This window comes from Bos indicus x Bos taurus, chromosome X (genome assembly GCF_003369695.1).
Source record: "Bos indicus x Bos taurus breed Angus x Brahman F1 hybrid chromosome X, Bos_hybrid_MaternalHap_v2.0, whole genome shotgun sequence".
NCBI lineage: Eukaryota > Metazoa > Chordata > Mammalia > Artiodactyla > Bovidae > Bos > Bos indicus x Bos taurus.
This window is the reverse complement of record NC_040105.1, coordinates 90,271,759-90,343,847: the sequence shown is the minus strand read 5'-3', so window position 1 is coordinate 90,343,847 and position 72,089 is coordinate 90,271,759. Positions and strand designations below refer to the sequence as shown.

Genomic DNA, 72,089 nt, shown 5'->3' with positions numbered 1-72,089 from the left:
CCTTGTGTGAAATCTTAGGCACATTCTACACTATCAGCTTTATAAGGAACAAAGTTGATATATTTTTCTCCTTATTTTTCATATTTCTTATTTGGTTTAGAGTCAAGATGTGGAAGAATGTGTTTTCATGGCCTCTTAAAAACTCAACCATATTGGAGCAAAACCGTAAGAATAGTTTGGGAGTCAGTGAGACAGAAAAGAGAAGAGATGTGGATCTGTTTGTAGACCCACTCCTGAGGGCAGAGGAAACATGTGCTCTATAAGGGCAGCTTGCTTCAAGAGTTTGATGGAAGAGGGCCTCTGCTGTGCAACTTGTTTGTTCATTCAACCTCACTAATCAGGGAAATGATTTTCTAGTTAAAGGAGTGAGTGTATATAGAGAGGCCTCATGGGTTTGGTCATGCCTGTTCCTCCACATATAAGATAAAATATCAGGAATGGAGGATAAAAATTCCCTAGGAAAAACCAATGTATGGTTTAAATGGCTTAGTTTTCTGCCTATTAAGTGTTTTAGGTTTGCCTCCCTGAAATGACTCTGAGATTTCTTCATTGACATTTTTCTGCATGTATCTAGATCATTCAGTCATGTGATCAGACAGTTTATTTCTTTGCAGATGGCTAACTGCTTAGTATGGACTGTGATAGCGTATGTTTACCCTCAGAGGGAGGGCTAACTCATCTCCCCAGAACCTTAGGATATTTCTCTGGGTCTCCACGTTCTAATAATACGTCCCCAGTGGTGGTTTAGTGGCTAAGTCGTGTCTGACTCTTGAGATCCCATTGTCTGTAGCCTGCCAGGCTCCTCTGTCCATGGGATTTCCCAGGTTAGAATACTGGAGTGGGTTTCCTTCTCCAGGGGATCTTCCTGACCCAGGATCAAAACCCTCCACCCTTCCCCTACATTGCAGGCAGATTCTTTTACCGCTGAGCCACCAGGGAAGCCCCCTACTGTCTCCTTAAGGCAAATGCAGTTCCTGACCACAAGTACGTAATTTGTCGCACCAAACTGGACAGAAGATTTTTGCTAGTTGCTGGGGTCCCAGTCTAGTGGCTCTAATAAGTATGTTTTCTCAGTTTCAGCCTGAAGAAATGAGGTGTTTTACTTTAAGCTAAAGACAAGGGGGTGCAGGAGGGTGGGAAGGTATTGGTGCTTAAGGTGGTGGAGGATCTGCCTGCTCCTGGCGGTTGCTATAGAAACGTGACGTCAACGAGGCGACCTTGAAGACTTTTTAATGGAGACAGAAGCGCCTGGAGAGGAGAGAAGGTTTCGGCCTTAGGTGTTTGGAACTGAGTTGGGAGAGTGAGTTCCTGCCGTGGGCGCTGGACCCCCCTGGGGCGTGGGGAGACAAAGTTATCCACACTCAAGTGGCTGCTTTCCCGCTCTGGGTCTCGGTGCCCCGCTGTCTCGTAGGTAAAGCATTGGGGTCCCGCCGGGCCCCAGTGAGTGCGGTGCGCTGCGCCAGGGCTGTCCTGGAGCCACTTTCCTCCTAAATGCAGGAGCTCGGGAAGTGAGACAGATAGCGACTCTCTCTGAGCCTCAACTTTCCCTTCTGTAAAATGGGGGTAAGAATGCTTTCCCCACAGGATCTCTGAGACCATTCAATTCTAACACATGAGTAAGCTGATGGCCCTGTGGTTATTGCGGGATCATGAATGTCTGTATGAATCCAGGCCACTTCTTACTCCTTGTCAACTTTGTTGTTAAGGGATAGATGCGAAAAGGAGAAGAAAAAGGCCACGGTGGGAAGCTCATTGTAACATCTGGTTGTTACTATCCAGTTGTTTCAGTGGCATTGTAACTACCCAGTGACTAGCATGGTTGTGGGGCACAGTTACACTGATAAACCGTGGTGATTGCTGGATGTGTCTCTCCCTGTGCAGCCCTCATGCCAGTGGCCTTTCTCATCAGGTGTCTGAAGGAGACAGCTCCTGAGGATCAGTGTCCTGTTGACTGATAGAGCTTCTACTCCAGGTTCAAGGGCAGTGGTCCTCAGGAGACCCCAGCAATTCACATCTTCAGTTGGATATGACGCCTGACTCAAGTGAGTTCATAGATCTGATAAAAGCACGTTGTGGGCTATCTCTGTAAGGTTCACAAACTAGACTAAAAGTAGCTACTTTGATCTCATCATGGAAATGAGTTTGGCAGGTGGGATTTCATTCCATCAGCTGCTACATGCTTTTTAGTAACTCTTGAGGCCCATCTGAGAGAAGACTTTTTCTTTGTGATAAGAAGCAATGGATTGTCCAATTGGGAAGGCAGTTTATCTTTAACATTCATTTGTAATAAATATAGTTAAATTAAATAAATAAACATACCATATAAATAATAATAATCAGTGATTCCCTTGTGTATCTCAGATGAGTATGCAAATATGCAGTTGTTAGATCTTCCTAACAATTTGACATTGTAATGTAGATTGTTCCCTGTTGCAAATTGGTTTTATTCCCTTTTATAATGACATGTTTTTAGAAAAACAGACAACTTCCAAGTGCTGGTTTAGAATGTCAGCCATAGAATTTATTACTTAAAAGTAAGCAGTTTTGCTTTAGAGTTTGTCCTAACATAATGATACTCAGCCACATTCCCTGAAATAACCAATTCTGCTAAATATCAATATGATTTCCCTGGGATGTAATATTTTTATTTCTATACTTCAGAAAGAAATGAACATCAACTTACCCTAAATATTTGGGTATATTTTATTGCATATGATTATTTTGTTTATATGGAGCATACCCCATTTGATAAGATATAATGTGGATGTGTTAATACCACAAGAGCACAATTGTAGGAATTTTTCACCTGATTAATTGCATCAGAGAATTATGAATATATAAATATATTTCAAATGTTTTATTGAGGTAAGGTCAACGTACAATAATACTGTGGATATTTAAAATATATGCTCTGTTTTGATATATGTATGCACCTGTGAATCTAATACTACAGTCAAGATAATGAACATATCTATCATCTCAATAGGCTTCCTTGTGCTCCTTGGTAATATGCCCACTAAGCTCTCCTCTGCCTCTTTCTCTACTTCAACCTACCTCATTCATAGGTATCCACTGACTTTTGTCACTATAGATTAGCTTTTGTTTCCTGTAATGTGGAACTATCCCATTATTTGGATATATAACAATTTATTCTGTCCATTCACCTGTTAATGGATATTTGGGTTATTCCCAATTTGGGGCTTTTGGAAATAAACCTTCTATGAACATTTGTATATATAATTCTTTCCTGGGACATATATTTTCTCTTTCTATGTAAGTACTTACAAGCACAATGGTTCGGAGTAGGCAATGGCACCCCACTCCAGTACTCTTGCCTGGAAAATCCCATGGACGGAGGAGCCTGGTGGGCTGCAGTCCATGGGGTCACTAAGAGTTGGACATGACTGAGTGACTTCACTTTCACTTTTCATTTTCAGGCATTGGAGAAGGAAATGGCAACCCACTTCAGTGTTCTTGCCTGGAGAATCCCAGGGACGGGGGAGCCTGGTGGGCTGCCGTCTATGGGGTTGCACAGAGTCGGACACGACTGAAGTGACTTAGCAGCAGCAGCAGCAGCATAGGGGTGTAGTGATTTCTCATAAGTTTTCATTTGTATTTTCCTAATGACTGATGATGATGAGCATCTTTTCATGTGCTTGTTTGACAGGTGTATATCTTAGGTGAAATATCTGTTCAAATCTTTTGTTCACTTATTTATTGAAGTGTCTTTGTGAGATTTTTAATTCTGGATAACAAATCTGCAAATCACAAATATTTTCTCTCATTCATTCAATGGCTTGTCTTTTTATTCTCTCAACGGTGTTCTTAGAAGAACGTAAGTTTTAATTTTGTGGAAATTCAGTGCATCAATTTGTTCATTTATGGTTTGATTTTGCTTTTGATGTCATATCTAAGAAATCTTTACCAAACCTAAGGTCACAAGAATTTTCTACTGTATTTTTCTAGAGTTTTAGAATAGTTTTAGCTTTTATGTTCACATCAGGGATTCTTTTTGAGTTACCTTTTGTATGTAGTGCATTATATAGATCAAAGTTCACACTCAGATGCTCAGTTGTGTCCTGCGACCCCAGTGGACCATAGCTTGTTAGGCTTTTCTGCCTGTGGGATTTCCCAGGCAAGAATACTGGAGTTGGATGCCATTTCCTCCTTCAAGGAATCTTCTCTACCCAGGGATCGAACCTGCATCCCTTGCATCTCCTGCATTGGCACGTGGATTCTTCACCACTAGTGCCACCTGGGAAGCCCCATCGATCACAGTCTATATTTGTGCATATTGCTATCCACTTGTCAAGTTCCATTTGTTGAATAGACTCCTTTTTCCACTGAAGTGCCTTTGTAGCTTTGTTGAAAATCAGTTGCCCATGTATGTGTGGGTCTATTTCTGGAATTTTAATTTTGTTCCTTTGATATACATTCCTACCTTCATCCCACTACCACAGTGCCTTGGTTACTATAGATTTATGAGTTTTGAAATAAGAAAGTGCTTATCCGCCAACATTTTCCTTCTTTTCACAGTTGCTTTTTGTAGACTAAAGTGAAAGTGAAAGTGAAGTCGCTCAGTCATGTCCGGCTCTTTGTGACCCCATGGGCTGTAGCCTACCAGGCTCCTCTGTCCATGGGATTTACCAGGCAATAGTACTGGAGTGGATTGCCATTTTCTTCTCCATTGTAGACTAAGGCCTTTGCATTTTCAATGACTTTTAGAATAATCTCATCAATTTATTTTTTTAAAAAAGAACATTTGGGTTTTTATTGGGATTGAAGGAATCTCAGTTTGGGAAGAATAGACATCTTCACAATACTGAGTCCTCTGACCATGGAGGATGATATACCCCTTCATTTATTTAGGCCTGCTTTAATTTTTCTCAGCAGTGTTTTACAGTGTTCAGAGTTTAGGCCTTGCACATTTGTGGATGCAGATGTACAATATAGATTATCTCTATGTAGTTCATACTTTTTGATGATATTGTCATGGGAATATTTTTATTATAATTTCCAGGTATTATATTTTCACCACATGTGTCCATAGCTGACTATTTCTGGGAAATCTTTGTGGTTTAAAGCACAGGTTACTCTAGGATGGAAAAGATACTTGAGTTTTAATACCTATATTAGAGTTCTCAAAGAGAATGGGATGTATATATAGAGAGATTTATTTTAAGGAAGTGACTTATTAGTTTGTGGAGTCTGATGGGGGAAGCTGAAAGACTGGAAACTGAGGAAAGACTTTTAGTTGGAATCTGGAGGTTGTCTGCTGGTGAGTCATGAGAAGCTGATGATGGAGAAAAAGTCCAAAGGAAGGAATTCCCTGGCAATCCAGGGGTTAGGACTCCGAACTTTCACTGCTAAGGGCCTACGTTCAGTCCCTGGTCAGGGAACTAAGATCTCATGAGCCACGTGGCAGCATGGCCAAAAAGAAGAAGAAAAAAATCCAAAGGAGCTTAATTGTGAACCCATGTGAGAAAGCAATCTGTGGTTGCAGGTGGGAAGGAAGGACCAGTGTATTTTTGAGTAATTCCATTAACAGAGACACATCAGCTATGAGAGACCTCTGTATGGCAGATGTTAAATTAATAGTACACTAATATCAGTTGTGTAGGTCAGGATTTTTCCAAGGGTGGTCCATAGACAACTTCATCAAAACTGCCTGGGGTGCCTGTTGAAACAGCTGATTTCTGGGCTCACCTTGGTGATTTTAGATTCTGCTGTATCTAAAATAGGGAGGTGGATTGGGAGGGTGTGTATGTGTTGAATACTTTCTCCTGTTGGTTGTGATATCATCCAAGTTGGAAAAGCACTGCTGTGGCTTTGCAAGAAGGTGGTTTTACAATTTTTTTAAAATTTTTAATCCTTTAATGTATAATTTTGGTGTCAACTTCTCCCTCCTGCAACTCAAATTTAAATATCTGCATTTGATCCCAGTAGGTAGAAAAGTCTGACAAAGGTCCATGTATTTATTTTTTTTAACTGCACCAAAGGCGTATCCTAGCTTTATTAAAGGGCCCGCGCCGCAGTCAATATAAAAACACAAAAAGTCCCATCAGTTTAATAATAATAAAAAACCCCAAAAATGGAAAATGGAGGGGGCAGGGAAGAGGCCCCTGGGGCAGGGGCACGGGGAGCCCTGCTCGTGGCACCAGGCCTGACCGCAGGGCTCCCTGGTATTGCTGTTGCTATGAGGTCGGGGGGGCAGCGATTGTCCTGTGGAGCCACCGCTCAGCTGGGTCGAGGACCCTTACTTCTTCTGGGGTGTGCTCAGCTTCTGCATGCCCCGGATCTTGTCCAGCAGGTCAGAGATGAAGGCCTCAGTGGGTTTGTAACAGTCAACCAGCAGCTCCTTGACCCTGGCAGCCCGGGTATTATCGCTCTCTGTGACCGGGAGTTCATCCCCGTCGATTTCCAGCTCTGGGATCTCCTCTTCCTGGCAGTCGTAGAGGTGAGTGAGCTGCTCCAAGACCCACTCCTCCAGGATGAGGCGCTTCCGTAGCTCCTTGCGGTCGTACTTGACCGTGACCTTCCCTTGGGGCCTCACTGGGTCCTTGTTGTCCGAGCTGCCCGGGCCCTCGCCTGCAGCCCCAGGGGGGCTCTGAAAGTAGACGCGGGGCCCTGGGCCGCCACTCCCCGGTTCGGGGGCCGGGGCCGCTGTCCGCCACGGCGGCTGCCGGGGCCACGTGCGTGCGTCGGGCCCCTCCCTGTGCCGCTGCCTCCCGCTGGCTCCAGGCCGCTGGTTAGCTCGTGAGCTCGGCTCCGCGTGGCTCCGCTGCGAGGGCGGCAGCGGGGGAGCCCGGGGGCAGCTGCAGCATGCGGAGCCCCCGAGCCTGGCCTGGCCGCGCCCTGCCCCCTCCCCACTGATCCACCCGCCCTTTGTCCCCCGCGGCGCAAAGGTCCATATATTTAAAGCTATGGTTTTTCCGATAGTCATGTACGGATGTGAGACGGCTGAGCGCTGAAGAATTGATGCTTTCGAACTGTGGTACCGGATAAGACTCTTGAGAGTCCCTTGGACAGCAAAGAGATCAAACCAGTCAATCCTAAAGGAAAGTAACCCTGAATATTTATTGGAAAGACTGATGCTGAAGTTGAAGCTCCAGTACTCTGGCCACCTGATGCAAAGAGCTGATTCATTGGAAAAGACCCTGATGCTGGGAAAGACTGAGGTCAGGAGGAGAAGGAGGCGACATAGGATGAAAAAGGTTGGATGGCATCATCGACTCAACGGACATGAATTTGAGCAAACTCTAGAGATAGTGAAGGACAAGGAAACCTGGTGTGCTGCAGTCCGTGGGGTCACAAAGAGTCGGACACGACTGAGCGACTGAACAACAACAAGGTAAAAAAGGGAACAATTCCTTCTTTTCAGTAATACTTATTCAGCATTTTATATGGGAGGGACTGCAGTAGTTTCCCAAGGCTGCCATGACAAAGTACTACAAGCTGGGTGGCTTAAACAATAGAAATGTATCGTCTCACAGTTCTGGAGGCGAGAAGCCTGAAATCAATGTGTTAAAAGGGCCTTGAGCCCTCTGAAACCCGTTGGGGAATCTGTCTGAGCTTCTTCCTAGCTTCTGGTGGCAGTCTTTGCATTTCTTGGCTTGGCGCTGTATAACTCCAACCTCTGCTTGCATCATCACGTGATGTTATCCCTGTTCTTCTGTCTTCATGCCGCTATCTTTTTTTTTTTTTAATTTAATTTAATTTTTTAACTTTACAATATTGTATTGGTTTTGCCATATATCAAAATGAATCCGCCACAGGTATACATGTGTTCCCCATCTTGAACCCTCCTCCCTCCCCATACCATCCCTCTGGGTCATCCCAGTGTACCAGCCCCAAGCATCCAGTATTGTGCATCGAACCTGGACTGGGGACTTGTTTCATATATGATATTATACATGTTTCAATGCCATTCTCCCAAATCATCCCACCCTCTCCCTCTCCCACAGAGTCCAAAAGACTGTTCTATACATCAGTGTCTCTTTTGCTGTCTCGTATACAGGGTTATTGTTACCATCTTTCTAAATTCCCTCTATATGCGTTAGTATACTGTATTGGTGTTTTCCTTTCTGGCTTACTTCACTCTGTATAATAGGCTCCAGTTTCATCCACCTCATTAGAACTGATTCAAATGTCTTCTTTTTAATGGCTGAGTAATACTCCATTGTGTATATGTACCATAACTTTCTTATCCATTCATCTGCTGATGGACATCTAGGTTGCTTCCATGTCCTGGCTATCTTATAAAGACACCAGTCACACTGTTTCAGGGACCATGCTACTCTAGTATGACCTCATCTTAACTAACTACATCTGCAACAGCCATAGTTCTAAGTGAGGTTATGTTAGGAGACACTGGGAATTAAGACTTCAACATATTTTTGGGGGATGACATTTCAACCCATCACACTCACTGAACTAGTTCCTGGGGATGCAACCCAGTGAATAAGAAAGGGAAATATGCCTAGAACTTTTACTCTAGTTTTAGAAACTGGCAATAAGCAGGGAAACAAATCAATAAGCAGGACCATTTTATATGGGAATAAATGCTTGCAACAAAATAGAATCCATTAGTAGAAAATTACAAGGACAGGGATTGTTGTAGACACAGTTGTCAGTGAAGCTCTTTCTTAGGACGTGATATTTGAGTCCAAATGACAAGCTTTATTAAAGACAAATGGAAACTTTATCACAATTTGCATGTCCTTATGAAAATTCTACCATTTATTGAGCTGATATTGTGTGCCTCATACCATTCCAAGTATTTGCATGTATTAATTCAATTAATTATCAAAACAACAATTCATGATGTAAGGACAGTTGTTCTCCTTAGAGAAGGATACTGAGGCCCAGAGAGGTTCTTTCATCCTCTCACAGTTCAGAGAGGGCCAGCTATGCCAAGGTCTCTGCAGTAGAATTTTTAAAATTATGTAATTCCTCACCGTTTATCCTTGTAGAAATCAAAACACAAGGCAACATTTTTTCTTTGAGCTTTCTTCTATGTCAGTTCTTTTTTTTTTATGTCAGTTCTTTATAATTGCTTTTTTGCAGATGAGGCAGTTGAGTGGCAATGAGGTAAAGTAAAAGTGTTCAAATTCATACCATTTTTAAAATTTATTTATTTTTTATTGAAGGATAATTGCTTTACAGAATTTTGCTGTTTTCTGTCAAACCTCAACATGAATCAGCCATAGGTATACAAATATCCCCTCCCTCTTGAACCTCCCTCCAATCTCCTACCCCATCCCACCCCTCTAGGTTGACCCAGAGCCCCTGTTTGAGTTTCCTGAGCCATACAGAAAATTCCTGTTGGCTATCTATTTTACATATGGTAATGTAAGTTTCCATGTTACTCTTTCTATATATCTCACCCTCTCCTCCCCTCTCCCCATGTCCATAAGTCTATTCTCTATGTCTGTTTCTCCATTGTTGCCCTGTAAATAAATTCTTCAGTACCATTTTTCTAGATTCTGTATGTATGCATTAGAATATGATGTTTATCTCTTTCTGACTCACTTCACTCTGTAAAATCGGTTCTAGATTCATCCACCTCATTAGAACTGAGTCAAATGTGTTCCTTTTTATGGCTGAGTAATATTCCATTGTGTATATGTACCACAACTTCCTTATCCATTCATCTGTCGATAGACATGTAGGTTGCTTCCTCGTTCTAGCTATTGTAAATAGTGCTGCCATTAACAATGGGATACATCTGTCTCTTTTAATTGTAGTTTCCTCAGTGTATATGCCTCAGAATGGGATTGCTGGGTCATATGATGGTTTTATTCCTAGTTTTTTAAGGAATCTCGATACCGTCTTCCATAGTGGCTGTATCAATTTACATTCCCACCAATAGTGCAAGAGAGTTCCCTTTTCTCCACACCCTCTCCAGCACTTATTGTTTGTAGACTTTTTGATGATGGCCATTCTGACTGGTGTGAGGTGATATCTCATTGTAGTTTTGATTTGTGTTTCTCTAATAATGAGCGATGTTGAGCATCTTTTCATGTGTTTGTTACCCATCTGTATGTCTTCTTTGGAGAAATGTCTGTTTAGGTCTGGAGAAGGCAATGGCAACCCACTCCAGTACTCTTGCCTGGAAAATCCCATGGACGAATGAGCCTGGTAGGCTGTAGTCCATGGGGTCGCTAAGAGTCAGACACAACTGAGCGACTTCATTTTCACTTTTCACTTTGATGCATTGGAGACAGAAATGGCAACCCACTCCAGTGTTCTTGCCTGGAGAATCCCAGGAACGGGAGAGCCTGGTGGGCTGCCACCTATGGGGTTGCACAGAGTCAGACATGACTAAAGCGACTTAGCAACAGCAGCAGCAGCAGCAGGTGTAAAGTTAGGTTGTCTATTTGATGTTTTTCTTCTTTCCTGAGGTAGGATTGTATTGCTATAAAGTTCCCTCTTAGAACTGCTTTTGCTGCATCCCATAGGTTTTGAGTTGTTGTGTTTTCATCGTCATTTGTTTCTAAAAAGTTTTTAATTTCCCTTTTGAGTTCTTCAGTAACCTGTTGTTTACTTAGAAATGTGTTCTTTAATCTCCATGTTTTTGTGTTTCTTACACTTTTTTTCTTGTAATTGATATCTAGTTTCATAGCATTGTGGTTGGAGAAGATGCTTGATACAATTTCAATTTTCTTAAATTTACTGAGGTTTGATTTGTAACCCAAGATGTGGTCTATCCTGGAGAATGTTCCATGTTCACTTGAAAAGAAGGTGTATTCTTCTGCATTTGGATGGAATGTCCTGAAGATACCAATGATATCCATCTCCTCTAATGTATCATTTAAGCCTTGTGTTTCCTTATTAATTTTCTGTTTTGATGATCTGTCCACTGGTGTGAGTGGGGTGTTAAAGTCTCCTATTATTATTGTGTTACTGTCAATTTCTCCTTTTATATCTGTTATTGTTTGTCTTATGTTTTGAGGTGCTCCTATGTTGGGTGCATAGCTATTTACAATTGTTATGTCTTCCTCTTGGATTGATCCCTTGATCATTATGTAGTCCTTCCTTATCTCTTGTAATCTTCTTTATTTTAAGGTCTATTTTGTCTGATATGAGGATTGCTACTCCAGCTTTCTTTTGCTTCCCATTTGCATGGAATATATTTTTCCACCCTCTCACTTTCAATCCATATGTGTCTTCAGGTCTGAAGTAGGTTTCTTGTAGACAGCATATATATAGGTCTTGTTTTTGTATCCATTCAGCCAGTCTGTGTCTTTTTGTTGGAGCATTTAATTCATTTACATTTAAAGTAATTATTGATATATATGTTCCTATTGCCATTTTCTTAATTGTCTGGGGTTGGTTTTGTAGATCTATTTTCTTCTCTTGTATTTCTTGACTATGTAAGTCCCTTTAACATTTATTGTAAAACTGGTTTCGTGGTACTGAATTCTCTTAACTTTTGCTTGTCTGAGAAGCTTTTTATTTCTCCATCAATTTTGAATGAGATCCTTGCCAGGTACAGTAATCTTGGTTGTTGATTTTTCCCTTTCACTAGTTTAAATATATTCTGCCATTGCCTTCTGGGCTGTGGAGTTTCTGCTGAAAGATCAGCTGTTAAGCCTATGGGGTTTCCCTTGTATGTTACTTGTTGCTTTTCCCTTGCTGCTTTTAATATTCTTTCTTTGTGTTTAGTCTTTGTTAGTTTGATTAATATTTGTCTTGGCATGTTTCTCCTTGGGTTTATTCTGTATGGGACTCTTTGTGCCTCTTGGATTTCGTTGACTATTTCCTTTTCCATGTTGGGAAATTTTCAACTATAATCTCTTCAAAAATTTTCTCATACTCTTTCTTTTTCTCTTCTTCTTCTGGGACCCTTATAGTTCGAATGTCAGTGCGTTTGATATTGTCCTAGAGGTCTCTGAGACTGTCCACAGTTCTTTTCATTCTCTTTACTTTATTCTGCTCTTCAGAAGTTATTTCCAACATTTTATCTTCCAGCTCACTGATTCATTCTTTTGCTTCAGATATTCTGCTATTGATTCCTTCTGGAGCATTTTTAATTTCAGTAATTGTGCTGTTTGTCTCTGTATGTTTATTCTTTAATTCTTCTAGGTCTTTGTTAATTGATTCTTGCATTTTCTCCACTTTGTTTTCAAGATTTTGGATTATCTTTACTATCATTATTCTGAATTGTTTTTCAGGTAGTTTGCCTATTTCCTCTTCATTTATTTGGACTTCTGTGTTTATAGTTTGTTCCTTTATTTGTGCAGTATTTCTCTGCCTTTTCATTATTTTTTTTAAACTTATTGTGTTTGAGGTCTCCTTTTCCCAGGCTTCAAGGGAAGTTGAATTCTTTCCTGGAAGAAGTTTGAATTCTTTCTTCCTTTTGGTTTCTGCCCTGCTAAGGTTGGTCCAGTGGTGTGTGTGAGCTTCCTATAGAGTGAGATTTGTGCTGCGCTTTTATTTGTTTGTTTGTTTTTCCTCTGATGGGCAAGACAGAGTGAGGCGGTAATCCTGTCTGCTGATGACTGGGTTTGTATTGTTGTTTTGTTTGTTGTTTAGATGAGGTGTCCTGCCCAGTGTGCTACTGGTGGCTGGGAATGCTGGGTCTTGTATTCAAGTGGTTTTCGTTGTGTGAGTTCTCACTATCTGATACTCCCTATGGTTAGTTCTCTGGTAGTCTAGGGTCCTGGAGTCAGTGCTCCTACTACAAAGGCTCAGGACTTGATCTCTGGTCAGGAATGAAGATTCCAGACATGGTTTGTTATGGCATTAAGTGCAATTAAAACAAATATCCAGAAAACGAGAATCCAAAGATGAACCCCAGACAAATGGCAGTTACAAAATCAGGCAATTCAGTTCAGTCGCTCAGTCATGTCTGAGTCTCTGTGACCCCATGGACTGTAGCACACCAGGCCTCCCTGTCCATCACCAACTCCCGGAGTTACTCAAACTCATGTCCATTGAGTTAGTGATGCCATCTAACCATCTCATCCTCTGTCGTCCCCTTCTCCTCCCACCTTCAATCTTTCTCAGCATTAGGATATTTTCCAATGAGTCAGTTCTTCGCATCAGGTGGCCAAAGTATTGGAGTTTCAGCTTCAGCATCAGTCCTTCCAATGAATATTCGGGACCGATTGCCTTTAGGATGGACTGGTTGGATCTCCTTGCAGTCCAAGGGGCTCTCAAGAGTCTTCTCCAACACCACAGTTCAAAAGCATCAATTCTTCGGCGCTCAGCTTTCTTTATAGTCCAACTCTCACATCCATACGTGACTACTGGAAAACAACAGCCTTGACTAGATGGACCTTTGTTGGCAAAATATTGTCTCTGCTTTTTAATATGCTATCTAGGTTGCTCATAACTTTTCTTCCAAGGAGTGTCTTTTAATTTCATGGCTGCAGTCACCATCTGCAGTTATTTTGGAGCTCCCCAAAATAGTCTGTCACTGTTTCCCCATCTATTTCCCATGAGGTGATGGGACCAGATGCCATGATCTTAGTTTTCTGAAAATTGAGCTTCAAGACAGCTTTTTAACTCTTCTCTTTCACTTTCATCAAGAGGCTCTTTAGTTCTTCTTCACTTTCTGCCATAAGGGTGGTGTCATCTGCATATCTGAGGTTATTGATATTTCTCCCAGTAATCCTGATTCCAGCTTTTGTTTCATACAGCCCAGCATTTCTCATGATGTACTCTGCATATAAGTTAAATAAGTTGGGTGACAATATACAGCCTCGACATACTCCTTTCCCTATTTGGAACCAGTCTGTTGTTCCATGTCCATTTGTAACTGTTGCTTCCTGACCTGCGTACTGATTTCTTAAGAGGCAGGTCAGGTGGTCTGGTACTCCCATCTCTTTAATAATTTTCCACAGTTTGTGGTGATCCACACAGTCAAAAGCTTTGGCATAGTCAATAAAGCAGAAATAGATGTTTTTCTGGAACTCTCTTGCTTTTCTGATAATCCAATACACGTTGGCAATTTGATCTCTGGTTCCTCTGCTTTTTCTAAAACCAGCTTGGACATCTGGAATTTCACGGTTCACGTGCTGTTGAATCCTGTCTTGGAGAATTTTGAGCATTACTTTACTAGTGTCAAAATCAGGCAAATAATAATTAAAATAATGGAATATATACATAAACAAAGTGAAAACAGTCCAACAAAAATAAAGTATAATAGATTGACCTGGTGAACAAAGGAAATGAAAAATTGTATTTAACAGTTAAGAACAAAACTAACTAAAGCAGAAACTGGAAAATAAAACTAAAGCAAGGTGCCAAGTAAGGAATAAAGCAATGAAAAAAAATAACAAATATGTTGCGAGGAAAGGAAAGAAAGATAAGAAAGAAAGAATAGTTATGCAAAGTTAAATAGAGGTAGATGAAGATTTATATACATTAAAAATTAATTACAAGGGAAAAAGAGCAGTAGGAAAGTCAAACAAAGGAATAAATGTAGAAAACAATATAATAGGTTTAAAAAATTAGTAATAAAAATTATAGAAAAGAGACAAGAAAAACAGACAAAGAAAGGAAAAAGGAAAAAAAGAAACAAAACTCCACAGAACTGCAAAAGCCCAATGTAGAAGCAGAGGTTTATAACAATAGAAAGTGTGACTGAATATACACATATACATATATACCCATAAGCAAAATCAAAGCAGTCCAACAAAAATAAAGTAGAACAGATTGATCTGGTGAATAAAGGAAACCAAAAATTATATCTACCAGAACAAAACTAATTAAAGCACAAACTGGAAAAGAGAACTAAAGCAAGGTGTCAATTGGGCAATAAAGCAATGAAAATAAAACTAACAAATATGTTGAGAGGAAAGGAGAGAAAGTAAGAAAGAAAGAATAGATATTCAAAGTTAAATAGAGGTAGATAAAGATTTATATATGTTAAAGATTAACTTCAAGGGGAAAAGAACAGTAGGAAAACCAAACAAAGGAATAAATGTAGAAAAAGTAATAATAGGTTTTAAACAGTAAATATTAAATTTAAAAAAGAGAAAAGAAAAAAAAGAGGAAAACTCCACAGAATTGGAGTTTTTGCACAAAACTGTAAAAGCCCAATATAAAGGCAGAGGTTTATGACAACAATAAAAAATGTGACTGAGAAAGAAAAAAAAGCTCCAAAGCTTAATTGGATTTCTTAATGCCAATAAAATCGACCATTACAACAGAGGGTTGGGGAAAGGGGAGAAAAAAAGAATCCAAAAGAATCTACAAAACAAGTCAAAACATAAGAATAATAAATGTTTCTCTTGAATCACTGCTGTCAGTGTCCTTTCCCTTGTGGGGAGTCATAGTCCACCTTACCTCCCTAGGATGCCCTCCAAGTCTGTGCTGATTTCTGGACCTGCTATGGGGATAGCTCAGGTTCTAATCTGGTCCTACCCCTGTGTGTTCTTGCCTCCAATGTCCACAGCTATCAGAACTAGTGCGTTTTCTTTTGTGAGAGCTCTCAATGGCCTTTTATATGCCACAGACACAGAGTCTGCCTAGTAGATCATGTGGATTTAATCTGCAGGTGTACAGCTTGTGGGAAGGTTTTGGTCTTCTTCCTTTGCCACACTGCCCCTGGGTTTCAATTGTGGTTTTAGTTCCACCTCTACATGTGGGTTGTTCACTGGGGTTTAGCTCCTGAGGCTGCCCTGTAGGACTTGGGTTTGCCTCGTGAGGGCCAGGTGTGGAGGTGGTGCAGTTGCTTGGGTCACAAGGGTTCTGGCAGCACCAGGCACTCAAGGGGGTTGGCAGCTAGGGCACCAAGGAATATAGTGCTCCAGAAGGGTATGGTAACCAGTATTGGCCAATACACTCCAGTATTCTTGCCTAGAGAACCCCCTTTCTGACAGAATCCTGGCAGGCCACAGTCTACAAGGTTGCAAAGAGTCAAACACGACTGAAGCGACCCTGTGTGCATAGACACAAGACTTTTTTTGTCTGTGGCAGCTCTGCCCCAGTGAGAGTTGAGCATGAAGATGGCACAGCTGCTTGGCTTGTGGAGACCCTGGTGGTGCCAAGTGTACAGGGACATGGAATGCCTCTGCCACAGGAGTTATGGTCCAGTCAGAGTCTTTCTTGAGCCTGTTATAGCTGGCGATCAGGCCTCTTTGGCCAGTCGTTCTCTGTAGCTCTGCCCATTCAGTCACTTAGAGGGCTCCTTTGCCTGGGGTCCTTCTCTGTTGTTCAGCGTGTCAGGCACATAGAGGGGCCCCCTGGCTGGGGTCCTACTCTGTCGATCGATGCATGCGTCAGGCACTTAAAGGGGCATCCTGAGTGGGGACCTACTGTGTAGTTCAGTGCGTCAGGTGTTTGATGCGCCAGCCTCTCTACTGTTCAGCTGCTGATGCTGGCGTGTGGGGAGAGAGAGGCTGTGGTCATGGCTCCATCCCCTGTGTGACACAGCAGTATCGCCTTGCTTCCATGGCCGCCTGGCTTTAATCCACTGGCATTTTTCTCTACGGTCTCCTCCCTCACATCCCCTCAGTCCATCTTTCCACTGTCAACATCAGCCCTCGCCCTGGGATTGCTCCACAATCCCTAAACTCCAGCTCCCAGCTGCTGCTCCTTCCAGGGGGCCAGCGTTCCTGTCCAGGGTATGTATGGTTGCGGCAAGGACTGTCTGATTTTCATTACATTTAGGCTGCCACAGATCAGCTGTTTCACTCTCAGCCTTAAAAGTTTCTCCTCTAACTCAAACAATTGCCCTGATGTGGGGATCACACCCCTGCTTCAGTTCCCCCACCCGCCGAGGGCAGGTCCAGTCCTACTAACACTCCTGTTTTTTCCCCTAGTTCCTTCTTCCTACCAAGTTTTGTGTGGTTCTATATATTCTTTTCTTCTGGTCAGGTATTCCTGTCTGCTCTCAGTTGGTGTTCTGCATGCATTTCTGTGTCTCAAGGTGTATTCCTGATGTATCCATGGAGAGAGATGTACTCCACATCCACCTGCTCCTCTGCCATCTTGTTCTCTTAAGTTCATACCATTTTTATAAGTGGTAGAATGACGGTTTGGGCCTTGTCTGTTTCCAGAACCTACACTCCTAGCCATTATACTTAGAAAGAAGAAAGAGACATTTGTTGAACTATGTCAGCCCCTGTTAGGTGATGTTAGGTGAAAACTATGCTTCAGTAGGCATTTTTGCATATATAGACTGTATTTAACAAAAATGTAAAGATGATGACTGTAAAAATTAGAAGATAATATTCATCACAGGTACTACACCGTAGACAATGTGATATTTTCCATCTTTCTTCTTTTTGCTGTTCTTATAGATACGTGGTAGTAGCTCATGGTGGTTTTAAGTGTAATTTCTCTGAAATCTTGACCTCTTTTCATCCAAATATCCTTTTTAAAATCTCTATTTATTTACTTATCAAGCTGGATCTTTTTCCTGGGGAGTCTGCATTCTGGATTATACTGATTATGTCTCTGTTGTGCTGTTGGTTTTATTCTTCTGGCTCATCCTATTTCCTTTAAATTGATAATAACTGTACATATAGAGGCTTGCTCAGATTCAAATTTGTGGAAAGGGTACCTTAGATGTGGTGGTGTACTTCCTGTAGCCCTATATCAGGAGGCTCTTCATTTCTGGTTGTCTTTCCTCCTGTGTCCTTGTGACTGATCACTTGGGGGGTGTTGTCAGTCTGATCCACCCATATGACATTTTCCATCTGCCTTTTAACTCATGTTTTCTTAGCCTCTTGAAATTTATGGCCTAGATCTATATTTCATTAATGGTTGCAAATGATAATGTTTTAATTCTATAATTCCGTTTCCATTTATTAGCTGGAATTCTTCTAAGACAAACTTCCCCTCATCAACTATGAGGTTACACTGATGTCTGATTGACACAGAAGAGAAGAATTAACGCTTAAATCTTTTGCAGTAATTCTGATTTTCAAGATAGTGAGTTGTTTCTGTGGGATCCTCCAAAAGTGAAAATTGAGTTCTTTTTTTTTTTTTTTCTTTTAGAGTATCATATGATCTAGATGTTTAAATCCATTGCAGGTATTAACATTTTTATGTTCAAACTGTTCTGTTTTTGGACAGTGAGAGCCTTGTGGTTGGCTTATGAGTCTGTAGGTTGGCTGTTGTCTCTTTAACATGTGTTCTAATATGATAGTTTGGTTCAGACTCATCTGCTACAATCCCCACTTAGTCCTAAAATCAGCCTTTTCTCCAAAGAAAGCCAGTTCCTTTTAGTGTGAAATGTGTCTAATTCAATCTGAGCAAGTAGAGTTGCTCTTTACTACTGGGTTGGTCATTGTTTCTTGTCCTTTTTAGTACATGGAGTCAGTAATTATGTATTGTATTTTTAATGAGAATATATATCATCTTCCATCCTGAGCTGCTCCTCTGTTATCTTATAGGTAATCATTTTTATGAATTTGAGTTTTAACTTTCCATTTTAAAAAGTATAATCAATTACAATACATGTATTTATTTCTCTCACATTGCAAGGTAGATTGTTAGCCACTGGACCACCAGGGAAGTCCCTAACTCACATTTAATAAAGAAATGTGATGTAGATGCTGGAGTAAGCAGGAGATGAAAACTATCTAATTTTCCTTTCATTCTCTTTATACACATATGATGGAGAAGGAAATGGCAACCCACTCCAGTATTCTTGCCTGGAGAGTCCATGGACAGAGGAGCCTGGCAGGCTACAGTCCATGGGGTCGCAAAGAGTTGGACATGACTGAGTGACTGAGCACAAAAAGTGTGTGTGTGTGTGTAAAATTAAAATCAGATACTCATTTTAAGGGATTTTAAATAAATCAGGGCAACAACTTCATTTTCTTAGGATCAATAGTTAACTCTGGAATTGTTTTACAGTTTTTCACTTTTCATCTTGAATCTTCCTGGGCTCTGCATGATCTAAAGTCTAAGGCTGACTTATTTGCACTTAGAGTGTTGTTCACTGTACTTTCAGAGTTGTCAGCTGCATAATTTTGAAGTTGTAATATTATTGAGATTTAAAACACATTCTATGTGGAGAATATCTGAAGAATTGTTTGAAAACAAGAGAGACAGCATTTGCAAACTACCACTCAGCTACTGGGTTAGTATCCCTGGTTTGTGATACACATTCATTTATTTATTTATTTTTAAATTTTATTTTATTTTTAAACTTTACATAATTGTATTAGTTTTGCCAAATATCAAAATGAATCCACCACAGGTATACATGTGTTCCCCATCCTGAACCCTCCTCCTTCCTCCCTCCCCATACCATCCCTCTGGGTCGTCCCAGTGCACTAGCCCCAAGTATCCAGTATCGTGCATCGAACCTGGACTGGCATCTCGTTTCATACATGATATTTTACATGTTTCAATGCCATTTAATAACAAGCAAAAAGATTGGCCCATGATTTAAACAGCGAATTCATATAAAATTACAAATGAACAATAAACATGTCAAAATATGCCTAAGCCACAGACAAGATGCAGATATAAATCTTGAGAATTCATACTGAGTGGAAAAACAAGATGCAAAAGATGAGTAATGTGAGTCTTATTTTGGAAGAGATTCTGTGTGTGTGCAGGGTGTCAGGTGCCTTCACCATAGGCACACATCTGGCCGGGAGGCATCATTCAATGATTATAGACTCTTTTGGGTCAGGGGGTAGGGTCATACCACTAAGACATACAGGAGAATTTCATTTTATAGATGTACTTTCATACATTGCTTGAAATACTGTGTATTCAGGGAGAGTCTTTTAATAAAAATTTGAAAGCTGAATATACTTGCAAACAGATTCAGGAAAGTAATGTACACATGCATTTATTACTACTTTGGAAAAGCTTTTATTTTATTCAGTTATATGGAAAATGAAGTAGGAAAAAATAGAATTGAAAATGTCTCTGTGTGCACACATGTGTGTTTCGAGGTCTCCTCCTGCTCTATCACCCTATGTACTGACACTCACAGCTGCAGCTTTATCTTCAGTTCAAAGCAAAGCTGGACTTCCAATCTCAGCTTTAGATTTCCTAGAAAATGATGGAAATAGGTAGATGACTGCCAGTAGGTTAAAAAGTTCCATAAAACTCTAGCAGAAACCATTAGACCAATATCTTCACCTCCATCTGTCCCTCCCTCTTGTTGAGCCTCTGGGTCTGGAACTCTCAGAGCTAGCTAGCATCCTGGATCCTGCTACCTGAAAACAGCCACCTCCACTTTTCTTTTTCATTTTTAAGGAAAGTGAGTACATGTACCAAAAGGGAATAAATGTCATCAGATAGTTTGTTTACAAAGATACCAATTCTATTTGGAAAATTCACATCTCTTAAGAGCCGTCCGATTCGCTGGTGACTCTACATCGTGTTCAGTATTGCTTTCTTTCTTGTCGGTTGGCGGATCCCCACTGTAGAGCGGTCCCTCTCAGAGGGCAGGGCAACCATCCTCCCATTACCCCACTTCTGTAGAGACAGCCCAGTCCATCTCACACCCCGTGTCAGCCCTATATTCCTCTGTCCAGGACCCTGGACACAGCTGTTGATATCCCTCTCGGATGCTTCATCGTCTCCCCGCTACCCTTTTGCCCACCCACTGCCCCACTGCCAAGGCGCTACTGCCACCTGGTGTTTCATCATGAGAAGTTCTTATCAGAGTCGTAAAGAGTATGTTTTTACAGTCTGTGCTTAGAGAATTCCATGCCTGGCGGGCCACAGTCCATGGGCTCACAAAGAGTCGAACATGACTGAGCGACTAACCCTTTACACTTACAATTTGTTTTCAGACAGAATTATAATAATTTTGTGCATAGGTTCAAAAGCTATGTTTTGAAAGAATTTGGAGTTTTTGTTTTTGATTTGTTTTGGCCCAAGGTGACCCTTTTTTGTCAGGAATTTTGACGATGGCGGTACATTGTTGCCACCTCGTGACAGAAATCTGAACTGCAACTTGAACACCCTGAAGCAGAAAGATGGGAGGGAGGGGCTGTGACCCAGGCAAGCAGCGCAGAGCTTTCTGGAAGTCTTGGTGGAAAGTGGACAGTCCCAGATATCCAGGTGGAAAGTACAGCCTTCTATGGTGAAGAAAATTTTCATGTGAGTGGAAGTAAAAGATTATTTAAACATATTACTCTTTGTTTAAAAAAAATAAAATTGCACATATTACTCTTTGAAACCTCTGGATAAATAGCTTAAGATCTTCTTAGCCAAAGTGGAAGAAGTCCACGTATAACCTTTGTAATCTTCTTTTGCACTTTTATAGCCATCTTTTCATATAAATATATTTCTATGATATATTTTTAATATTTTTATAAAATTTCATTTTTCCTATAGAGCACATTATTAGAAAAAATATTTTATTTTTCAAATACATAATGGATTCTTTACCCTCAATTATTTCTTTTATCTTTTTATTAAGACTAAATATATATAAATATTAATAATTTCATCTTTTCTCAAATTAATGACAATGGTATAATTGTGATTATCTTTTAGCAACCAAAGTCTATTTCCAGAGGTTTGAACTTGATATGAGAAAAACACTGTATCAAGTCCATTGTACCTGATTTGGTGCTGAGGTTGAACAGTGTAATGGTTTGCTCCAGGATCTAGAGGCTATTGTAAGCTTGAAAGCAAAGTGAAACCCTTAGGTTGACCTTGGCTGCATAAAGATCCTATGGATGGGGGTGAGGGGTGCCTGATTCTGTTTTGCATAGGTCGGCTCGTCCTCAGGCTAAGCTGGAATCTCTGGGAACAGTGTGTGTGTGTGTGTGTGTGTGTGTTAGTTGCTCAGTCGTGTCTGACTCTTCGTGATCTCATGGACTATAGCCCACTAGGCTCCTCTGTCCATGGGATTCTCCGAGCAAGAATACTGGAGTGGGTTGCCATTTCCTTCTCCATAAAATTTCATTTTTCAATATTGATTATTGCATCATATGATGCTCTAAACTATTTCACTAGTACCCAAGTAGGGGAAATTTAGTGCCCTGACCATACTTCCTGTGACAAACAATAGTATACTTAACACCCTTACCTATATATATATACCTATATCTTTGAGATATTTTATAATGTTTTGAAAATGTCCTTTATAAACCAGGAAAAATGTAATATTTTATATTTACATAACACTGGAAATATTCCTAACATCATTGTAAGAAAATGCTTGTTTCTCCACACATTAGAAATCCTGTGCATCATTGCTTTTTGTATAGGCAACGAGCCATCTCTCATTTTTTTGATCATCACTTGTTTTTGCCGCTTGTCTAGAATTCCATCATAATGTCGGTGAAAATAAGCAATACACAGCCTATAATGGAAACAGAAACGAAGTGTTTTTTTTTTTTTTTTAATTTTGAGCCAAACTGAAGACTGTCCAAAATCACTGCAGATGGTGACTGCAGCCATGAAATTAAAAGATGCTTACTCCTTGGAAGAAAAGTTATGACCAACCTAGATAGCATATTGAAAAGCAGAGACATTACTTTGCCAACAAAGGTCCGTCTAGTCAAGGCTATGGTTTTTCCTGTGGTCATGTATGGATGTGAGAGTTGGAATGTGAAGAAGGCTGAGCACCGAAGAATTGATGCTTTTGAACTGTGGTGTTGGAGAAGACTCTTGAGAGTCCCTTGGACTGCAAGGAGATCCAACCAATCCATTCTGAAGGAGATCAGCCCTGGGATATCTTTGGAAGGAATGATGCTAAAGCTGAAACTCCAGTACTTTGGCCACCTCATGTGGAGTTGACTCATTGGAAAAGACTCTGACACTGGGAGGGATTGTGGGGGGAGGAGGAGAAGGGGACGACAGAGGATGAGATGGCCGGATGGCATCACCGACTCGATGGATGTGAGTCTGAGTGAACTCCGGGAGTTGGTGATGGACATGGAGGCCTGGCGTGCTGTGATTCGTGGGGTCACAAAGAGTCGGACACAACTGAGCGACTGAACTGAACTGAGGACTGTAGCACAGAGGACAGTTTCTGTTCTGATAAACTGCTCTGGAGAAGCATAGGTTTTGGCACAGATTCATATCTTGTCAGAACAAAAAACTTTAAATAACTGAGGGATACATTCCTTCAAGATTTCAAAGAATAACAAAGAAAACAACAACAAATCAGCAGATATTCAGCAAGTCAGTATGGCCTTGGCACCTGGGAAGGGAGTCTTAGCATCAAAGGAGTACCAGCATTAACATCCCAGGAAGGGAGGCTTTGAATCTTTATTTTTAACAGGGATATTCGTTACTTGTGGTCAGTGTATCTTTTTGTTTAATAATTAAAGCAGATGTACAATGTTTGTTTGAAAGGCCACAAAGGCTGTTTTAGTTAGCGCAAAATTCAGATTAACTAATGTATACGTGAGAATGACTTCCCTATACCTTAATATATGAGAATTTCTTTTTTTTAATATAAATTTATTTATTTTAATTGGAGGCTAATTACTTTACAATATTGTATTGTTTTTGCCATACATCAACATGAATCCGCCATGGGTGTACACATGTTCCCCATCCTGAACCCCCCTCCCACCTCCCTCCCCATACCATCCATCTGGGTCATCCCAGTGCACCAGCCCCGAGCATCCTATATCATGCATCAAACCTGGACTGGCGATTCGTTTCACATATGATATTATACATGTTTCAATGCCATTCTCCCAAATCATCCCCCCTTGCCTTCTCCCAGAGTCCAAAAGACTGTTCTATACATCTGTGTCTCTTGCTGTCTCGCATACAGGGTTGTCGTTACCATCTTTCTAAATTCCATATATATGCGTTAGTATACTGTATTGGTGTTTTTCTTTCTGGCTTACTTCACTCTGTATAATAGGCTCCAGTTTCATCCACCTCATTAGAACTGATTCAAATGTCTTCTTTTTAATGGCTGAGTAATATTCCATTGTGTATATGCACCACAGCTTTCTTATCCATTCATCTGCTGATGGACATCTAGGTTGCTTCCATGTCCTGGCTATTATAAACAGTGCTGCGATGAACACTGGGGTACACGTGTCTCTTTCAATTCTGGCTTCCTCAATGTGTATGGCCACCAGTGGGATTGCTGGGTCATATGGCAGTTCTATTTCCAGTTTTTTAAGGAATCTCCACACTGTTCTCCATAGTGGCTGTACTAGTTTGCATTCCCACCAACAGTGTAAGAAGGTTCCCTTTTCTCCACCCCTCTCCAGCATTTATTGCTTGTAGGCTTTTGGATCGCAGCCATTCTGACTGGTGTGAAATGGTGCCTCATTGTGGTTTTGATTTGCATTTCTCTGATAATGAGTGATGTTGACCATCTTTTCATGTGTTTGTTAGCCATCTGTATGTCTTCTTTGGAGAAATGTCTGTTTAGTTCGTTGGCCCATTTTTTGATTGGGTCATTTATTTTTCTGGAGTTGAGCTGCAGGAGCTGCTTGTGTATTTTTGAGATGAATTCTTTGTCAGTTGCTTCATTTGCTATTATTTTCTTCCATTCTGAAAGCTGTCTTTTCACCTTGCTTAGAGTTTCCTTTGTTGTGCAGAAGCTTTTAATTTTAATTAGGTCCCATTTGTTTATTTTTGCTTTTATTTCCAATATTCTGGGAGGCGGGTCATAGAGGATCCTGCTGTGATTTATGTCAGAGAGTGTTTTGCCTATGTTCTCCTCTAGGAGTTTTATAGTTTCTGGTCTTACGTTTAGATCTTTAATCCATTTTGAGTTTATTTTTGTGTATGGTGTTAGAAAGTGTTCTACGTTCATTCTTTTACAAGTGGTTGACCAGTTTTCCCAGCACCACTTGTTAAAGAGATTGTCTTTTCTCCATTGTATATTCTTGCCTCCTTTGTCAAAGTTAAGGTGTCCATAGGTACGTGGATTTACCTCTGGGCTTTCTATTTTCCATTGATCTGTATTTCTGTCTTTGTGCCAGTACCATACTATCTTGATGACTGTGGCTTTGTAGTAGAGCCTGAAGTCAGGCAGGTTGATTCCTCCAGTTCCATTCTTCTTTCTCAAGATTGCTTTGGCTATTCGAGGTTTATTGTATTTCCATACAAATTGTGAAGTTATTTGTTCTAGCTCTGTGAAAAATACCATTGGTAGCTTGATAGGGATTGCATTGAATCTATAGATTGCTTTGAGTAGTATACTCATTTTCAATATATTGATTCTTCCGATCCATGAACATGGTATATTTCTCCATCTATTAGTGTCCTCTTTTATTTCTTTCACCAGTGTTTTATAGTTTTCTATATATAGGTCTTTTGTTTCTTTAGATAGATATATTCCTAAGTATTTTATTTTTTGTTGCAATGGTGAATGGAATTGTTTCCTTAATTTCTCTTTCTATTTTCTCATTATTAGTGTATAGGAATGCAAGGGATTTCTGTGTGTTGACTTTTTATATCCTGCAACTTTACTATATTCATTGATTAGCTCTAGTAATTTTCTGGTGGAGTCTTTAGGGTTTTCTATGTAGAGGATCATGTCATCTGCAAACAGTGAGAGTTTTACTTCTTCTTTTCTAATTTGGATTCCTTTTATTTCTTTTTCTGCTCTGATTGCTGTGGCTAAAACTTCCAAAACTATGTTGAATAGTAGTGGTGAAAGTGGGCACCCTTGTCTTGTTCCTGACTTTAGGGAATTGCTTTCAATTTTTTACCATTGAGGATAATGTTTGCTGTGGGTTTGTCATATATAGCTTTTATTATGTTGAGGTATGTTCCTTCTATTCCTGCTTTCTGGAGAGTTTTTTTTTTTTATCATAAATGGATGTTGAATTTTGTCAAATGCTTTCTCTGCATCTATTGAGATAATCATATGGCTTTTATTTTTCAATTTATTAATGTGGTGTATTACATTGATTGATTTGCAGATATTGAAGAACCCTTGCATCCTTGGGATAAAGCCCACTTGGTCATGATGTATGATCTTTTTAATATGTTGCTGGATTCTGATTGCTAGAATTTTGTTAAGAATTTTTGCATATCTATGTTCATCAGTGATATTGGCCTGTAGTTTTCTTTTTTTTGTGGCATCTTTGTCAGTTTTTGATATTAGCATGATGGTGGCCTCATAGAATGAATTTGGAAGTTTACCTTCCTCTGCAATTTTCTGGAAGAGGTTGAGTAGGATAGGTGTTAGCTCTTCTCTCAATTTTTGGTAGAATTCAGCTGTGAAGCCGTCTGGTCCTGGGCTTTTGTTTGCTGGAAGATTTCTGATTACAGTTTCGATTTCCGTGTTTGTGATGAGTCTGTTAAGATTTTCTATTTCTTCCTGGTTCAGTTTGGAAAGTTGTACTTTTCTAAGAATTTGTCCATTTCTTCCAAGTTGTCCATTTTATTGGCATATAATTGATAGTAGTCTCTTATGATCCTTTGTATTTCTGTGTTGTCTGTTGTGATCTCTCCATTTTCATTTCTAATTTTATTGATTTGGTTTTTCTCCCTTTGTTTCTTGATGAGTCTGGCTAATGGTTTGTCAATTTTATTTATCCTCACAAAGAACTAGCTTTTGGCTTTGTTGATTCTCGCTATGGTCTCTTTTGTTTCTTTTGCATTTATTTCTGCCCTAATTTTTAAGATTTCTTTCCTTCTACTAACCCTGGGGTTCTTCATTTCTTCCTTTTCTAGTTGCTTTAGATGTAGAGTTAGGTTTTTTATTTTACTTTTTTCTCGTTTCTTGAGGTATTCCTGTATTGCTATGAACCTTCCCCTTAGCACTGCTTTTATAGTGTCCCACAGGTTATGGGTTGTTGTGTTTTCATTTTCATTAGTTTCTATGCAAATTTTGATTTCTTCTGTGATTTGTTGGTTATTCAGCAGTGTGTTGTTCAGCCTCCATAGGTTGGGATTTTTAATAGTTTTTCTCCTGCAATTGAGATCTAATCTTACTGCATTGTGGTCAGAAAAGGTGCTTGGAATGATTTCAATTTTTTTGAATTTACCAAGGCTAGATTTATGGCTCAGGATGTGATCTATCCTGGAGAAGGTTCCATGTGCGCTTGAGAAAAAGGTGAAATTTATTGTTTTGGGGTGAAATGTCCTATAGATATCAATGAAGTCTAACTGGTCTATTGTATCATTTAAAGTTTGTGTTTCCTTGTTAATTTTCTGTTAGTTGATCTATCCATAGGTGTGAGTGGGGTATTAAAGTCTCCCACTATTATTGTGTTATTGTTAATTTCCCCTTTCATACTTGTTAGCATTTGTCTTACATATTGCGGTGCTCTTATGTTGGGTGCATATATATTTAGAATTGTTATATTTCTTCTTGGATTGATCCTTTGATCATTATGTAGTGTCCTTCTTTGTCTCTTTTCACAGCCTTTGTTTTAAAGTCTATTTTATCTGATATGAGTATTGCTACTCCTGCTTTCTTTTGGTCTCTATTTGCATGGAAAATCTTTTTCCAGTCCTTCACTTTCAGTCAGTATGTGTCTCCTGTTTTGAGGTGGGTCTCTTATAGCCAACATATATAGGGGTCTTGTTTTTGTACCCATTCAGCCAGTCTTTGTCTTTTGGTTGGGGCATTCAACCCATTTACGTTTAAGGTAATTATTGATAAGCATGATCCCGTTGGCATTTACTTTATTGTTTTGGGTTTGAGTTTATACACCATTTTTGTGTTTCCTGTCTAGAGAAGATCCTTTAGCATTTGTTGGAGAACTGGTTTGGTGGTGCTGAATTCTCTCAGCTTTTGCTTGTCTGTAAAGCTTTTGATTTCTCCTTCATATTTGAATGAGATCCTTGATGGGTACAGTAATCTGGGCTGTAGGTTATTTTCTTTCATCACTTTAAGTATGTCCTGCCATTCCCTCCTGGCCTGAAGAGTTTCTATTGAAAGATCAGCTGTTATCCTTATGGGAATCCCCTTGTGTGTTATTTGTTGTTTTTCCCTTGCTGCTTGTAATATTTGTCCTTTGTGTTTGATCTTTGTTAACTTGATTAATATGTGTCTTGGGGTGTTTTGCCTTGGGTTTATCCTGTTTGGGACTCTCTGGGTTTCTTGGACTTGGGTGATTATTTCCTTCCCCATTTTAGGGAAGTTTTCAACTATTATCTCCTCAAGTATTTTCTCATGGTCTTTCTTTTTGTCTTCTTCTTCTGGGACTCCTATGATTTGAATGTTGGGGCATTTAACATTGTCCCAGAGGTCTCTGAGATTGTCCTCATTTCTTTTAATTCGTTTTTCTTTTTTCCTCTCTGATTCATTTATTTCTACCATTCTATCTTCTACCTTACTAATCCCATCTTTTGCCTCTGTTATTCTACTATTTGTTCCCTCCAGAGTGTTTTTGATATCACTTATTGCATTATTCATTATATATTGACTTTTTAAATTTCTTCTAGGTCCTTGTTAAACCTTTCTTGCATCTTCTCAATCCTTGTCTCTAGGCTATCTGTGATTCCATTTTGTTTTCAAGATTTGGGATCATTTTCACTGTCATTATTCAGAATTCTTTATCAGGTAGATTCCCTATCTCTTCCTCTTTGCTTTAGTGGGCGTTTATCCTGTTCCTTTACCTGCTAGGTATTCCTTTGTCTTTTCCTCTTGTTTCTATTGCTGTGTTTGGGGTGGCCTTTCTGTATTGTGGCAGTTTGTGGAGTTCTGTTTATCGTGGAGTTTCCTCACTGTGGGTGTGGTTGTACGGGTGGCTTGTCAAGGTTTCCTGGTTAGGGAAGATAGTGTCAGTGTTGTGGTGGGTGGAGCTGGATTTCTTTTCTCTGGAGTGCAATGAAGTGTCCATTAATGAGTTATGAGATGTCAGTGGGTTTGGAGTAACTTTGGGCAGCCTGTATATTGAAGCTCAGGTCTGTGTTCCTGTGTTGCTGGAGAATTTGCTTGGTATGTCTTGCTCTGGAACTTTTTGGCCCTTGGATGGTGCTTGGTTTCAGTGTAGGTATGGAGGTGTTTGATGAGCTCCTGTTGATTAATGTTCCCTGGAGTCAGGAGTTCTCTGGTGTTCTCAGGATTTGGACTTAAGCCTCCTGCTTCTGGTTTCAGTCTTATTTTTACAGTAGCCTCAAGACTTCTCCATCTATACAGCACCGTTGATAAAACATCTAGGTTAAAGATGAAAAGTTTCTCCACAGTGAGGGACACCCAGAGAGGTTCACAGAGTTACATGGAGAAGAGAAGAGGGAGGAGGGAGATAGAGGTGACCCGAATGAGATGAGGTGGAATCAAAAGAGGAGAGAGCAAGCTAGCCAGTAATCACTTCCTTATGTGCACTCCACAGTCTGGACTGCTCAGAGATGTTCATGGAGTTATACAGAGAAGGGAAGAGGGAGGAAGGAGACAGAAGTGGCCAGGAGGATAAAGGGGGGAATCAAAAGGAGAGAGACAGATCCAGCCAGTAATCAGTTCCCTAAGTGTTCTCCACTGTCCGGAACACACAAAGAGATTCAGAGAGTTGGGTAGAGAAGAGAACGGGGAGGGAGGAGATAGAGGCGACCTGGTGGAGAAAAAGGAGAGTCCAAAGTGGGAGAGAGCAGTCAAACCTGTAATCTCGCTCCCAAGTAAAAATGGGTACTGAAGATTGGGTTCTTAAAGGTATAAAATTGATAAGAAATACCAAAAAGCAAAGATTAAAAATCTAGAGTAGAGGTTGGATTTTCAAAACTACAATATTAAAGAAAAAAAAGTCACAACATTATAAAATATGTATATATATATTTGAGGTTTGCTTTAAAAATAGGGTCTCTCTCTTTTTTTTTTGCAAAGTAATAGTAGGTTAGAAAATTAAAATTAAAGGAGTAATAGAGGACTTAAAAATTTTTTTAAATTAAAAAAAAATGAAGAATAATAGTAAAAATAGTAAAAATATATCTAGGACTTTCTCTGGTATTGTTGTGGACAGTGTGGGGTCAGTTCATTTTCAGATAGTTCCTTGATCTAGCTTATATTTCTCCAGATCTGTAGGCCCCTTCTTATGTAGTTGGTACCAACTACAGGGTTTTAATCTATTGCACCTGTCCCGTCCAAGGAGGTTCACTCTGTTTTAGCTTCTTCTGTTTGCTGGTCTCTTCAGTGTCTAATTTCTGCCCTGACACAAGGGGGCGGTGGTGGACGCTTTTTTAGGTTCACTTGTTTAGTCGTGCTGTGGGGAGGGAGGGAGGCCACCAACAGATAACACTGGTGTGTGCTCTCAGTGTCTTGGCCACACTGGGTTTTCCCCTGCTCACGGCGTGTGTGCTTTCCCTGTCAACACTGCTTAGGCTCTAGGTTGCTCTGCCAGGAGCTGTCTGAGGCCGGCCCTAGGTTGTATGTACTTCCCAGGTCTAAGCCACTCAGGTTCAGGTACTCAGGAAGTCCTCAGAGGCACAGACTCGGTTGGGCCTGCCTTTTGTGCCCTTCCCAGGTCCGAGCAGCTCACGTGACCAGATGTTTGGCAAGCGTGATCGCTGCGACTTATTGCCACCCCCGTCCCTGCCGCTCAGTTTTCTGGGTGTACAACCGGTGCACCTTCTCAGGCGGTTGTAGACCGTCCAGAATCCCAAGAAGTCTTAATTAACAATGAAGCCTGCTTGCAGTTTGGTAGATAATGCCTCTGTGGGGCCGCGATTGCCCCCTTCCGGCTCTGGCTGCCTGTCACCAGAGGGGGATGGTCTGCAGCCGACTAGCTCTGCTTAGTCCTTTGTTCTGTGTGCGGGCCTGCCGGTGTCTTAGGTTAGGGCTTTTCATGTGGTAACTATCCCACAGTCTGGTTTCCTAGCCCAAGTTAGTTCATTCAGATTGCCCTCGGGGCATTCAGACCCAGTCCTTACTCTAAGCCATGCAGCCCACACCTCCCTGCCCAGCCCCCGCTTGCTAGTGGTGGATGCAGACATCTGCGGTGCTTCTCTGGTGGGGGAGTTACTGCCGTTGGGCACATAATCTGTGGGTTTTAATTATTTATTTATTTTTCCTCCTGGTTACGTCAAGGCTGGATATTGTCACCCTGCTTATTTAACTTATATGCAGAGTACATCATAAGAAACTCTGGGCTGGAAGAAGCACAAGCTGGAATCAAGATTGCTGGGAGAAATATCAATAAACTCAGATATGGAGATGACACCACCCTTATGGCAGAAAGTAAAGAGGAACTAAAAAGCCTCTTGATGAAAGTGAAAGAGGAGAGTGAAAAAGTTGGCTTAAAGCTCAACATTCAGAAAACGAAGATCATGGCATCTGGTCCCATCACTTCATGGCAAATAGATGGGGAAACAGTGGAAACAGTGTCAGACTTTATTTTTGGGGGCTCCAAAATCAGTGCAGATGGTGATTGCAGCCATGAAATTAAAAGAAGCTTGCTCCTTGGAAGGAAAGTTATGACCAACCTAGATAGCATATTCAAAAGCAGAGACATTACTTTGCCAACAAAGGTCTGTCTAGTCAAGGCTATGGTTTTTCCAGTAGTCATGTATGGATATGAGAGTTGGACTGTAAAGAAAGCTGAGTGCTAAAGAATTGATGCTTTTGAACTGTGGTGTTGGAGAAGACTCTTGAGAGTCACCTGGACTGCAATGAAATCCAACCAGTCCATTCTAAAGGATATCAGTCCTGGGTGTTCTTTGGAAGGAACAATGCTAAAGCTGAAACTCCAGTAATTTAGCCACCTCATGCGAAGAGTTGACTCATTGGAAAAGACCCTGATGCTGGGAGGGATTGGGGGCAGGAGGAGAAGGGGATGACAGAGGATGAGATGGCTGGATGGCATCACTGACTCGATGGACGTGAGTCTGAGTGAACTCCGGGAGTTGATGATGGACAGGGAGGCCTGGCGTGCTGCAATTCTTGGGGTCGCAAAGAGTCGGACACGACTGAGCGACTGATCTGAACTGAACTGATGTTGCCCTCTGTGGTTCCAAGGCTCGCCACAGACTTGGCAGTGAGAGTGTTTTCTGGTGTTTGGAAACTTCTCTCTTTTTTTAGACTCCCTTCCTGGGATGGAGCTTTGTCCCTACCTCTTTTATCTTTTATATTTTTTCCTACCTCCTTTTGAAGACAATGGGCTGCTTTTCTGGGTGCCTGATGTCCTCTGATGGCATTCAGAAGTTGTTTTGTGTAATTTACTCAGCGTTCAAATGTTCTTTTGATGAATTTGTGGAGGAGAACGTGGTCTCCCCGTCCTATTGCTCCACCATCTTAGGACCTCCTCGAGAATTTATTTTATCATTATGGATGTGACATAATTCTCACAACCTTGTGTTACATAGAGTGTTTCTGATATTCCCTACTAATACTGGGGATGATATCTTTTCAGTGTCTGTATACTGCTACAGGACACATTTCCTCATAGATAAGTGCACAGTGAGCTGACTGTGTTATCTTTGAGTCTAGAAAAGCATCTTGGGACAATTCTAGTATTATGGTAACAGAACCTGTTTGGTATGTGAGTGTGTGTGTGTTTGCGTGTATGTATGTGCACTGGCAGCCACATTTCCTTCTGATTCCTTCTGTGCCTTCATGGCGTTGCTTCCTATTTGGCCTCCCTTTCTATACTCAGACCCAGAAGTGAAGCTAGGGAATTACCAGAATGGATGTCTTTATAACAAATCCTAATCACCATCCTTAACTACATCCTGAATATTCACTTCTGAAAAAGAAATTGTTGGTGCAAAGGGTGTGCAACTCTATGTGCCTTTGAGAAGTCCTGCCATACTAATACCCAGAAAGATAGTTGCAGTGTAATCTCCCCAGAGTGCAATCACGTGAGAAAGGCCACAGTGAAGTGAAGGAAGTAGTAAGGCTGGCACCATGTCATAGAGGCCAGCCCTGGATCCTATCATAAACCCACTTTCAAGTCACCACCACAGTGGGAAGATACAGAGGTGACCATATGTAAATTAAACTGCACACAGTTCAGTTCAATTCAGTCGCTCAGTCGTGTCCGACTCTTCACGACCCCATGCATCGCAGCACGCCAGGCCTCCCTGTCCATCACCAACTCCCGGACACAAGGGTGACCTAAAGTAATATCTGTGGGAGAAAAGCATTGCTTAGAGGAACAGAGGACACAGAGTCAGCAGGCCTGGGACACAGGCACACGTTTATGTAAATTAACATTTATATAAAACGTGACTTATGTAAAACATGTGCATCTAGACCTTTGTATAGAAAAGGTTTGTTGTTACTATGGTAAAACAAGACCATGCCAATACCATTAAATTTTTAAAAAATTTTATTTTATTTTTTGGCTGCACTGAATCTTCATTGCTATGCATGCGTTTTCTCTAGTTGTGGAGAGCAAGGGCTACTCTTTGTTGCAGTGTGTGGGCTCCTCATTAGGGTGGCTTCTCTTGTTGCAGAGCACAGTCTCTAGAACGTGGGTTCAGTGGTTGTGGAGCAAGGGCTTAGTTGTTCTGCGACATATGGGATCTTCCCAGACCAGGGGTTGAACACACATCCCCTGCATTGGCAGGCGGATTCTTAACCACTGGACCATAGGGAAGTCCCAGTATTATACTTTTAACAACATTTTTTTTTTTGCAATCTAATTTACAGAGTACAGAGTCCACACACTTTAAACGGTACAGTTTGATGATTTTTAGTAACTGTGTAGAGTTGTACAACCATTATCATAGGTGAGCTTTAGATGTTCCATCACCCCCAAAAAGTCCCATCAGTTTCAGTTTTCAATTCAGTCACTCAGTCGTGTCTGACTCTCTGCGACCCCATGAATTGCAGCACGCCAGAGTCGGGCATGACTGAGCGACTTCAGTTTCACTTTTCACTTTCATGCATTGGAGAAGGAAATGGCAACCCACTCCAGTGTTCTTGCCTGGAGAATTCCAGGGATGGGGGAGCCTGGTGGCTGCCGTCTATGGGGTCACACAGAGTCGGACACGACTGAAGTGACTTAGCAGTAGCAGCAGCAGGCCTCCCAGTCCATCACCCACTCCTGGAGTTCACCCAAACTCATGTGTATTGAGTCAGTGATGCCATCCAGCGATCTCATCCTCTGTCATCCCCTTCTCCTCCTGCCGCCAACCCCTCCCAGCATCAGGGTCTTTTCCAATGAGTCAACTCTTCACATGAGGTGGCCAGAGTATTGGAGTTTCAGCCTCAGCATCAGTCCTTCCACTGAACACCTAGGACTGGTCTCCTTTAGGATGGACTGGTTGGATATCCTTGCAGTCCAAGGGACTCTCAAGAGTCTTCTCCAACACCACAGTTCAAAAGCATCAATTCTTCAGCACTCAGCTTTCTTCACAGTCCAATTCTCACATCCATACATGACCACTGGAAAAACCATAGCCTTGACTAGATGGACCTTTGTTGGCAAAATAATACCTTTGTTTTTAAATACGCTATCTAGGTTGGTCATAACTTTCCTTCCAAGGAGTAAGTGTCTTTTAATTTCATGGCTGCAATCACCATCTGCAGTGATTTTGGAGACCCAAAAACTAAAGTCTGACACTGTTTCCATTGTTTCCCCATCTATTTGCCATGAAGTGATGGGACCAGATGCCATGATCTTTGTTTTCTGAATGTTGAGCTTTGAGCCAAGTTTTTCAGTCTCCACTTTCACTTTCATCAAGAGGCTTTTGAGTTCCTCTTCACTTTCTGCCATAAGGGTGGTGTCATCTGCATATCTGAGGTTATTGGTATTTCTCCCGGCAATCTTGATTCCAGCCTGTGCTTCCTCCAGCCCAGCGTTTCTCATGATGTACTCTGCATATAAGTTAAATAAGCAGGGTGACAATATACAGCCTTGACGTATTCTTTTTCCTATTTGGAACCAGTGTGTTGTTCCATGTCCGGTTCTAACTGTTGCTTCCTGACCTGCATGCAGGTTTCTCAAGAGGCAGGTCAGGTAGTCTGGTATTCCCATCTCTTTCAGAATTGTCCACAGTTTATTGTGATCCACACAGTCAAAGGCTTTGGCATAGTCAATAAAGCAGAAATAGATGTTTTTCTGGACCAGTATGGAGATTCCTTAAAAAACCAGGAATAAAACTACCATATGACCCAGCAAACCCACTACCTCACATATACCCTGAGAAAACCATAATTCAAAAAGACACCTGTACCCCAGTGTTCACTGCAGCACTATTTACAATAACCAGGACAGGGAAGCAACCTAGATGTTCATCAACAGATGAATGGATAAAGAATTGTGGTACATATATATGATGAAATACTACTAAGCCCCGAAAAGGAATGAATTTGAGTGAGTTCTAGTGAGATGGATGAACCTAGAACTTGTTATTCAGAATGAAATAAGAAAGATATAACCAAATATATTAATGCATATACATGGAATCTAAAAAAGTGGTACTGATGAACCTATTTGCAGGGCAGGAGTAGAGATGGAGAATAGAGAACAGACTTGTGGACACAGGGCAGGAGAGGTAGGATGAGATGAGAGAGTAGCACTGAAATATATACATTTCCATATGTAAAATATATAGCTAGTGGGGATTTGTTGTATAACACAGGAAGCCCAACCTGGTCCTCTGTGACAACCTAGAGGGTGGGATGGGGTGGGGAGTGGGAGGGAGATTCAAGAGAGAGGAGACATATGTATATTTATGGCTGATGTTCATTGTTGTATGACAGAAACCAATTGAACATTGTAAAGCAATTACCCTCCAATTAAAAAGGGAAAAAAAGCCCCATTGTGCTTGAATTCAGTTAAAGCCCATACCCATCCCAACCCCACTTTCTCTCCAAAGACTCATCTATTCTGGATGTTTCATATGATGAAATGTCACACTATTCTCACTTCTAAAGAATAGAGTTATTCTTTATAACAAGCTCCACTTATTTTTCTGATATGTGGTTTCTTTCACTTGATATACTGTTTTCAAGGTTCATCCATTTTGTAGCATGTACCAGTACTTCATTTCTTTTTTGTTGCCAAATAATACATGACATTTGATTTATCTATTCATTAATTGGTAGACATTTGAGTAGTTTCCTCTTTTGGCTGTTATGAATAATGATGCTACATACATTCATGTACAAGTTTTTATGTAGACAAATGTCATTTCTCTTGGCTGTGTACCTACAAATGCAATCGCTGGGTCATATGATAACTGATTAACTGTTTGAGGAATTGGCAGACTGTTTCCATGACTTTGACTATCTTGAAGAGTACAGGCATAGTCTGTTATTTTTCTTATGGTTAGACCGTGGTTGCGGGTTTTGAGAAAGAATACCACACAGTTGAAACGTCCTTCTCATCACAGCATATCTGGGAGGACATGGTACCTGCATGACATCACTGAATCACTAGAATTGTTAACCTTCATCACTGGGTTAAGGTGGTATTTGTTGAGTTTCTGCAGCACACAGTAACTGTTTTCCATTTGCCTATTCTACTCCTTAGAAGTGAGTCAGTCACCAAGTCCACCCTGCCCTCAGAGGTGGGAGGCAGATTTCACATTCATTTTATAGAGACAGGGTATCTACATGTACTATTTAGAATAATATATTATACTATGTAATATTTAGAATATGTCTCCTCTCATTCATTTCATTATTAATTCAAATATTTATATAATTGTTTCTATCCATATGGCTTCATTTTTTAAAAGTCTGTATTTTTATTTCATTTAGCATCATCCTATTCTTTTGTTTTCCACTCTAGAATCTTTCATTTTTAACCAGAAATCTTTATTACTTGTCTTTATGTGTCATTTGACTAATAGGAACCTGCAGTGACGTCAGCCCCCTCCCACCTGCCTGTCCACTGGCCCAGACAATCAGGAATTGCTGCCCTGAGCTACAGCCTTTGACTCCAAGTGTGGGAAAGTCATCTGGACTGAGTCAGTAGAAGACTTTCTGGGATGTTCAGATTTGTGTGGCACTTGTCTCTTGTTTGTTTGATTGCTTGCTTTTAATCATGGATGGGCATGACATGAATCTAGAGCTGCCAGTGAGCATACCTAGCCTTCCTTGGAGCAAATTACAAAAAGGGTGGTGACCAGATAAGGTCACAGGGTGGTGTTCTTTCTTTTTCCTCAACAAATTTGAGCACTGGTTTTTTTTTTTTTTTTTTTCCACTTTCAAGCACACGTTGGACAGATAAATCCCACCATGTTAGCTTGGCATGATGAAAAGTACATCCCAGTTCAATGCCCAGTAAAATGGAATTGGTCCTTATTCCCTTCTTGATATTTCATCAAACTTTCTCTTTAATCATGTGCATTGATTATCCATACTCTAAGGAGCATTAAGCGTGTGTGTGTGTGTGTGTGTGTGTGTGTGTGTGTGCTTGTGCACTCAACAAAAAGCAAAGGTAAAGAAAATTCTAGACACATGGAGAAGAAATCATTGTGTCCCATCAGAACAATGCTAAGTGTGTTTAGAGCTTAATGAAAATGGTCTTTATAACCAGAAAAACATAAGATAGGCAGCAGACATACAAAATTAAGCTCATTTCTAGTAATGAAGCTAATCCTTGTCAGTTCGTATTTTAGAAAAAGTCTTTTTGGTAAAGTGTACATATAACAAGAGCCTTTGCAGATTTTAATGATATAAAAACAATAGTTAACAGAGTTAAAACTTGTTGATACAGGAAGTGTTATAGTCTGAGTGTTTGTGTCCCCTCAGAATTCATATGTTGAAATCCTAACCCCTAAGGTGATGGGGGTCTTGGGTTGATTAGGTCGTAAGGGCAGAGCTCTAATGAATGGGCTTAATGCTGTTATAAGAGACTTCAGAGAGCTTCTTCCACCATGTGGAGATACAGTACAAAACCTGTGACCTGGAGGAGGGCCTTTTTCTGACCGTGTTTGCAACATGATCTCGGACTTCCAGCTTCCAGAACTACAAGAAACATATTTCTGTTGTTTATAAGCCATGTGGTTTTTGGTATTTTTCTTATAGCAGCATGAATGGAATAAGACAGGAAATGATGCCTCATACAAGAATGAAAATGGTTTCTGTTAAAAATGAAAAGCCAGAGATTAAGTTAGTTATTTACATCAAAGGAAAGCTCAAAAAAGAACAGGCAAGGGAATTTCAAAATGAATAAAACCCCATCATTTGGCCACAACTCACTTTTTGTTTAGAGATTTAAAACAAGAAAAATCTAGGGAATTTCCTGGCAGTCCAGTGGTTGGTACTCTGTGCTTTCACTGCCTAGGGCATTGGTTCAATCCCTAGTTGGGGAACTCAGATCCCACAAGTGGCGCTGCCAAAACAATGACAACAAATCTATCCTCATAGTTTTGGAGGACAGAAGTCCAAAATGGGTATTACTGGGCTAAAATTAAGATATCACCTAGGCTGCATCCCTTCTGGAGGGTTTAGGGGAGGACAAGTTTCCTTGCCTATTCCAGCTTCAAGTGGCTGACTGCATTCCTAGGCTTGTGGCCCCTTCTGGCTCATGGATTGAGGCTTGTGGCCTCCATCTTCAGAGCCAGCACAGTAGCATCTTCCAAACTTTTCCTCACTTCTATCCTTGCATCTGTCATAACATCTCTTTCTCTCATCCTTTTGCCTCCTTCTTTCCCTTGAAATGACACTTTTTTACAAAAAACTGTGCTAAAATATACATGATAGAATTCAATTTTAACGAATTTCAAGTATATAGTTCAGTAGCCTTACTTACATTCACAATGTTGTATAAGCATTACCACTATGTATTTCTAGAACTTTCTTATTATCTCGAATAGAAACTCTGTACTGATTAAACAATGACTCCCCATTCTCTTCTTCCCCCAGCCCTTGGTAACCTCTCTTATACGTTCTGTCTCTGAGTTTACCTATTCTAGATACCTCATATAAGTTGAATCACACAGTACTTGTCCTTTTGGGTCAGGATTATTTCACATAGCGTAATGTTTTCAAGATTCATCCATGTTGCAGCATATATCAGAATTTTATTCCAATTTAAGGCTGAATAATACTCCATTGTATGTTTATATCAGATTTTTAAAAATCCATTGATCTTACTGATGGACACTTGGGTTGCTTCCACCTTCTGGCTATTATGAATAATGCTGCTATGAACTTTGGTGTGTAGGTATCTGTTTGAGTCCCTGCTTTCAGTTCTTTTGGGAATATGCCTAGAAGTGGAATTGTTAGATAATATAGTAATTCTGTGTTTACTTACTTGAGAACCCAGCATACTGCTTTCTGCACAGGCTGTACCACTTTACATTCCCACCAACAGTGTACAAGTGTCCTAGTTTCTGTATAACCTTGCCAACACTTGTTAGTTTCCATTTTTGAAACAATAATATCCGTACCATTAGCTGTGAAGTGGTTTCTCATTGTGGTTTTGATTTGCATTTCCCTAGTGACTAGTGTTGAGCATCTTTTCATGTGCTTATTGTCCATTTGTTTATCTTTTTTGGAGAAATGTGTATTTAAGTCCTTTCTCCATTTTTGCATTGTGTTAGTTTTTTTTGTTCCTGGGTTACAAAACTTCTATATATCCTAGATATTAATCTGTTATCAGATATTTGATTTACAAATATCTTCTCCCATTCTGTATATTGTCATTTCACTCTCCTGATAGCGTGCTTTGATTCAGAGAAGTTTTTAATTTTGATGAAGCTCAATTTATTTATGTTTTCTTTAGTTTCCTTATACTTTTGCTGTTGTATCCAAGAAATCACTGCCAAGTCTAGTGTCATGAAGGTTCCTCCAGTGTTTTCTTAGAGTTTTATAGTTTTTGCTCTTATGTTTAGGTCTTACATCCATTTTGAATTCATTTTAAAATATGGTATAAAGTAAGGGTGTAACTTCCTTTTTATGTATATGGATGTCCACCTTCCCCTGCACCATTTGTTAAAAAGACTTTTCTTTTCCCATTGAATAGGGTTGTCAGTGAAGCTCTTCAATTGAGTTCTTATATTGAATCACTATGTTGTACACCTGAAAGTAACATTATATGTCCATTTTTTGTCTGTATAAAACCCCCAAAACAAAAAAGTATGCCTCAGGTGATGAATAGGATTCAGCTACAAGATTATTAGACTTTATTAAAGACACATGAAAACTGTAAAACTATCACAACTACGAAAATATCAAGTTGCTCATATTTATACAAAGTCTAACATTTATTGAGCTGTTACTGTACCTAGCACTGTTCAAAGGGATTTCATCTATTAATTAAATCTCAAAGTAACAACCCATTGGGAACAAGACAAGGATGCCTGTTTTTGCCACTCCTGTTCAATCTAGTATGGGAATTTCATTACACGGTAGGCATCAAGCTAATGGTACAGAAAGAGAACGCTTCACTGACAACCCCATCTATAGCAATCCCTGACCCAGTGTTTTCTGCTCTATTGGTTTTTTTATTTTCTTCAAAACACTCATCCCCATATGAAATTGCCCTGCTTATTCATTTACCTACTTATTGCCAGTTTTCCCAAACTAGAATGAAACTCTAGGGATCTTGCCATGGACCACACTTGGGAAAATTTTGACCAAACTGCTGACATCTGTGTAGCATTAATTTAATGCCTACCATGCAGAGTTCTATGATTTCTTGGATCTCCGTTAATGTAATTACTCAAAAATGCATTGGTCCTTCCCTCCCACATACAGTCACAGACTGTTTTCCTACATGGGCACATACCTAAACTCCACAATACTCCTGGGTGGTCAGAAGCATTGGGTACTGTTATCCTGTTGTATAGGAGACAATGCAGGGAAGGGTGGTGACTTACCTGGAGTGTCCCAACGATGGGGCCCAATCTCTTCACTCTTGATCTAGGAAGCTGTACAGCAGATTCAACATCACAGCTGGTTCTTGTTTACTGAATCCTGTTTCTGGGGCTCAGTGTCCACATCCTTCTGTGATGTCCCACTTTAAGGAAAAGTAAGGAGATAAGACAGCTGCTGCTGCTAAGTCGCTTCAGTCGTGTCCGACTCTGTGTGACCCCATAGATGGCAGCCTACCAGGCCCCACCGTCCCTGGGATTCTCCAGGCAAGAACACTGGAGTGGGTTGCCATTTCCTTCTCCAGTGCATGAAAGTGAAAAGTGAAAGTGAAGTCTCGCAGTCGTGTCCGACTCTTAGCGACCCCATGGACTGCAGCCTACCAGGCTCCTCCGTCAATGGGATTTTCCAGGCAGGAGTACTGGAGTGGGGTGCCATTGCCTTCTCCAAGATAAGACAGCACATGGAATACAGAGGAAAGTGAGAGGAGGGGAAAGTACATGAAACGCAGGGAAAAGGGTTGGGGACGGTCTGCCTGTCCCCTCTCAGTGAAGCTGTGCAATGATGCTTCCCCAGCTTCATCACACAGCCCCCTCCACACACTGTGAAACTACTTTGCAAAGAGTAAAAAATGTCTTTAAATGGTTTGTTTTCATTGATATCAACTCTTTTTGGAAAATTCATATGTATTCAAAGCAGTTCCAAATGCTGTTGACCACAAGTCTGCATTTTTATTCAATCACTTCCCTCAACAGTGTAGGTTGACTGGTCCACACTGTAGAGGGGCCCCTCCCAGAGAGCAGGGTATTCACCCTCCATTACCCCACCCCTGTACAGGCTTCTCAGACTTTCTCCCACCACCTGTCATCCTTTATCCACAACACTGGACACAGCTTTTTAGACCCCGCTCCTATGCCCCCTTGCCCTGTGCTCCTTTTTGCCCACCCACCACCCACTGCCAAGGTACGGCCAACAGTGTTCCACCTTATGCAGGCCCTGGAGTACATGTTTCTACAGTCTTTTACAACTAGCAGTTTTTTTCAGACAGAATTAAGAACCATTCTACACAGACATTCACAGGCTGCCTTTTAAGAGAGGGTATTGCTTTTTGTTGTTTTTTTGTTTCTAGTTGACCTTGTTTGTCGTTTGACGATGGCGATACGTTGGCGCCACCTCGTGACAGAAGCCTGAATTGCAGCTTGAAAAACTGCCGCGGAGCAGAGGAAGGAGGGAGGGAGGGGCTGCAGCTCACACAGACCTGGCAGAGCTCTCTGGGAGCCTGAGTGGGGAGTGCGGGCAGATTGCCATGGTAGAAGGATATTGATGGCCTCTAGACCGGAAGTGCAGACTCCGTCTACCTTAAAGAGAAAGGTCAATGTGAGTACAAGAAAGGTATTATTTTAATTTCTATTTTACTGGTTCATAAATTGAAAAATTAATGAAACAATAGAAAATAGTGATATAGCCCCAGTTATAATTAGAAATTTAGACCATAACAAAAGCAGCATTATAAATCAGTGGAGGTGTGATGGAGGATTAAGAAGTGGTTTTGAGATAACTAGATAACCATAAGGTTAAAAAGATAAAAAGGGATCCATTTCTATATCTTGTAGCAGGATACATTCCAAAATGGTTCTGAATGAAATATAAAAGAAATGTCCATACAAGTATTAGAAGAAAAATAAAAGAATATTTGTACAAGTATTGGAAGAAAACAGAGGGTAATTCTGTGATCTGGAAGCAGAGGAAATTTTCCTAAGTATAAATCAATATCCAGGAGCGTTAAGGAAGAAGGTTGACATATTTGAGGACATAAGAATAACAATGACAACTCTGCATGGCAAAAATACACTAGCCAATTAAAGACACTGGGGAAAACATTTGCAGCTAACATCTTTAACAAAGCATTAATATCCCTCCAATATAAACACTTATCAATAGAAAAGCATGAAAAAACCCTATCAAAGTTAACAGAAAAAAATAGATTGTCTTTAAACATATGAAAAGTCTCTGGCTTGTTTTAAATAAGAGAGATGTAATTAACACTACACTAAGATACTGTTTTTTTACTCTTAGATTAGCAATGATCCAGATGTTTGTCAACACAGTGGTTGAGGATGTGGAAAACCATTTCCTTTTGCACCCTGCTCACAGGGATGCAAAATGGTATGCTCACTGTATTAGGCTTAATGGTCTCTGCAAAGAGAGCAGGTTTTAACCCCTGGAACCTCTAAATATTGCCTTATATGAAAAAGGGTGTTTGTAAAATTAAGGATCTTAAAATTGGGAGATTAGATTTTTCACATGGGCCCTAAAGGCAAACCAAAGTGTCCTTATAAGAGAGGAGCAGAGGGACAGTTGACACAGAGAGAAGAGGAGAAGGCAGCGTGGCCAAGGATGCAGATGCTGGAGTGATGGAGCCACACACTAAGGAGTGCTGGTAGCCAACAAAAGCTGAAAGAGGCAAGGAGGCTCCCTTATAGTCTCAGAAAGAAGTTAAGTCTGCCAAAACCTTGATTTTGGCCCACTGAAACTGTTTTTGAACTTCTAGCCTCCAGAACTATGAAATAATATTTCTGTTGTTTAAGGACACTAAGTTTGTAGTAATTTATTTTAGTAGTCATAGGAAACTAATGCACTCATTCTGGTGGGGAATTTTCTGATATGGTGGGGAATTTTATATGCCTTTACCCTTTGACTCACAGGTCTTATATAGGAATATCCTCATGATACATTGGCAGTGACAGAAAAAGATTTTAGATATAATAAAAATATAGATATGGATATTCACTCTGGCACTATTTGAACAGCAAAAGAATGGCAACAACTTAAATTTCATTAGTTATGTGATGGATGAATAAAGTACCAAATAACCACACAAAGGTGTACACTAAGTAAGGTGTAAGGAATGATGAAAATTTCCACATAGGCTATGGAAGGATCTCCAGAAGATAATGTTAAGTGAAAAAGTCAATGTAAATAAAGGTCCAAATGGATGTATTGTTTACTTACGTTTTGAATATAGTAAAGTTGCAGGATATAAAATTAATACCCAGAAATCCCTTGCATTCCTATACACTAACAATGAGAAAACAGAAAAGGAAGTTAAGGACATAATCCCATTCACCATTGTGATGAAAAGAATAAAATACTTAGGAATAAATCTACCTAAAGAAACAAAAGACCTACAAAGAAACAAAAGGCGAGGGTGGGATGATTTGAGAGAATAGCATTGAAACATGCATATTACCATATGTGAAATAGGTCACCAGTCCAAGTTCGATGGACCCAGAGGGAGGGGGAGGGGGATTCGGGATGGGGGACACATGTCCACCTGTGGCTGATTCATGTCAAAGTATGGCAAAAACCACCACAATATTGTAAAGTAATTAGCCTCCAATTAAATATTTTTTTTAATTAAAAAAAAGTAGATGGAAAGAACTTCTGTTTTGGAGACCGGAAGGAGTAGGTACACTTCTCCTTTTTTTTTTCAGTTTACTTTTTTTTTGGCTGTGCTGGATCTTCATTGTGGCATGCAGGCTTTCTCTAGTTGCAGCACGTGTGGGCTTCTCTAGTTGCAGTGCAGGCTTAGCTGCTCCATGGCATGTGGGATCTTGGTTCCCCAATTGGGGATGGAACCTGCGTCCCCTGAATTGGAAGGCTGATTCTTAAGCACTGGACCACCAGGGAAATCCCTACACTTCTCTCTCTTTTTTCTACAAGGTGCAGCTAGAATCTCTGGATATTACAGATAAAACAAATATAGAACTCTGAAAGGTGGAAAGAAAAAAGAGAGTATCTTGGGACTTGGGAACCCAGGGAATGACATGCATTGAATTCCTTTGGTTTTATTTCTCTCTTGTATGTCCTAGGTGGGGTGCTGGAAGAGCAAGTGACTCAAAAATGTCAACAGGAAAAAGCAAGACTAGCTCCAGACACAGAACCAGAAAAGAAAGAAAGCTTTTAGACAACAACTGCCCTAACATCACAGAGTAAAACACAGCTGTGACCTCAGCATGGCAGCAAAGACTGAGTGGGAGATGTGGATTCCACGCTCACTTGATTGTAACCAGGTACCCCTCCCCCACTCTTTGGGATGGTATCAAAGAAGACCCCATGGGAAAGAGGGACTGTCATCCCCACCTGGTAGAAATGAGCACCCACCTTATGGCCCTGCACAGTGTTGAGGGAGGCCACATAGAGAGCAGTAAGGAAGTGTCTTTCCCTACCTTCCAGGGTGGCATCAGTGGAAGCCTGGTAGGGAGTGAAATTCTACTTTAACCAAGCAGTAGTAACGAGGCACCACTTCCCTTCCACTCCCATCCCTGTCTCTCCCCATGTTAATAAAGATTGAGTGGGAAGCCTGGATTTTTCTCTTCTTTGCCATCTGTGTCTATGGTTAGGAATACATGCTTGGTGACATTAACATCCATGGAGAGGATCCTAATACCTCACTAGCAAGGTTGTGGTGAGGAATAAATTCAGCCAACAAGGTGAAAAACCTATCCCTTGGCCATGAATTTTTTTAAGCTTCATAAATATTAGCTGTCTGTCTTCCACAGATCACAGAACTCATGTGGCTTCTTTATCTGGGCCTCCTCAACTAGGGCCCTTTAACCTGGACACAGGTCAGAATCACCAGCATTGAAACATGTATGTTACCATATGTGAAATAGATCACCAGTCCAAGTTCGATGCATGAAACAGGGCACTCAAAGCCAGTGCACTGGGACAACCCTGAGGCATGGGATGGGGAGGGAGGTCAATGCATGGCAAAAACCACTACAATACTGTAAAGTAATTAGCCTCCAATTAAAATGAATAAACAAAAAAAGAATCACCTTGGGAATCCTTTCCTAAACCCTCCCTCATCTCAAATTCTCTTGTTGGTGGAAATAGGATTTCTGTATCCAAGGCCATTGAAATTACTCTGCTGTAATAACATGGGCATCAGAGAGTGGATATGCTCATTTGGCATCAAAGTGTATTCTAGTGTCCATTGCCCCTTCATTGCTCCAACACCATCTATTACCATCCTATGTCTTTATTGTGAATCTGCTCATTTCCCCAGACCTGGCCTATAGGAAGGATCATCTAAGATGGCTGGTCTGAAGCGGGAAGGTGTTTCATTCTGATGAAAAGGGACATAGTGGTGGCTCAGACAGTAAAGAATCTGCGTGCAGTAAGGGAGACCTGGGTTTGATCCCTGGGTCAGGAAGATCCCCTGGAGAAGGGCATGGCTACCTACTCCAATTTTCTTGCCTGGAGAAGCCCATGAACAGAGGAGCCTTGGTGGGCTTACAATCCATGGGGTCGCAAAGAGTTGGACATGACTGAGTGACTAAGCACACATGGTGCCTGGGCACACACTTACAGCCTGGCAGTTACTATAGAAACGTGACGTCAACAAGGCGACCTGGACGACTTTTTAATGGAGACAAAAGCACCTGGTGGCAGCAAGGAAAGCAGGTTTTACCTTCAGGTGTTTGGAACTGAGTTGGGAGAGTGAGTTCCTGTGGTGGGCGCTGGACCGCCCTGGGGTATGGGGAAACAAAGGGATCCACACTCAAGTCACCGCTTTCCTGCTTTGGGGCTCAGTGCCCCGGCTGTCTCGTAGGTAAAGCTCTGGGGTCCCGCCCAGCCCCAGTGAGTGCAGTGTCCTGCTTCAAGGGTGTCCTGGAGCCACTTTCCTCCTAAAGGCAGGGACGCGGGAGGTGAGACAGGTAGCGATTCTCTCTGGCCTCAGCTTTCCCCTCTGTAACATGGGGATAAGAATCTTTCCCCACAGAATCTCTGAGAACATTCAGTAATAACACACGAGTAAGCCTATGGCCCTGTGGTTATTGCGGGATTATGAACGTCTGTATGAATTCAGGCCACTTCTTACTCCTTTTCCACTTTGTTGTTGAGGGATAAATGAGGAAAGGAGATGAAAAAGTCCATGGTGTGAAGCTCATTGTAACATCTGGTTGTTATTATCACTACCCAATTGTTTCAATGAAATTGGCACTAACCCAGTGCCTAGCACAGTGTGGGGCACACAGTTACACTGGTAAACCATGGTGATTGCTGGATGTGTCTCTCCCTGTGCAGCCCTCATGCCTGTGACCTTGCTCATATCAGGTGTCTGAAGGAGACAGCTTCTGAGGATCAGTGTCCTGATGGCTGATGGAACTTCTACTCCGTTCAAGGGCAGCAGTCCTCAGGAGACCCCAACACTTCACATCTTCAGTTGGATATGAGGCCTGACTCAAGTGAGTTCGTAGATATGATAAAAGCATGTTGTGAAATAGCTCCTGTAAGCTTATAGCCTAAAAGTAGAGAAGCTACTTTGATCTCATCATGGGAAAGAGATTTAGCAAGTGGAATATCATTCCATCAGGTGCTAGCTACATGCATAGTTGTCGTCCTGAAGCCCATCTGAGAGAAGACTTTTTTTTTTCTTTTTGGTTGAAAACCAGTGAATTGTCCAGTTGATGAAGAAACTTAGTCTCAAACAAGCATTTGCAATAAATATACCAAATTGTTTTCACTGTACAAATAATAATCGTTTTCCATGTATCTCTCAGATGAATGTGGAAATATACAGTTGTTAGCTCTACTAGCAATTTGAGATTGTAATATAGATTGTTCTCTGCTGACCATGTTTTTTTGTTCCATTGTATATTGAAATTTTTCAGAGGCAGAAAATTTGTAAGTGTTAGTGTATTTATTTATTGTTTGGCTACACTTCATGGCGGGTGGGAATCTTAGTTCCCCAACCAAGAATCGAACCCATGCCCTCTGCAGTGGAAGTGCAGTCTTAACCACTGGACCACCAGTGAAGTCCAAATGTTAGTCTAAAAATGTCAATTATTGGAACTTAATATTTAAAAATAATCATCCTAGAGTTTACTCTCTTATAATGATACTCAGCCTCATTCTCCAAAAGAACCAGTTACTCTTAAATACCATTATGATTATTTTCGTAGAATATAATATTTTTATTTCTGTATTTCAGATAGAAATGTATATCATCTTTCACTAAATATTTGGATACATTTCATTGCAAATGATTCTTTCTATTTTGGTTATATGTTGTGTGGACCAATTTGATAAAATATAGAGTGGACTTGTTAATACTGTAAGAGATAATTGTGGGAATCTTTCAACTGATTAATTGTATCAGAAGTTTAAATATATAAATATATTCTAAATACTTTATTGAGGTATGGTTAACATGCAATATAATGTGCATATTTAAAGTATATGCTTTGATGTTTTGATATATGTATGCACCTGTGAATCCAATACTGCAGTCCAGATAATGAACATATCCATCAACTTAAAAAGCATCCTAGGGCTCCTTTGTTATCTACCCACCTCTCTCTCTATATCACCCTACTCCTTTCCCAGATAGCTAGTGATCTTCTGTCACTATAGATTAGTTTTCTTTTCCTATAATTTTATGTGAATGGAATAATACAATGTATATTTTTTGTCTTCTTTCCTTCAACCTAATTATTTCTGGATTTATCCTTCTGTTACACATACAAATACTTCTTTCTTTTTAATGTTGACTAATATTCCATTATATGACTATACCACAATTTGTTTTATCCGTTGATCTGTTAATGGGTATTTGAGTGGTTTCCAATTTGGGACTCTGGTAAATAAAGCTGCTACTAACATTTGTATATTAGTCTTTGTATAGACATAGACTGACTTCCTCTAGGATAAATGGCTGGATAATGTGATGGATGTGAAGTTAATGTTATAGGAAACCACTAAACTTTTCCAAAGTGGCTGCACCATTTTTCACTGCCAACAGCAGTGTACGAGAGTTCCATCCTCCACAACCTTGCCAAGACTTTGTATGGTCAGTCTTTTAAATTTTGGCCTTTCTCAGAGAGGTATAGTGGTATCACATAGTTTTCATTTATATTTCCCTAATGACTTTGAATATTTGACAAAAGATGATTAGAATCTTGTCATGTACTTATTTGACATTTGTGTATCTACTCTGGTGGAGTGTCTATTCAAATATTTTGCCCATTTATTTGTTAGAGTGTCTCTTTTCCTATTTACCTTTGTGAAATTTTCTATATTCTGGGTACAAGACTTTTATCAGATACATGATTTGCAAATATTTCCTCCCAGTGAGTGGCTTGCCTTTTAATTCTCTCAATAGAGTCTTTGGAATAGGAGAAATGTTGAAGTTTGGGGGATCCCAATTTATTTGTCCGTTCACTTATGGATTGTAGTTTTGGTTTTGCATCTATGGAATCTTACTTTACCTAAGGTCACAAGGATTCTCTCCTGTGTTTTCTTCTAGAAATTTTATGTTTTTTATTTGGGTCTGTGCTCAATTTTGAGTTGACTTTTGTATATGGTGCATTACACAGATCAAAATTTATATTTGTGCATGTGGATATTCATTTTTCCCAGCCCCATTTGTTGAAAAAACTATCTTTTCTTCACTGAATTGCCATTACAGCTTTGTCAAAAATCAGCTGAGTCCAGAAATGGACTCCTTATTCTATTCCATTGATATCCTTGTCTTCCTTGATGGCAGTAAGTACCACACTGTCTTGATTACTGAAGATGTATAATGATTCTTTAAGTTAGGTAGTTTTGGTCCTCCAGCTTTGTTCTTTTTCAAAGTTGTTTTTCATTGTCTAGGTCCTTTGCATTTCAATGCGAATTTTAGAATCAGTCTGTCACTTCATGGCAGATAGATGGAGAAACAGTGGAAACAGTGACAAACTTTATTTTGGGGGACTCCAAAATCACTGCAGATGGTGACTGCAGCCATGAAATTAAAAGACGCTTGCTTCTTGGAAGAAAAGCTATGACCAAACTAGACAGCATATTAAAAAGCAGAGACATTACTTTGCCAAGAAAGGTCTGTCGAGTCAAAGCTATGGTTTTTCCAGTAGTCATGTATGGATGTGAGAGTTGGACTATAAAGAAGTCTGAGCGCCGAAGAATTGATGCTTTTAAACTGTGGTATTGGAGAAGACTCTTCAGAGTTCCGTGGATTGCAAGGAGATTCAACCAGTCCATCCTAAAGGAAATCAGTCCTGAATATTCATTGGAAGGACTGATTCTGAAGCTGAAACTCCAACACTTTGGCCACCTGATGCAAAGAACTAACTCATTTGAAAAGACCCTGATGCTGGGAAAGATTGAAGGCACGAGGAGAAGGGGACGACAGAGGATGAGATGATTGGATGGTATCACCGACTCAATGGACATAAGTTTGTGTAAACTCCGGGAGTTGGTGATGGACAGGGAGGCCTGGCGTGCTGCAGTCTATGGGGTCGCAAAGAGTTGGACATGACTGAGCGAGTGAACTGAACTGAACTGAGAGAAGAACCAGTTGTGATATTGAGTCTGCTAGACACGTTCCTGGAGCAAGAATGAAAGATTGGGCCCCATCATTGGGACACTTTAGGTAAGTTACTACCCTTTCCCATGCCTTGTCTATACAACAGGATAATGCGCCCAACCATACAGAATTATTGTGGAGTTTAATTGTGATCATGTGAGAAAGCAATCAGTAGTTGTAGATGGGAGGGCAGGACCAGTGTACTACATTAACAGACAAACCCCAGACATTAGAACTCTACATGGCAGACATTAAAGTAGTGCTACACAAATGTCACATGTTTAGGTCAGGATCTTTTCAGATGTGGTCCGTGGACCACTTTATCAAAATTGTCAGAGGTGCTTATTAAAATTGCCAATTTCTTGGCTCAGTCTAGGTCTGAGGGGATGTGGGGTGGGAAGTGCCAAACAATTGGTTCTGGCTTCAGTTCAGTTCAGTCGCTCAGTCGTATCTGACTCTTTGTGACCCCATGAACTGCAACATACCAGGCCTCCCTGTCCATCACCAACTCCCGGAGTCCACCCAAACCCATACCAATTGAGTCGGTGATGCCATCCAGCCATCTCATCCTCTGTCATCCCCTTCTCCTCCTGCCTAAATCTTTCCCAGCGTCAGGGTCTTTTCCAATGAGTCAGCTCTTTGCATCAGGTGGCCAAAGTATTAGAGTTTCAGCTTCAACATCAGTCTTTCCAATGAATACCCAGGACTGATCACCTTTAGGATGGACTGGTTCTGGCTTACCTCAGTAAAAAACACTGCCGTGGGTTTGCAACAAGGTGTTCCTAAAACTTTGAATCTTTTGATGTGTATTTTCAGTTTCTTCTGTCACTCAGGTTTTTTTTGGTAGCTTAAAAATGTTTATTGAAGTATAGTTGATTTACAGTGTTGTGTTAAATTTCTTCTGTCTAGCAGAGTGACTTAGTTTTATATATATATATATATATATATATATATATATATATATATATATATATACATACACATATATATGTATGGAGAAGGCGATGGCACCCCACTCCAGTACTCTTGCCTGGAAAATCCCATTGATGGAGGAGCCTGGTAGGCTGCAGTCCATGGGGTCGCTAAGAGTCGGACACAACTGCACGACTTCACTTTCACTTTTCCCTTTCACGCATTGGAGAAGGAAATGGCAACCCACTCCAGTGTTCTTGCCTGGAGAATCCCAGGGACGGTGGAGCCTGGTGGGCCGCAGTCTGTGGGGTTGCACAGAGTCAGACACGACTGAAGCGACTTAGCAGCAGCAGCATGTATATGTATATATATATATATACACACACGTATTCTTTTTCATGTTCTTTTACATTATGCTTTGTCACAGGATACTGAATATAGTTCCCTGTCTTATACACTAGAACCTTGTTGCTTATCCCTCCTGTATATAATAGTTTGCCTTTTGCTAATCCCACACTCCCATTTCAGTTTTTAATATCTGTGTCTACTCCTGTGTTTCAGATAAGGTAAAATTCCTTCAAACTTTTTTTATTGATTTATATGCAGGGCATTGAACTAGGCACAGGGGGACACAGCACAGAGAAACAAGATAGACAGAGTCCTTGAATCTTTCATTCTAGTTTGGGAAAACTGGCAATAAGCAGGCAAGTCTGTAAGTGGGGCAATTTCATATGGGGATGAGTGCTTTGAAGGAAATAAACACATAAATAGAGTAGAAAACTTTGGGTCAGAGGTTACTGTCCATGGGGTTGTCAGTGAAGCTCTTTCTTAGAAAGTGACATTTGAGCTGAGCCCTGAAAGACAAGCACATGCCAGCCCTGAGCAGGCCTTTTTGTCAGCAGCCTTTCACTGTGTGTGCGCCAGTTATTCCTGGAGGAGATGATGAGCTTGAGTGATTGGAGCCTGGCAAAGTGTGGAGTGGTAGGAGATGAGGTCAAAAAGCCAGACAGGAGCCGATCCAGTGACTGTAAGGTGAAGTGAAAGTATTTACACTCACACGTTTTATAAGTGACAGATCTTGCATTTGGCCCTGGTCTGTCTCCAGAGCCCACACTCCTAAAAGTGAAAGTGTTAGTCGCTTCTGTCGTGTCCAACTCTTTTTGACCCCATGGGCTGTAGCCTGCCAGGCTCTTCTGTCCATGGAATTCTCCAGGCATGAATACTAGAGTGTGTTGGTATTCCCTTCTCCAGGGAATCTTCCTGACCCAGGGATCAAAACTGGGTCTCCTGCACTGCAGGCAGATTCTTTACCGTCTGAGCCATCACACTCCTAACTGGTACACTTATGAAGAAGAAAAAGACGTGTTGAGATGTAACAGCCCTTAGTGACTGATGTTAGGCCGAGACCGTATCTGTTTGGATGAATACTATGTTTCAATAGCTGTTATCCATTTATAGAGGGTATTTATTTAAGAAAAATGAAAAGATAATAATTATAAAAACAAAAAAGTAATAATTATTACAGTTACTATGCATTAGACAATTTGGCTGTTAAAATAGTTATTTGGACTCCCGTGGTGAATTCCTTTCTTTTTATGATTTCAGAGTGCTTTTCAAATAGTGATCTTATTGCTCTATGTCCGAGGTCTTCCTGGTTGGGCATCAGGGATAGTCTGATTCACTTGATAGGTGAGACCAGAGGAAGTGTGGTGACCTACCCAAAGTCACATAGGGTTAGTGGGTTAGGTCTTCCCCTTGAATGACTCCTGTCTATCACCCAGTTTTTTGTCCATCAGACATGGCACTAGCCTGTGTTCCTATATGTAGTAAATCACTTCTTGACTCAGAGGATACATGCTTCTTTGAGGTTAACCTGTAGGTAACATAGAACAACACTAAGTGCCTTCAATTAAAAGGTACTTCTTCTTCCCCAAACTCAGGTGGAAGATTAGAAGAAAAATTCCTGAAATCCTATGGCATATACTCTTTTGTATCTGGCTCTTTTCAGTGAACATAATGTGTATGTGATTTACATTACTGTTGTCTGTAGTGGTAGATCATTCATTCTCGGTGGTGTACAGTATTATATTGTGTGGATATTTCACAATGTATGTGTTTATAATGGAGGTTTGGGTATTTCCAAGTTTTTGACTTACTGTAAATAATGTTGCTATGAATGATCTTGTGCATAGCTTTTGGGTAAATGTTTATTTTCTTTCTCTTGGGCACAGACCTAAGAGAGGCATTTCTATATCATAGGACTGAGCTCAGTAGGAATTGCAAAGTGGTTTTCAAAGGGTTCTTTTCAGTCTATAGTCCCTATCATCGGCAACACTTGGTAGTTTCCATGTTTCTCATTTTTGTTGTTCAGGTAAGCATGCTATGGTTTTAATTGTGATTTCTCTGAAGTCATAAGTGTCATGTATATAAAAAAGGCTTCCTTGTTTTTTAAACCTTCCACCCATTTGCTTAAGAAATTGCATCTTTTGTCCTGTGGAGTTTATATACCTCATTCAGTTGATTATATGCTTATCGTTGTGTTGTTTGTATTCCTGCCTTCCTCCTCCATTACTATAAAAGTGGTGATTAGATTTAGAGGCTTGATCCAGTTCACATTTTTTGGTAAGAATGCTTCAGATTTAATGTTGTACATCTTTTAATCTTACACCAGGAGGCTCATTCTGTCTGGCTGTCTCTTTGACACTAAATTGATCACTGGATTCAGGTGTTATCAACCTGATCTATCCATTAGAAAGTATCCCATCTGCTGCTTACCTCATGTTTTCTTGTAGCCTCCCAATATAGTTGCCTAGATCTGCTTGTCATTAACGTCTGTAAAAAGGTGATGTTCAAGTTCTGTGATTTCTTAGGCATTTATTAGCCAGAATTCTTCTATAAAATGACTGAACTGAACTGAACTAGTTGAAGTCATTTGGGCTTTTTGAATTTGGATGTCCATTTTGTGAAATTCACGGCCATTATTTCCTCAAATCAACTCTCTGCCCTCTTCTCTCCCTCTCCTCCTTCTTGGAGACCTATAATGTATATACTGATCTTCCTGGTGTACTATGAATCTCTTAAGCGTTCTTCACTTTTCTTCATTTTTTTTTTTTGTTCCTCTGACTCCATGCTTTTAAATGACCTATATGCAAGTTTGCTGATTCTTCTGCTTGATCAAATATTCTGTTGTTGTTGTTCAGTCACTAAGTTGTGTAGACTCTTTGCGACCCCACAGACTGCAGCACGCCAGGATTCCCTGTCCTTCACCAACTCCTGGAGCTTACTCAAACTCATGTCCATGGAGTGAGTGATATCATCCAGCCATTTCATCCTCTGTTATCTCCTTCTCCTCCAGCCTTCAGTCTTTCCCAGCATCAGGGTCTTTTCCAGTCAGTCGGCTCTTTGCATCACGTGACCAAAGTATTGGAGCTTCATCTTCAGCATCAGTCCTTCCAATGAATATTCAGGGTTGATTTTCTTTAGGATTAACTGGTTTGATCTTCTTGCAGTCCAAGGGACTCTCAAGAGTCTTCTCCAACACCACAGTTCAAAAGCATCAATTCTTCAGTGCTCAACTGTCTTTACAGGTCAACTCTCACATCCGTACATGACCAGCTTTCTTTATGGTCCAACTCTGACATCTGTACATGACTACTGGAAAAACCATAGCTTTGACGATATGGACCGTTGTTGGCAATGTCTCTGCTTTTTAATAATACACTGTGTAGGTTTGTCATAGCTTTTCCTCCAAGGAGAAGTGTATTATTTTAATTTCATGGCTGCAGTCTCTATCTGCAGTGATTTTGGACCCCAGGAAAATAAAATCTGTCACTGTTTCCATTGTTTCCCAGTCTGCTGCTGCTGTTAAGTCGCTTCAGTCGTGTCTGACTCTGTGTGACCCCAGAGATGGCAGCCCACCAGGTTCCCCTGTACCCGGGATTCTCCAGGCAAGAACGCTGGAGTGGGTTGCCATTTCCTTCTCCAATGCATGAAAGTGAAAAGTGAAAGTGAAGTTGTTCAGTCGTGTCAGACTCTAGCGACCCCATGGACTGCAGCCTACCAGGCTCCTCTGTCCTTGGGATTTTCTAGGCAAAAGTACTGGAGTGGGGTGCCATTGCCTTCTCCAGCTTCCCAGTCTATTTGCCATAAAGTGATGGGACCAGATGCCATGATCTTCATTTTCTGAATGTTGAGTTTTAAGCCTGCTTTTTCACTCTCCTCTTTCACCTTCATCAAGAGGAACTTTTCTGCCATAAGGCTGGTGTCATCTGCATATCTGAGGTTATTGATATTTCTCCCAGCAATCTTGATTCCAGCTTGTGCTTCATCCAGCCCGGCATTTCGCATGATGTACTCTGCATACAAGTTCAATAAGCAGGGTGACAGTATACAGCCTTGATGTATTCCTTCCCCAATTTTGAATGAGTCCATTGTTCCAGGTCCGGTTCTAACTGTTGCTTCTTGACCTGCATACAGGTTTCTCAGGAGGCAGGTCAGGTGGTCTGGTATTCTCATTTTTTGAAGAATTTTCCACAGTTTGTTGTGATCCACACAGTAGAAGGCTTAGTCAATGAAGCAGGTGTTTTTCTGGAATTCTCTTGCTTTTTCTATGATTCAACAGATGTTGGCCATTTGATCTCTGATTCCTCTGCCTTTTCTAAATCCAGCCTGTACATTTGGAAGTTCTCAGTTCACGTACCGTTGAGCCTAGCTGGAAGGATTTTGAGTGTTAACCTAGCTAGCATGTAAAATGAGTGCAATTGTGCGGTAGTTTGTACATTCTTTGGCATTGCTTTTCTTTGAGAAATGAATGGAATGAAAACTGACCTTTTCCAGTCCTATGGCCACTGCTGAGTTGTCCTAATTTGCTGTCCTACTGAGTGTAGCACTTTCATAGCATCATCTTTTAGGATTTGAAAAAGCTCAGCTGGAATTCCATCACCTCCTATAATGAAATTTTCAATTCAATTATTGTATTCTTCAGCTACATAATTTGTTTGGTTCTTTTTTTAGAATTTCTATCCCTGTTAATATATTCATTTTGTTCATGATCACTTTCCTGATTTTGTTTTGTTGTCTTTGATGATAATTTTGAATTCTCTGTCACATAATTTTTGATCATTTATTTATGATTCATTTCTCTAGATTTATTTTGTTCCTTTGATTGGGCCAGGTTTCTCTATATGCCTTTATTACTTCTTTTCTGGGATTTGAAAAAGCAGTCTTATCTCTTAGTCTTTTTTAAAAACTATTTTTTTTTCTTTGGCTCTGTCAGTTCTTAATTGAGCATACTAGATCTTTGTTGTGGCCCTCGAGCTTAGTTGCTCCATGGCATGTAGGATCTTAGTTCCCTGACCAGGAATCGAACCCACGTTCTTTGCATTGCAAGGTGGATTCTTAACCACTGGACCACCAGGGAAATCCCCGGCTCCCAGTCTTCATGGACTAGTTTTATACAGGGTAAGATCATCTCCAGCCCAACCTGGCTGGAAATTCTGGGGGCCTTACAACACGTTTTTGAGGATGCATATTCTTCAGCTTTGTTCAGGTAACTTCCCAATTTGAGAGATTTGCTGGACTTCTTTTCTTCCTTGGAGTTTGTAATCTCTTTCTCTCTCTGATGTCTGTGGTCCTGCAGGTTCTCTGGTTCCACAATAGGCTGCAGAGCTCTCATTTGTTCTCAGTGGCCCCCAGGCATCCAGAGTAGACTGATTCCCTGTCAAAAACTAGTCCCTTGGGAAGTGCCTGAAGAGACACCATGTTTGATGTATAAATCACTCTTCACTTTTCCTCCTAAGAGAAAAGCTGCACTTGGCTAACTGGTTGGCAGAACTGGTGAGCATGCTTTCAACTTAAGGAGCTTTATTTGGAGGGAACAAAAAGCCCACACAATAATAACAATGACTGTAGAAATAATAATGGTCAATTTAGGTATGATAAGGATGATAAGAATGATAAATATTTATTGCTGACTTCCTCAGTGCCCACCAACAGTGGTATAAGTGCTAACAGTATACTTACTTGTTTCATCCTCACTATAACCTCTGAGGAGACTTTAAGCATGAGGGAACTGAGGCACAGTGAGGGCAGGGCTAGCAAGTGGTGGGGCTTTGATTTGAATACAGGTTTGTAGTTCTGAGCCCTTCATCTAAGCAGTGTATGCTACCGCTTTTCAGATGATAAGACCCTACTTTTTCAATCAAGGTAAAGCAAAATGAAACACAGTAAAGTACCATGTTTTTCTTCCTAATTAACTAAGAAGAGATTTAAATATTGATAATAATCAATGTAGTGTAGAATTTGGGGGCCTGTGACCTGTCCTACCGGTAGGGGCTTCCCCAATGTCTCGTCTCCCATCCTATGCCTCTGAGTGTTCCTTTTCTAAAGTTGAGTTGATTTCTTGTAGATTTCCTGTAAGGCTAAGAATGCTTAAACTTCTCAAAATTAATTAAATTTCTTAAAATTATTATTTTAAATAATTGAAACAGTGTGTACTGTGGGGTGTTTAGTAGAGTAAAAAATTAATTACTAAAAAAGGAAAGAAAATATCCTGAAACATATCATGAAAAGAAAAGCCCCACTAAGATTTTTGTTTGTATTATGTCCTGTTTTTAAAAGAAAAAGTACTTTTCATTGAAATACAGTTGATTTACAGTTTTGTGTTAGTTTCAGATGTACAGCAAAGTGAATCAGTTATTTGTACACATTGCTCATACTCTAGAAATTTTCTTTTGCTGTTATTTATACATTTGTGCATGTGTGTCTGTATTTACATATTTATGTACAAAAGATAAGTTCTCATCATACACTGAGTTTTGTGACCCACTCACCTTCTGTCAGCATACCTCTAGAGTCAGTGATTAAAAATCAGTTTATACCACAGGGATGGTAGAAATGCTCATAGCCAGTGAAGATATAAACAAAGAAATAAAAATGACTAAAATGCATTTAACCAAATGCTTTTTATGTATTGACTCATTGTGCTCACAACAGTATTATGAATTAGATATGGTGTTAACCCACATTTCATAGATGAAATGATAAGGGACAGAGACATAAGGACTTAGCTCAGGACTGCACAGTTTGGGAACAGAGTATTTTGGGTTTGGACCCACTTTCTCATGCTTCAGAACCTGGGAAAATGTCAAAGATTTGTTAGGAGCAGTCCATGCAAGTGTACATATTTTAGATGGTTATTAAAAAGTTATCGTATTTGTATATTAATATATTTATAGAAAGCATTGGACTTAGTGACCAAGAGGTAGCTTGTGACCTGGTGAGTGCACGTTCATTGCAATCATGGGGGCAGAAGCTACAATGCAGTGAGATGAGGAGACAGTGGGAAGTGAAGAGTGTTAACAGGGAATGCAGAAAATGCTTCCTGAAACTTCTGATGAGAGAACAAAGAGAGATTTTTTTATAAAAATCTTCAAATCCTTGAAACTTCAGCAATTTTAAAAGTTAATGTGAAGCTCATCTCAGAAATAACCCTTGAATTTGTCCTTTCTACACTCTTATTTGCACTGTGGAATTAATAAGACACTTCCAGTGGAATAGTATGGGCCCTAAAGCTCAATATATATTAAAGTATCTGTGAATGGAAGAATGGATGATTGTCTGTCAAGAAATGGTAGTAATTTGTGGAATTTTGCCTCTCAGGAGGCAGCACATGGCTGAAATCTTGGTGTGATGTGGCTGGAAAATGTATGATCTGAGAGCCCCTGCACTGGTGACTATGGGGTGAGTCCCAAATTTTCTTACCAATGTATTAACATAAGGAGCAGTCCAGGAGCAGAAGTTAGACAAACACCACAGCCCACTGCCCTGGTGCCATCTCTCACTGAGCTCACCAGGTGAGTCAAAGGCTAGCCTGTTTTCCCAGGGTGGGGACTGGATTAGGATCAACACACAGGTATGTTGTGAGCATCTCTTAGGAGATTCTGTAACACCAAAGAATGAAGAGAACCTGCTATCTCAAACCTTCAGGTCAGCACTTGTCAGAGAGTTGTTTGCTCCCTTCCCCTAGATGCATGTAATCTCTGTAGGAGAAAGAGTGAGCAATGACTTTTTACTGTACCTTCCTTAGGACCAGGGCTCAGATAGCCCCCATTGCTACTCAGTTCAGTTCAGTTCAGTTCAGTCACTCAGTCGTGTCTGACTCTTTGTGACCCCATGGACTACAGCACGCCAGGCCTCCCTGTCCATCACCAACTCCCGGAGTTTACACAAACTTATATCCATTGAGTCGGTGATGCCATCCAACCATCTCATCCTCTGTCATCCCCTTATCCTCCTGCCTTCAATCTTTCCCAGCATCAGAGTCTTTTCAAATAAGTCAGTTCTTCACATCAGGTGGCCAAATTATTTGAATTTCAGCTTCAATATCAGTCCTTCCAATGAATATTCAGGACTGATTTCCTTTAGGATGGACTGGTTGGATCTCCTTGCTATCCAAGGGACTTTCAAGAGTCTTCTCCAACACCACAGTTCAAAAGCATCAATTTTTCAGCACTCAGCTTTCTCTAAAGTCCAACTCTCACATGCTTACATGACTACTGAAAAAACCATAGCCTTGATTAGATGAACCTTTGTTGGCAAAGTAATGTCTCTGCTTTTTAATGTGCTGTCTAGGTTGCTCATAACTTTTCTTCCAAGGAGTAAGCATCTTTTAATTTCATGGCTGCAGTCACCATCTGCAGTGATTCTGGGGCCCCCCAGAATTAAGTCAGCCACTGTTTCCACTGTTTCCCCATCTATTTGCAATGAAATGATGGGACCAGATGCCATGATCTTCATTTTCTGAATGTTGAGCTTTAAGCCAGTTTTTTCGCTCTCCACTTTCACTTTCATCAAGAGGCTTTTGAGTTCCTCTTCACTTTCTGCCATAAGGGTGGTGTCATCTGCATATCTGAGGTTATTGATATTTCTCCCGGCAATCTTGATTCCAGCTTGTGCTTCATTCAGCCCAGTGTTTCTCATGATGTACTCTGCATTTAAGTTAAATAAGCAGGGTGACAATATACAGCCATGACGTACTCCTTTCCCGATTTGGAATCAGTCTGTTTTTTCCATGTCCAGGTCTAACTGTTGCTTCCTGACCTGCATACAGATTTCTCAATAGGCAGGTCAGGTGGTCTGGTATTCTCATCTCTAAGAATTTTCCACAGTTTGTGGTGATCCACACAGTCAAAGGCTTTGGCATAGTAAATAAAGCAGAAATAGAACTTTCTTGCTTTATTGATAATCCAACGGATGTTGGCAATTTTATCTCTGGATCCTATGGGCTTCCCTCATAGCTCAGTTGGTAAAGAACCTGCCTGCAATGCAGGAGACCCTGGTTTGATTCCTGGGTCAGGAAGATCAGCTGGAGAAGGGATAGGCTACCCACTCCAGTATTCTTGGGCTTCCCTTGTGGCTCAGCTGGTAGAGAATCTGCCTGCAATGCGGGAGACCTGGGTTCCATCCCTGGGTTGGGAAGATCTCCTGGAGAAGGGAAAGGCTACCTACTCCACTATTCTGGCCTAGGGAATTCTACTGACTGTATAGTCCGTGGAGTCACAAAGAGTCGGACAAGACTGAGCGACTTTCACTTTCACTTTCTTTCCTCTGCCTTTTCTAAAACCAGCTTGAACATCCGGAAGTTCACGGTTCACATACTGCTGAAGCCTGGTTTGGAGAATTTTGAGAATTACTTTACTAGGAAGTAACATGCGTGCAATTGTGTGGTAGTTTGAACATTCTTTGGCATTGCCTTTCTTTGGGATTGCAATGAAAACTGACCTTTTCCAGGCCTGTGGCCACTGCTGAGTTTTCCAAATTTGCTGGCATATTGAGTGCAGCACTTTCACAGCATCGTCTTTCAGGATTTGAAATAGCTCAACTGGAATTCCATCACCTCCACTAGCTTTGTTCGTAGTGATGCTTCCTAAGGCCCACTTGACTTCGCATTCTAGGATGTCTGGCTCTAGGTGAGTGATCACACCATCGTGATTATTTGGGTTGTGAAGATCTTTTTTGTATAGTTCTTCTGTGTATTCTTGCCACCTCTTCTTATCTTCTGCTTCTGTTAGGTCCCTACCATTTCTGTCCTTTATCGAGCCCATCTTTGCATGAAATGTTCCCTTGGTATCTAATTTTCTTGAAGAGATATCTAGTCTTTCCCATTCTGTTCTTTTCCTCTATTTCTTTGCACTGATCACTGAGGAAGGCTTTCTTATCTCTCCTTGCTATTCTTTGGAACTCTGCATTCAAATGGGTATATCTTTCCTTTTCCCCTTTGCTTTTTGCTTCTCTTCTCTTCACAGCTATATGGAAGGCCTCCTCAGACAGCCATTTTGCTTTTTTGCATTTCTTTTGCTTGGGGATGGTCTTGATCACTGCCTCCTGTACAATGTCACGAACCTCCATCCATAGTTCATCAGGCACTCTATCAGATCAAATCCCTTGAATCTATTTGTCACTTCCACTGTATAATCACATGGGATTTGATTTAGGTCATACCTGAATGGTCTAATGGCTTTCCCTACTTTGTTCAATTTAAGTCTGAATTTGGCAATAAGCAGTTCATGATCTGAGCCACAATCAGCTCCTGGTCTTGTTTTTGCTGACTGTATAGAGCTTCTGCATTTTTGGCTGCAAAGAATATAATCAATCTGATTTCGGTATTGACCATCTGGTGATGTCCATGTGTAGAGTCTTCTCTTGTGTTGTTGGAATGAAGAGGAAAAGTTAAAATTTTACATAATCTCCCTTCTCTTTCTGCCTCTGTAACTCAGCTTGCCCCTTGCAAATCTAGATCACATAGGTCACGCAGTCTCAGAAAGTGGGGACTTGCAATACTAGGAACTGGAGTTTATCTCACTCACCCTTGTCCTGCTCTTTGCAATTGCCCAGCACCTGCAAACCTGCTTAATCATGCCTGTCCAGGCGAGGCATCCCCCTCCCCATCTTGACTGCTGTTCCTGTGAATGCAAAACCCCTTAGTTTAAACCAGCCTATTAACAGCTAGTGTTGTCCACTACATCTGTCTATAAAAACTCTGTAATCTGTTTGATCTGAGCTCAGAGCTTGGAGTGTTAATGCCTCTGTGCCCACTGGCGTAATAAACCTGAGTTCTCCAACTCTCTGAGCGTGGTGCTTGGTTTCTCAAGTACTGGTTTCTGTAACAGGAGGAGGGTGTTTGCTATGACCAGTGCGTTCTCTTGGCAAAACTCTATTAGCCTTTGCCCTGCTTCATTCTGTACTCCAAGACCAAATTTGCCTGTTACTCCAGGTGTTTCTGGACTTCTACTTTTGCATTCCAGTCCCCTATAATGAAAAGGGCATCTTTTTTTGGTGTTAGTTCTAGAAGGTCTTGTAGGTCTTCATAGAATCATTCAACTTCAGCTTCTTCAGCATTACTGGTCGGGGCATAGGCTTGGATTACTGTGATATTGAACGTTTTGCCTTGGAAAAGAACAGAGATCATTCTGTCGTTTTTGAGATTGCATCCAAGTACTGCATTTCAGACTCTTTTGTTGACTATGATGGCTACTCCATTTCTTCTAAGGGATTCTTGCCCACGGTAGTAGATATAATGGTCATCTGAATTAAATTCACCCATTCCAGTCCATTTTAGTTCGCTGATTCCTAAAATGTTGATGTTCACTCTTTCCATCTCCTCCTGTTTGGCCACTTCCAATTTGCCTTGATTCATGGACCTGATAGTCCAGGTTCCTATGCAGTGTTGCTCTTTACAGCATTGTACTTTTACTTCCATCACCAGTCCCATCCACAACTGGGTGTTGTTTTTGCTTTGGCTCCATCTCTTCATTCTTTCTGGAGTTATTTCTCCACTGATCTCCAGTAGCATATTGGGCACCTACCCACCTGGGGAGTTCATTTTTCAGTGTCTTGTCTTTGCCTTTTCATACTGTTCATGGGGTTCTCAAGGCAAGAACACTGAAGTGGTTTGCCATTCCCTTCTCCAGTGGGCCACATTTTGTCAGAACTCTCCACCATGACCTGTCCATCTTGGGTGGCCCTACACGGCATGGCTCATAGTTTCATTGAGTTATACAAGGCTGTGGTCCATGTGATCAGATTGGTTAGTTTTATGTGATTGCAATTGTCAGTCTGTCTGCCCTCTGATGGAGAAGGATAAGAGGCATATGGAAGCTTCCTGAAGAGAGAGACTGACTGAGGGGGCAACTGGGTCTTGTTCTGATGGGCAGGGCCATGCTCAGTAAATCTTGACTCCAATTTTCTGTTGATGGGTGGAGCTGTGTTCCCTCCCTCCTGTTTACCTGGAGCCAAACTATGGAGAAAGCGATGGCACCCCACTCCAGTACTCTTGCCTGGAAAATCCCATGGACTGAGGAACCTGGTAGGCTGCAGTCCATGGGGTCGCTAAGAGTCGGACACGACTGAGCGACTTCACTTTCACTTTTCTCTTTCATGCATTGGAGAAGGAAATGGCAACCCACTCCAGTGTTCTTGCCTGGAGAATCCCAGGGACGGGGGAGCCTGTTGGGCTGCCATCTATGGGGTTGCACAAAGTCGGACACGACTGAAATGACTTAGTAGTAGTAGTAAACTATGGTGGAGGTAATGAAGATAATGGTGACCTCCATCAAAAGATCCCATGCATGTACTGCTATACTCACTGCCCCCAACCCTGCAGCAGGCCACCACTGACCCACGCCTCCCCAGGAGATTCCTGGACACTCTCAGGCACGTCTGGGTCAGTCTCTTCTGGGGTCACTGCTCCTTGCTCCTGGTTCCTGGTGCACACAAGGTTCTGTTTGTGCCCTCCAAGAGTCTATTTTCCAGTCCTGTGTAAGTTCTGGCAGCTTTATGGTGGGGTTAATGGTGACCTCCTCCAAAAGGGCTTATGCCATACCCAAGTCTGCTGCTCCCAGAGCCCCTGTCCACTGCTGACCCCTACCTCCACAGGGGACGCTCAAACACAGTTCTGTCTCAGTCTCTATAGGGTCCCTGAGTCCTGGTGCATGCAAGTTCTGTTTGAGCCTTCTGAGCATTTCTGGTGGGAATGGGGTTTGATTCTAAGCATGAATTCACCCCTCCTACCATCTTGCTGGGGCTGCTGTACCCCAACATTTATTTAAATGGCACTGAAGTCTCACCTCGTGCTATACACTCTGGGCAGGTTTCCTCGTTCACCCCTCAGGACAGCTCTGTGACAGAGGTAACATGAGTCCCAGCCACAGATGCCCAAAATCATGGTGATAGAGCGTGGATCACCTCTGCAGGTAAGTGTCAGGATGGGATGAGGTCCCATCCCTCACCCTCCCTGAGGACACGGAGCGGGCTCCCTTTCAGAAGATGGGCTTAATGGTCATACACCCCTCCCGTTGTGGTCCCTAAGTACTCAGTCACCTATCCCTCTGGATGAGGAAGATAACATGCCAGCTGGCATCATATCCATCTCTATTTTTGTTCTTTTTTTAATGAAAAGGAGTATATTTGGAAAGAGTAAACTAGGAAACTGATTATGATGATAGCAATTCTATTTGGAAAATTTTTTGTGTTGAAGCAGTTCCATCTGCTGTTGACTACTCCAAACTTACATTGCATACACTGATTTATCTCTTCCCTTATTAATGTTTGCTAATGTCCAGTGTGGACTCTACAGAGGGTCCCTTCCAGAGAACACATGCTAACCCCCATTACCCTCCAGGCTACACATGCTGCCCATTCTTTCTCTTACACACTCTGTCATCCCCTGCTGGGACACTGAACATTACTGCTCAGGCTGCCCACCCCAGGACCCAAGGTCCCATACTCCATCAGTCACCTCTTTCCTGCCCTTTGCCTGACCACCAACTGCTGCTGCCGCTTGGTGCTTCATCTTGTGCAGGCCCCAACGTATATTTTTTACAGGCTTCTTTTACACTTACCAGTGTTTTCTGACAGAATTAGTTTCATTCTGTACATATATTCATAGGCTGAACTTTAAGTTTTGGTAGTTGTTTGAATAAACTCGTTTGTAAGAAAATTGAAAGTGGCAATTTGTTAGTGCCACCTGGTGTCAGATGCCTGAAGTGTAGCCTGAACATTTCAAGACAGAAAGGTGGGAGGGAGGGCCTGTGGCAAAGAGCCACAGCAAAGAGCTTTTTGTTTTTTTAGGTATTTGAAATACAACTTTATTCTGATTCTAAACAAAAAGGAATGGGAATGACAGTAACAAACAAGATTCCACCTCTTAATATTGTCATGTGACTATAGCAGTCTTATATTTGAAACTCAATAAGGAAACAACTGTGTTCCAAAACACCTAAATATGCAGGTCCAAAAAATGAAGGTATTTTTTTTTAAACTGCCACATTTACTCCAAAGCCCATCCATCTCCTTCAGCATCCACAGATTAAGCACATGTTCTGCTTAGCTGTGTAATAAAGTGGCAAACACGCTGCACCGCTGACATCACAGGACAGTTGCCTATAAAACTAGCCTTCCGATGCTGGGCCCCAGCTTCACTTTCTCACAGGTCATCATCTTCATCCGGGAGAGCAGTTGTCTGAGCAACCTCTAAATTGTGCTCATACTGTGCTGCCAAGGCTGGGTCCATGACCACCTCTGGTGGGGCAAGAGCAGGCATGTTGACAAACTCCAAGTTAGGGTCTCCAGTCAGTTTTCTAGCAAGCCAGAGGAAGGGCTTTTCAAAGTTGTAGTTACTTTTGGCAGAAATGTCATAGTACTGAAGATTCTTCTTTTGGTGGAAGACAATTGACTTTGCCTTAACCTTTCTGTCCTTAATATCCACTTTGTTGCCACACAACACAATTGGGATGTTCTCACACACTTGTACCAGATCTCTATGCCAGTTAGGCACATTCTTGTAAGTAACTCTTGATGTTACATCAAACATTATAATGGCACACTGAGCTTGTATATAATAACCATCTCTCAGTCCACCAAATTTCTCCTGACCAGCTGTATCCCATACATTGAACTTAATAGGTCCTGTGTTGGAATGGAACACTGCAGGGAGCCAGCGTGAGGAACTCCGCCCATGGCAAAGGTCATGAGGAAGGAGGCTCGGCATACGCAAAGGCGGGATCGAGCCTCAGGAGTCCCCCTGGAAATTCTCGAGCATCTACCCCCAAAACCAGAGTCTGCCTACTTTACTACTTTGTGCTCTCACCTACACCTCTGACTTTACGGGGGGCTGTCCCCCACCACCTCTTTCAGAGAATGAGTTAAATTAGAGCTCCAGTTAATAAAAATTCCTGGGCATGACAAGAGTGTTTCAACCTACAAACTCCTCTGAAGGTTCTCTAGCCTGCCTGACAGGCTTGTCCGGCCACATGTGATTGTTCACAGCCTCCCAACCATGAGAGGCACGAGATGCTTTAAACCTTCTAAAAACAGGTTCTTTAGAGAAGTTAGAAAACTATTAGTATAAGTATAGTGGGCTGATTAGAAATTGTATTGGTGAAGGGTTTTTCATTTGTTGAGCCAATGTTTGCTGCTAAGTCTCCACATCCCCTGCCCTTATACACATTAATGAATATATAGAAGAAATAAGTATTAACCTTTGATATTAATCATGTTAGACCTTAGGCTAAGCAAATTCTTTCCTTAATTAAAACCACTACACCCTCACCCTATAGAAATGTAACTTTATCTGGTACCTTCAGAAGGTGGCGTCTGTTTTAAGAATAATCACCCCTGGAGAAATAAGTGTTCTGGTTGACTGACTGCTGTCACAAGGAGAGGGTCATAAATTGTCAGCAGGCCCCCTGGCCAGAAGATGATGTAACACCCCTAAGACCTCTGTATACATTTGTATGAAGCACCTGACTTTAACAAAAGTCAGGACTGCTGACCCTGCATGACTTTTGTATAACATCTCAGTGTATAAAAACAGACCCTGGAAAAATAAAAAATGGGATCAGTTCCCAGAGAGACTGGTCTCCTCATGTCATTCTTTCTCTCAACCTCTGGCTGAGTTCCCATCTGGAGCACGGAGGCCTGCCAAGCTTACTAATTTTGCCTGAGCTTCTAAGATCCAACCGGGGAGGCCTCAGTGTCTCCTCTCCCACAGGAGAATGGAAGGACGCCTATGGCCTACGTAAGTGGTGCAAACTTCTTGTCTCGAAGTTTTATTGGTTTTCTGCGTAAACCAAGTTACTCAGCCTCTTTCCTCCACTAAATTTTCTCACTGAGCCATCCTTATTCTATTACTCTTTATATCTCTAATTAATATTTAGTTAAAGCCAGTGTATTTGCTGATGCTGTCTCTCCTTCAAATTTCCCTGGATCCACCAGGGCTGGACCCTGGCAGAACACAAGAGGATGGACCTCAACACCCAAGGTAGCTACATACTTCTCAAATTCACCAGTCAGATGATGCTTAACGAATGTAGTTTTTCCAGTACCACCATCACCAACCAAAACAAGTTTGAACTGAACTTGGGGTTCTCCTTGGGCAGCCATCACGAAGTTACTTCCAGAAGCATCTCTGTGCCTGTCTGACTGAGCAGCAAAGAGCTTTTTGGAAGTCTGGGTATAAAGGGGGGAATCCCTTGGGTACAGCTATATTGATGACATCTTTCTGGACATTGCATATAGATAAAATCATATGCTATGTGGTTTTTTGCATATTTGGCTTCTTTCACTTGGCATACTGTTTTCAACATTTATCTATCTTATGGCATATTTCAGTACTTCATTCCTTTTTATTTTCCAGTAGTATACAATATTTTATTTACACATTCTTTAGTTGGTGGACATTTGGGTTGTTTCCACTTTTGGCTCTTGTGAATAACAATGCTATATACATTTGTGTGCAAGTTTTTATGTAAATATATGTCATCATTTCTCTTGGTTTTGTACCTAGGAGTGCAATTGCTGTGTCATATGATAACTCTCTGTTTAGCCATTTGAGGAACTGTCACACTGTTTTCATGACCCTGATGGTCTTGAGTACAGGCTGTTATTTAATTTACTTGTGATTAGGCAGTTTGTTAGATTATCTGTGGTTATCAGTTTTGAGGAAAAATACCACAGAGTTGAAGTGCCCCTCTTATCACCTCATATCTGAGAGGACATGGTACCCACATGACATCACTGACTCATTGGATATGATGACCTGCTTCACTGGGTTAACGTGCTGTTTGTCCAGTTTCTCTGATGTACAGTAACTTTTTCCATTTGCTTTCTCTATCCTTCAGAAGTCAGTCACTAAGTCCTCTCTGCCCTCAGAGGTAGAAGCCAGAATTATGGTTTACTTCATGGAGGCAATCAGGCTTCCCCAGTGGCTCAGTAGTAAAGAATCTACCTGTAATACAGGAGACAATGGTTCGATCCCTGTGTTGGGAAGATCCCCTGGAGGAGGAAAAGGCAACCCATTCCAGTATTCTTGCTTGGAGAATCCCAAGGACCAAGGAGCCTGGAAGGCTATAGTCCATGAGGTCGCAAAGAATTGGACACAACTGAGCACATATGCAGGCACACTTCATGGAGGCAATGGTATTTACATATATTATTTGAAATTATTTGATAAAGATGTTTATTCTCAACAGCATTTCTTTATTAATTCAGACATTTGTTGATATCAATATGGATTCATGTATACTTTTTGTAGGTTGGGTTTAATTTTTCTTATTTAATGGATACATCCCCAAAGAAAGTTGAGCATCAAAATTTCTACAATCCAGTAAAAGAATTTTGACTTAACAGGAAACTGCAAAAGAGGTCCCTATCCCTACCAGTATATTGTCCAAATATGATATATCGCACAATTCTTTCAAACAATATATTTTCATGGCAGAGTTTGGAATAACAATATAATTTCAGACAAGTTTATTCCCTACTTGCTAAGTTCTTGAGAAAGAAATAAATGGATAAAACACAGGTTATTGAAGTGACTATAAAAATTATTGGTAACTTGCACTTAACATATTTGAAAAATCAATTTCATTGAAGTAAAATAATGAGATATGACTGAGAAAAAATGTGCTTCATTTGAAAGCCAGTTGTTGAAAGCACAGCCTTCATGTTATCTAACTTTTACTCCATGGAATGTATTTTACAGCTTGAGCTTTTGGATAACTGGCTGTCCTGTAATGTGATTCCCCATCTGTAGTCAAGTAATTGAATTCTGAACTACAGAAGGGAAGTTCTCTTCTCTCTCTCTTTTTATAAAAAAATATTTGGCTACATGGGGTCTTAGTTGCTGTATGTGGGATCTCTTTCAGTTGCAGCATGTGGGATCTATTTCCCTGATCAGGGATTGAACTCTAGCCCCCTGCATTAGGAGCAGAGTCTTAGCCACTGGACCACCAGGCAAGTCCTGCAAGCCTCTTCTCTTGAGAAAATAACCTTATTTGCCTGTATTTGAAAAATCCTTTCAACATTCTGGATCTATTGTATAAGTGTGACAAACAAGTGGTTGTTGAGTTGGCAAGTGTAATTTCAGTGAAAGCACAGAGGAACACATCCCCTTTAGATGAGGGAAGGGAGGTACAGGAAGATGTGAATTAAGTGTGCAGAATTCTTGATAGAACTTCGGTGTGAGAGAGAATCTATGGAAAGAGGACAGTAACAAGAAATGTGGAGAGGGAGCAAGGGCTTAAAGCATGTTTTAGAATCATCAAATAGAAACTTGAGCTGGTTGAAATCTTAATGTGCATTGGTCCTCAGTTATTCGCTTCAGTTTGCTCTTTGCGATCCTATGGACTGTAGCCCACCAGGCTCCTCTGTCCAAGGGATTCTCCAGGCCAGAATACCAGATTGCTGTGCCCTGCTCCAGGGGATCATCCCGAGCCAGGGATAGAACTCATATCTCTTATGTCTCCTGCTTTGGCCAGCGGGTTCTTTATCACTAGTGCCACCTGGGAAGCCTGGAATCTTAAAAGAAAGAGAGCCATGTCTTCTTAAAGTTAACAACTGAATTTTCCACACCTGTTTTCCTACGCTTTAATTCCCTGTTGCCATTCTAGAGAGGCCTAAAATTTAACCAAAGAGATCATATAAACTTTGGTCTTAATACCTGTTAACTAGATGAATAGATGGATGGATGCAGAATGTGTCAAACATGCGTTGGGTATTCACGGATTTTTATGCTCCAGTGCAGAGCTCTTCCTGCAGACGACAGAACCTGTGGTGTTGGATGACTGCGGGGATGCAGCTTGTCAAGACTGCAAATGATGGTTACAACATAGGAGACATTCCAGGTGTAGAGAACAGGGCTGCGCACCGCGGTTGCCGTAGAAACCTGACGTCATTGCGGAGACCGTGACATTTTAATACAGACAGAGGCTGCCTGGTGAGGAAAGCAGGTTTCACCTTCAGGTGTTTGGAACTGAGTTGGGAGAGTAAGTTCCTGTGGTGGGGGCTGGCTCACCCTGGGGTGTGGGGAGACAAATGGATGGACACCCAAGTCACCTCTTTCCTGCTCTGGGGTTCGGTGCCCCACTGTCCTACTGGTAAAGGGTCCCACCTGGCCCCAGTGAGTGCAGTGTCCTGGAGCAGGGTCATAGGAGGTGAGTCAGGCAGCAGCTCTCTCTGTGCCTCAGCTTTTCTCTCTGTAAAATGGGGGTAAGAATGTGTTACCTACAATATTTCTGTGAACATTCAATGATAACACATGAATAAACCCATGGCCCTGTGGTTATTGTGGGATCATGGATGTCTGCATGAATTCAGGCCACTTCTTATTCCTTTTCCACTTTGTTCTTTGGGGACAAATGAAAAAAGGAGAAGAAAAGGGCCTTGGGAGAAACCCATTATATCATGTGCTTGATGTGTCTCCCTGTGCCACCCTCATGCTGGTGGCCTTGCTCATATCAGGTGTCTGAAGGAGACAGCTTCTGAGGATCAGTGTCCTGACGGCTTATGGAGCTTCTACTCAAGGTTCAAGGGCAGCAGTCCTCAGGAGACCCCAACACTTAAGTTTTTTGGTTTTCCTACACTGATACTGGTTCCCATGGAAGTTTCTGCTGATGGGTTTTGCTTTGGTAAGTTGTATTCTCTGTATTCACCTGTCTCTTTAATTTTGGAGACAGAAATTTGACTTGTGGCCTCACCTCTCTGATCTGAGAAGAGCTATTTTTTTTTCTAGTTTGACTTTGTACTTACTAGGATGGAGTGCTGACTTTGAAGCTCCTTACATGTCAGACTAGAATTAGACATCTATTTATTTTTTTATTTATCTATTTTGTTGCGTGTGTCAATAGCTCTTTTTTTTTTTTGCTGAGTAGTAATCCAGTATATGAAAGGGTTATTCGCTCAGTCGTGTCTGACTCATTGCAACACCCTGGACTGTAGCCCATCAGGCTCCTTCCTCCATGAGATTTTCAATGCAAGAATACTGGAGTGGGTTGCCATTTCCTTCTTCAAGCGATCTTCCTGACCCAGAGATTAAACCCGGGTCTCCTGCTTTGCAGGCAGATTCTCTACCATCTGAGCCACCCATCCAGTATATCCATATGCCACAGTTTGCTTTATTCATTCACCTCTTGAGGGACATTTGAGGTGTTTCCAAGTGGATTTCTTCTAAATAAAGCTGCTATGAACATTGGTGTGTAAGTCTTGGCGTGGACATATGCTTTCTTCCTCTAGAATACATCCTTACCAGTGCAACAGCTGGATCATATGGTAGATGTAAGATTAACATTGTAGGATATGAACAAACTGTTTTCCAAGGTGGTGACACCATTTTCATCACCACCATTAGTGTGTGAGAGTTCCATGCCCCACTGTCGTGCCAAAACTTGATTTGGTCATTCTTTTTCTTCATGAACATTCCCTGTCAGGTGTAGTGGTAGCTAATTGTAGTTTTCAATTATATTTCCACAATGATGATAATGATGAGCATAGTTTCATGTGCTTCTTTGCCATTTCTATGTCTTCTTTGATGAAGTAGCTCTTGAAGTCTTTTGTCAGTTTATCTATGAGTGTGTCTGTCTTCTTCCTATTGACTTTTGATTATTTTTTCTGTATAGAAGTCCTTTATCAGATATATAATTTATGAATATTTTCTTCCAATCAGTGGCTTGTCTTTGTGGAGGATGAGGTTTTCCATTTGTTTTTAACAGTCTCACCTTGTGGTTACAGGAAATAAGGTCTCCTTCAGGGCACTAATGAAAGCTTACAGATCATTTATGTGGTACTTGAGCTGGAAATTCCAATTTCTGAGCTCACCATTTTCTTTCTCCATTTTGTCTAGTGACATTAGGGGCAATCAGGCAATCTTCTTATATTTGTTATCTTGCAAAAATGTTTGAAAGTATTATAAACACAGTCACCCACATACTTTCTTCTTTTAAGTGTCTG

General features: G+C 41.0%; 1 protein-coding gene, 1 long non-coding RNA gene and 2 pseudogenes across 3 annotated transcripts; 2 read left to right on the top strand and 2 right to left on the bottom strand.

Annotated features, from left to right (window-relative positions):
• Nucleotides 1-5,989: 5,989 nt before the first annotated feature.
• Nucleotides 5,990-6,824, bottom strand: LOC113887106 (annotated as a pseudogene).
• A 29,735-nt stretch (nt 6,825-36,559) lies between these two features.
• On the top strand, nt 36,560-49,280 carry LOC113887810. Of its 2 annotated transcripts, none has more exons than XR_003509837.1 (5): nt 36,560-36,672; nt 41,655-41,902; nt 44,398-44,598; nt 46,649-46,779; nt 49,187-49,280. It is a non-coding gene; the product is annotated as an uncharacterized LOC113887810 (long non-coding RNA). The 2 variants fall into 2 exon arrangements; XR_003509838.1 differs by having other exon boundaries at nt 46,619-46,779.
• Nucleotides 49,281-64,935: 15,655 nt separating this feature from the next.
• Nucleotides 64,936-65,808, bottom strand: LOC113887603 (GTP-binding nuclear protein Ran-like). Its single transcript, XM_027534791.1, has one exon. The coding sequence runs from the start codon at nt 65,674-65,676 to the stop codon at nt 65,290-65,292; it is 387 nt and encodes a 128-aa protein (XP_027390592.1). The 5' UTR covers nt 65,677-65,808; the 3' UTR covers nt 64,936-65,289.
• A 4,041-nt stretch (nt 65,809-69,849) lies between these two features.
• Nucleotides 69,850-72,089, top strand: part of LOC113888102 — an 11,358-nt pseudogene continuing 9,118 nt past the window's right edge.

Coding starts and splice junctions, on each gene's coding strand:
- LOC113887603 (XM_027534791.1), bottom strand. CDS start 65,676: ATGTTTGATGTAACATCAAGAGTTACTTACAAGAATGTGCCTAACTGG.